The sequence below is a fragment of the Punica granatum genome, chromosome 7, assembly GCF_007655135.1.
Source record: "Punica granatum isolate Tunisia-2019 chromosome 7, ASM765513v2, whole genome shotgun sequence".
Classification (NCBI taxonomy): domain Eukaryota; kingdom Viridiplantae; phylum Streptophyta; class Magnoliopsida; order Myrtales; family Lythraceae; genus Punica; species Punica granatum.
The window spans coordinates 15,765,881-15,837,250 of NC_045133.1; the positions used below are offsets into that span (position 1 = coordinate 15,765,881).

Here is a 71,370-nt window from a genome sequence, read left to right on the forward strand (position 1 = left end):
GAAAATCATAAGAAGCATTTGAAAGCAGTCTTGAAACGATGTTTTGAAAAAGGAATCATCATTTCAAAAAAGAAAGCAATCCTTTGTAAGAAAGAAATAGATTTTCTTGGTCTTACGATTAAGCAAAATGGAGATTTCTGTCTCCAGCCTCACATTTTAGAAAAATTGAATTTATTCCCTGATAAAATGGAGGATAGAAAGCAGTTACAGCGTTTTCTTGGAAGCTTAAATTATATTTCTGATCAAGGATGGTTGAAAGATCTTTCAAAAGAAAGAAAGAGTTTACAAGAAAAGTTTTCTGAAAAGAAGCCCTGGATTTGGACTGAAGAAGATTCAAACAATATTAGATATTTGAAAAGGATTTGTGAAAATCTCCCATCTCTTTATAATCCATCTGAAGAAGATTTGATTATCATTTCTACAGATGCAAGTGGAGACACTTGGTCTGGAACAATGACTGCGGTCATTGGCAAAGCAAGCGAAATTGACGGAAAAGAATTCCTATCTCTCATGAGACAAGGTCCCTCTTCGGAGGAAGAACTATATATTCGACCTTCGGGTCACCCTTCTTCGGAAGAGAAATTCCTTTGGTTAGACAAAGGTCCGCGTGTACAACGCGAAGATAGCATTCCGTATAAGCAGTCTAGCGGTCGTGGGATAGAGACCCGGTCTACTCGTAGACTTCCCATTCCAGCTTCGGCTGAGGGCCCCAAAGAAAGCCTTTCCTTCGGGATAAACGATCTAAGCAAGCATGCGGCTTCGGCCCCTGATTATTCTTTTACAGCAGTTTCTATTTTACAGGAAAAACTATGCAAGTATGTTTGTGGGTCGTTCACTAAAGCTGAACAGAATTATACTACTCATGAACGCGAATTACTTGCAGTCATCAAAACCTTGAAGAAATGGCGTGTAGAGTTACTTCCTAGAAGATTTGTTTTAAGAACTGACAGCAGCTATGTCACTTGTTTTAGGCATCTCAAGAACTTCAAGCAGGGTTACAGTCAAGGAAGGCTTGTGCGTCGGCAATTAGAGCTCGAGCCCTACGATTTCAAAGAGGAGCACATAAAAGGAAGCAACAACTTTCTGCCAGACACCTTGACGCGAGAATGGAAGCCATCAAGCAGATCGACAGCGCAATAGAAGCTACTCTCAAGGAGACTGAGGCCTTGATGAAGAAGGTAGAAGGTCTCAAGGAAGCTAAGGAAACTCTTTTGAAGACTCTTGGTTTATGCAAGATAGAAGATGTTCTCGACAAAGAGAAGGACAAAGCAACCCTTCGCCAGCTTGCGGAGGAAAAGAAGCAAGCAGAGGTCGAAAAGAAGCAAGCAGAAGTCGAGAAATATTTTGAAGCAGCTCCAAGGCCTAAACTCAATTGGGCTAAGGAGGTTGAAGAAGAAGAAGCAAGACAGTCATCCACCAAGCAAGAATCTCCGGTCAATCAGGAGATAATTCCTCCAATCGTCCAGGAGATTGTTCGATCAAGCAGTCAGTCCAAGAAGTACTATGTCATCTTCAATAGACCTATGCGTGGAATCTACGATGAATGGCACAAGGTGTCTATTCATGTAAATGGAGTCAGTGGAATCACACACCAGAGCTTCAAAACTCTGGATGAAGCGAAAGATGCTTTGAAAAAGAGCGATGAGTCTTTCACCGCTAAGCTATTGGCGCCCCCGCCAGCACAAAGCATTAACCGCCTAAGAAGTCTTGGCAGATTCCCTGGTGCTCCCAGCACTAGCTCTGCCATCCCCACTATTGCAAGCATTCCAACAAGAGCAGCTTTCGAAGTTGCACAAAAGATCACCATCGACAAGTTCCGTGAAGATTCACATCTCTTGTGGAATACAAGGAGTCTTACAAGCAATTGGGTTTCTATCCGGTCTGGAGAAATGCCTATGGCCCCAAGGTCATCATTCTTCCAGAAGCATCAGCAGAAACCACCTTTGAGTTCTTTGCAAGCGGGTTGGTTGACACCATTTACTGTCAATCCAGCTCAGTCAACAGTCAATTCAGGCTGTTTCCAAGCAAGGTTTTAGAGACTTTCAAGACTTTCTCAGTTAGAGTCGTCAAAGACAATCCTATGTTCGTCAAGTGTTACAGCACTTATCCTGCCTTTCTTTTGGAGGGGGAGGATGAGTCAATTTTGAAGCATTCACACTGCTTAGCAAGCATTGGGAGGAGCAACATGAACTTCCCACCAATTGATCAAGTACCTTTGGAGGCTTTAGATGAGGAGCAGCGCCACTCGTTCTATGTTACTAATTATGTAGGACTTTGCAGGCGTCTCCAGAATTTGAAGCTTCAGACTAAGGTCAACTACAAGTCGGCCACGACTCTCATCGTGTCCAGTCCTTCGAAGCCAAACTACAAGATGTCGCCCCAACATGAAAAGGCGATTATAGAGTTCGAGAGGCCCATCATAGACCTCGATGCATGCAAGCCTAGAGTTCAACAAGAGGTTTGTAGCATGATCAATGGAAGCAACGGCGACTGGGTCGGCAATCACAAATGTAATCTTTGCAGCCCAAAGCCCGCCGAATTAGAAGAAGCTAAGGAGTCCAGCCCACATGAAACGGGCTCTGAAGCATCTTTGGAACTTATTGAAGAGTGACGTCCTTCCTGACGTCACATGTGAAGACAAGCAAGAAGGCGTCAGCCATGACGCCTACAAAGGAATCTTACAGCTCTCCACAGCTGTAATGTGTCGGCCACTTGGCCTGACGCGTCTGTCCTTTTTCTTTATGGCTCTGACACTCTGTTAGCTGTCATCCATTACTTTTTGCTAGTGCGCCTTTTGTCGGCCACTTGCTTTTCTTTTTGTAGATCTGAATCTCGACCGTTGCCTAACAATGGTTGAGATGCGTCCTCTACTCCTATATAAGGAGCTCGTCCCCGTCGGTCATAAGGGACTTAGTACAGAAACACATAGCTTAAGCTTGGACGCTCGACCTTAGTACCGCCACCGCCGCAGCCGAGGAGGGCACAGGCAAGGCATAGGTAAGGAGTTTTCCTTGTCGGTAGCTCTTGGAGGCGAGAGTATGTTGTCTATGTCTATGTTCCCGACTAGGCGTCGTTAATCCCTTCTATCCTTTTATTCATATATTCAATAAAAGTTTGAGGAATTATTCAGTAATCTCTTGATCTCATTATTATTCTTGTGTATGATCTGATTCAAGCTTGCAAGCTTTAAGTCTGAAGACCCAGTTCGTTCATCCTTCAAGCAAAAATCAAGGTTAGTCCTCATGGAAGATCTATATTCTGTTGTGTCTTTGCGTGATGATAGAGGCGAATATAGTACTGATATTTTGATTGAAGATGCTAAGATTTCTGAAGTCGAAAGAAATGGAGTCATTACTTTAAAAGATGGTTATGGAATCAAGCAGAAAAACCGGGGGGGAGGTTTGATGAGATTGATTAATAGAGATAGAAAGAACATCTTGTATGTTGGAAAAACCATAGAAGAATTCCCTATTAAGCTAAGAGAAGCGAAAGGTGATAGATGCCTTACTCTTGTAAACTCAGAACAAGTCAATGAAAGAATCAAGAAAATGAAGGAGTCTGATAGATCTAAGATAGGATGGATTCACATTAGCACTATCCAGATTTTGATTAAGTCTACCTTTAGAAGAGGTATCCATTGCCCAATTCAAATTGTAGTAATTGATAATAGAATGACCAAGAATTCAGAGAAAGTTATTGGAGTCATAACTGGAGATCTAGGTTACTCTGTAGTCAAATTCAATGTAACCTGTAATTTTGCAATCCCATTAGCATCCAGCAAATTTGATAATTCACTTGGCTTATTATTCGAGTTAGAAAGAAAGGACATAATGGAAGATGCAGACATCCCTTTTAGTATTACATATGCAACCTCGTATGGCCTTAGTAATAGTCATCATAGCATAGAGTTTATAAATCAGGATAAGATCATGATAGAAGATCTGTTTGCTAGAACAAGCACTAGAATGGAGCCAATAAACAGGATGCCCTTACCATGCCTAGAAGAGTCATCTAGTCATAGATTGATTAAAGCAGCAGAAAGAATTGAGAGGATTACACCTCCTGTTACAGTCGATAGAATCATTAAGAATAGAGCGAGTTCTTCAGAAGAACCAGCTAAAGCACCTAGTGTCATTATTCTGCCCCATAAAGAAGAATTGAATGAAATCAAAGAGCAGGTCAAAGAATTAAGCATTCTCACTAAGGATTTATCTAGAAGAATCTAAGACTAAGGTTCAATGGATTCTGCAGGTTCAAGTAGTAATAGGAAGAGAGCAAGAGATGAAAATGAATTCAGAATTGATGGAATCAGCCAATGGAAGAGTTATTCCCTTTTAGTCAATGATATACCAGCAAGCAGGAAATTTGAATTGATAGAAGAGATCTTTAAGCCTATAATTCATTTAAGAGGACTTCCTGATAGAGAAAAGGTCTATATTTGCAAAGCAGTAATAGATAGAGAAAAGCAAGGGATAAAATGTGGAGAAATTTGTGATGATTGCAAGCCGTACATTTTATGGAATAATGCTGATGGATATCTGTTATTATGATATTGATTCTGAGTGTCTTGTTTGCGCTCTCTTTGATTAACATTATCCCTCTGCAGGTGATTTTGTTATGTATTCTTGTTTGGATATATATCATTAGAATCTTATCTGATTGATCTGTCTTTGTATAATCCGCGTGTGAAAAAATTTGGTATCAAAGACTTGTTTAAGAAAAATTAGCAGTAATCATGCTAGGATCTGGCAATATGGAAAAGATATTAAAAGAAGTAGGCTATCAAAGGAGTCTAGGAGAAACATTCAGAACGAATCCATTCTTAGATGAAAATAGTATATTCGGTTTAGCTTTTCCCAGCGAAACCTATTCTGATGGATTAGTTGCGAAGGAATGTCCTCACGGACATAAATTCCCTCATTTGAATCATACGTTCCATCCCCAGTTGAACGTTATAGTCGACCTTTTGATAGACCTCAATAAGAAGATTGCCGATAAGCATGATGAAGAACTTAGCAAGCTAAAAGAAGAATTAAAAGAAGTTATTAGTCGTTTACTAGTAATATAGAAAGAGAATTTGTTGGAAGAGTACCAACCGGTGTTGGTGCATTAGAAAAACAGCAGGAATTGAAGCATAAATTAGCTAAATTAGAGATCTGTGATATGTGCTATTTTTCAGCATTTTATTGCAATTATAAGGAGTATTATTATCAACTGATTGAAGAAAATGATTTAGTCGCTTATAAGAATCTGTTTATTGATAAATTGCCTTACCCTGTGTCTACTGTGGTTAGAGAGCTTTTTGATAAAGCAGTCAATGATGGAGTCGTTTTTAATACTATTGGAGGAATTGCCTCGGTAGTAAAGAAGCATATGGAAGAAGTTTGCATGAGAAAACAACAAGAAAAACTTTTGAAGAAGTCTAGAATTTGTTGTGGTCCTGAGACAGCTCTAGACATACCTCGCCAATATGGCTGTAGTAAGCCTGTGTCTAGAAGAAAGTCTGATAGCAAGCCCTATAGCAAGAAGAAATATCGCCTTAAGCGATATGAAGGAAAACGACCACCTTGGAAGAGTAAGTCTAAATTCAAACCATGGAGTCAGCGAAAATTTTTTCGCAGGGGGGGAAGGTTTAGAGATAATAAGCAGTCAAAATGGAATAGAGACAAAAAGAAGTATTGCCCTGAAGGGAAAAAGACTTGTAGATGTTGGATCTGTCAGGAAGAAGGTCACTATGCTAATGAATGTAGTCAGAGAAAAGATAGAAGCAATAATAGAGCTCAGATGTTCTTAGGATTAATGTCTAAGCAATATGAACCTATAGAGGATTCTGATTATTCTAGTGACGAGTCTTACTATGAGCTAGTTTCAGAAGATTCAGAGTATTCTAGTGATGCCTAGGGAAAACCCTAACGCCACTTTCATTAGAGTCACCATCTTTGATAAAGAGATCATGGCATATATTGATACAGGAGCTAGTGTGTGTTTCGGCAAACCTAGTATTCTACCAAGCAAGTTTTGGAAGCAAATGGAGAAACCTTTAGAAATAGCAATTGCTGATAAATCAGTTCTTAGAATCCATCATAGAGCAGAATTCATGACTTTAGTCATACAAGGAATCAGGTTCCCTATACCAAGCATTTATAAGCATGATTCAGGAATGGATCTCATCATAGGAAACAACTTTCTTAGACTCTATGAACCCTTTGTTCAGCGAAAGCGCTTCGTAGAACTAACCTGTCCAGAACTAGAAAGTCAGAAGAAGCAGGTTGTCCAGATTCCAATAGAACATAGCAGCAAGGTTAAGCAGCTTAGGCTCTTAGCATATATATCCAAAACTATGCAGGAATTAGAAGAGGATTTAGATTCAGCCGAAATAGAGAAATACTTAGATCTCATCACTAGTGATAATCCTTTAGATCAAGCCAAAAATAGAAATAAAATGCTCGTAGAAATCAAGCTTAAGGATCCCCTTAAGGAAGTCAAGGTTCCTAACAATATTCCTTATACCATCAAAGACGTAGAAGAGTTCAAGGAAGAATGCAAAACTCTCTTAGAATTAGGAGTCATTAGAGCCAGCAAGAGTAGGCATTCTGCTCCAGCATTCTATGTAGAAAACCATAACGAGTTGAAAAGAGGAAAACGTAGAATGGTCATAAATTATAAGAAGATGAATGAAGCCACCTTCGGTGATGCTTATAATCTGCCTAGAAAGGATTATATCCTAGCTAAGCTCAAAGGATGCCATTGGTTTAGTACTCTAGATGCTAAGTCAGGATACTGGCAAATTAGATTAGAAGAATCGACAAAGGAGCTAACAGCTTTTACTTGCCCACCTCAGAAGCAGTATGAATTCAACGTTTTGCCTTTTGGCCTAAAGCAAGCACCTTCGATTTATCAAAGGTTTATGGATGAAAATCTTTCAGGTTTGGATTCTTTCTGTTTAGCCTATATTGATGATATTATCATATTTTCTAAAGGAACTTTAGAAAATCATAAGAAGCATTTGAAAGCAGTCTTGAAACGATGTTTTGAAAAAGGAATCATCATTTCAAAAAAGAAAGCAATCCTTTGTAAGAAAGAAATAGATTTTCTTGGTCTTACGATTAAGCAAAATGGAGATTTCTGTCTCCAGCCTCACATTTTAGAAAAATTGAATTTATTCCCTGATAAAATGGAGGATAGAAAGCAGTTACAGCGTTTTCTTGGAAGCTTAAATTATATTTCTGACCAAGGATGGTTGAAAGATCTTTCAAAAGCAAGAAAGAGTTTACAAGAAAAGTTTTCTGAAAAGAAGCCCTGGATTTGGACTGAAGAAGATTCAAACAATATTAGATATTTGAAAAGGATTTGTGAAAATCTCCCATCTCTTTATAATCCATCTGAAGAAGATTTGATTATCATTTCTACAGATGCAAGTGGAGACACTTGGTCTGGAACAATGACTGCGGTCATTGGCAAAGCAAGCGAAATTGACGGAAAAGAATTCCTATCTCTCATGAGACAAGGTCCCTCTTCGGAGGAAGAACTATATATTCGACCTTCGGGTCACCCTTCTTCGGAAGAGAAATTCCTTTGGTTAGACAAAGGTCCGCGTGTACAACGCGAAGATAGCATTCCGTATAAGCAGTCTAGCGGTCGTGGGATAGAGACACGGTCTACTCGTAGACTTCCCATTCCAGCTTCGGCTGAGGGCCCCCAAAAGAAGCCTTTCCTTCGGGATAAACGATCTAAGCAAGCATGCGGCTTCGGCCCCTGATTATTCTTTTACAGCAGTTTCTATTTTACAGGAAAAACTATGCAAGTATGTTTGTGGGTCGTTCACTAAAGCTGAACAGAATTATACTACTCATGAACGCGAATTACTTGCAGTCATCAAAACCTTGAAGAAATGGCGTGTAGAGTTACTTCCTAGAAGATTTGTTTTAAGAACTGACAGCAGCTATGTCACTCGTTTTAGGCATCTCAAGAACTTCAAGCAGGGTTACAGTCAAGGAAGGCTTGTGCGTTGGCAATTAGAGCTCGAGCCCTACGATTTCAAAGAGGAGCACATAAAAGGAAGCAACAACTTTCTGCCAGACACCTTGACGCGAGAATGGAAGCCATCAAGCAGATCGACAGCGCAATAGAAGCTACTCTCAAGGAGACTGAGGCCTTGATGAAGAAGGTAGAAGGTCTCAAGGAAGCTAAGGAAACTCTTTTGAAGACTCTTGGTTTATGCAAGATAGAAGATGTTCTCGACAAGGAGAAGGACAAAGCAACCCTTCGCCAGCTTGCGGAGGAAAAGAAGCAAGCAGAGGTCGAAAAGAAGCAAGCAGAAGTCGAGAAATATTTTGAAGCAGCTCCAAGGCCTAAACTCAATTGGGCTAAGGAGGTTGAAGAAGAAGAAGCAAGACAGTCATCCACCAAGCAAGAATCTCCGGTCAATCAGGAGATAATTCCTCCAATCGTCCAGGAGATTGTTCGATCAAGCAGTCAGTCCAAGAAGTACTATGTCATCTTCAATGGACCTATGCGTGGAATCTACGATGAATGGCACAAGGTGTCTATTCATGTAAATGGAGTCAGTGGAATCACACACCAGAGCTTCAAAACTCTGGATGAAGCGAAGGATGCTTTGAAAAAGAGCGATGAGTCTTTCACCGCTAAGCTATTGGCGCCCCCGCCAGCACAAAGCATTAACCGCCTAAGAAGTCTTGGCAGATTCCCTGGTGCTCCCAGCACTAGCTCTGCCATCCCCACTATTGCAAGCATTCCAACAAGAGCAGCTTTCGAAGTTGCACAAAAGATCACCATCGACAAGTTCCGTGAAAGATTCACATCTCTTGTGGAATACAAGGAGTCTTACAAGCAATTGGGTTTCTATCCGGTCTGGAGAAATGCCTATGGCCCCAAGGTCATCATTCTTCCAGAAGCATCAGCAGAAACCACCTTTGAGTTCTTTGCAAGCGGGTTGGTTGACACCATTTACTGTCAATCCAGCTCAGTCAACAGTCAATTCAGGCTGTTTCCAAGCAAGGTTTTAGAGACTTTCAAGACTTTCTCAGTTAGAGTCGTCAAAGACAATCCTATGTTCGTCAAGTGTTACAGCACTTATCCTGCCTTTCTTTTGGAGGGGGAGGATGAGTCAATTTTGAAGCATTCACACTGCTTAGCAAGCATTGGGAGGAGCAACATGAACTTCCCACCAATTGATCAAGTACCTTTGGAGGCTTTAGATGAGGAGCAGCGCCACTCGTTCTATGTTACTAATTATGTAGGACTTTGCAGGCGTCTCCAGAATTTGAAGCTTCAGACTAAGGTCAACTACAAGTCGGCCACGACTCTCATCGTGTCCAGTCCTTCGAAGCCAAACTACAAGATGTCGCCCCAACATGAAAAGGCGATTATAGAGTTCGAGAGGCCCATCATAGACCTCGATGCATGCAAGCCTAGAGTTCAACAAGAGGTTTGTAGCATGATCAATGGAAGCAACGGCGACTGGGTCGGCAATCACAAATGTAATCTTTGCAGCCCAAAGCCCGCCGAATTAGAAGAAGCTAAAGAGTCCAGCCCACATGAAACGGGCTCTGAAGCATCTTTGGAACTTATTGAAGAGTGACGTCCTTCCTGACGTCACATGTGAAGACAAGCAAGAAGGCGTCAGCCATGACGCCTACAAAGGAATCTTACAGCTCTCCACAGCTGTAATGTGTCGGCCACTTGGCCTGACGCGTCTGTCCTTTTTCTATGGCTCTGACACTCTGTTAGCTGTCATCCATTACTTTTTGCTAGTGCGCCTTTTGTCGGCCACTTGCTTTTCTTTTTGTAGATCTGAATCTCGACCGTTGCCTAACAATGGTTGAGATGCGTCCTCTACTCCTATATAAGGAGCTCGTCCCCGTCGGTCATAAGGGACTTAGTACAGAAACACATAGCTTAAGCTTGGACGCTCGACCTTAGTACCGCCACCGCCGCAGCCGAGGAGGGCACAGGCAAGGCATAGGTAAGGAGTTTTCCTTGTCGGTAGCTCCTGGAGGCGAGAGTATGTTGTCTATGTCTATGTTCCCGACTAGGCGTCGTTAATCCCTTCTATCCTTTTATTCATATATTCAATAAAAGTTTGAGGAATTATTCAGTAATCTCTTGATCTCATTATTATTCTTGTGAATGATCTGATTCAAGCTTGCAAGCTTTAAGTCTGAAGACCCAGTTCGTTCATCCTTCAAGCAAAAATCAAGGTTAGTCCTCATGGAAGATCTATATTCTGTTGTGTCTTTGCGTGATGATAGAGGCGAATATAGTACTGATATTTTGATTGAAGATGCTAAGATTTCTGAAGTCGAAAGAAATGGAGTCATTACTTTAAAAGATGGTTATGGAATCAAGCAGAAAAACCGGGGGGGAGGTTTGATGAGATTGATTAATAGAGATAGAAAGAACATCTTGTATGTTGGAAAAACCATAGAAGAATTCCCTATTAAGCTAAGAGAAGCGAAAGGTGATAGATGCCTTACTCTTGTAAACTCAGAACAAGTCAATGAAAGAATCAAGAAAATGAAGGAGTCTGATAGATCTAAGATAGGATGGATTCACATTAGCACAATCCAGATTTTGATTAAGTCTACCTTTAGAAGAGGTATCCATTGCCCAATTCGAATTGTAGTAATTGATAATAGAATGACCAAGAATTCAGAGAAAGTTATTGGAGTCATAACTGGAGATCTAGGTTACTCTGTAGTCAAATTCAATGTAACCTGTAATTTTGCAATCCCATTAGCATCCAGCAAATTTGATAATTCACTTGGCTTATTATTCGAGTTAGAAAGAAAGGACATAATGGAAGATGCAGACATCCCTTTTAGTATTACATATGCAACCTCGTATGGCCTTAGTAATAGTCATCATAGCATAGAGTTTATAAATCAGGATAAGATCATGATAGAAGATCTGTTTGCTAGAACAAGCACTAGAATGGAGCCAATAAACAGGATGCCCTTACCATGCCTAGAAGAGTCATCTAGTCATAGATTGATTAAAGCAGCAGAAAGAATTGAGAGGATTACACCTCCTGTTACAGTCGATAGAATCATTGAGAATAGAGCGAGTTCTTCAGAAGAACCAGCTAAAGCACCTAGTGTCATTATTCTGCCCCATAAAGAAGAATTGAATGAAATCAAAGAGCAGGTCAAAGAATTAAGCATTCTCACTAAGGATTTATCTAGAAGAATCTAAGACTAAAGTTCAATGGATTCTGCAGGTTCAAGTAGTAATAGGAAGAGAGCAAGAGATGAAAATGAATTCAGAATTGATGGAATCAGCCAATGGAAGAGTTATTCCCTTTTAGTCAATGATATACCAGCAAGTAGGAAATTTGAATTGATAGAAGAGATCTTTAAGCCTATAATTCATTTAAGAGGACTTCCTGATAGAGAAAAGGTCTATATTTGCAAAGCAGTAATAGATAGAGAAAAGCAAGGGATAAAATGTGGAGAAATTTGTGATGATTGCAAGCCGTACATTTTATGGAATAATGCTGATGGATATCTGTTATTATGATATTGATTCTGAGTGTCTTGTTTGCGCTCTCTTTGATTAACATTATCCCTCTGCAGGTGATTTTGTTATGTATTCTTGTTTGGATATATATCATTAGAATCTTATCTGATTGATCCGTCTTTGTATAATCCGCGTGTGACAGATTGCATCTCAAGATTTTGATCTGCAGTAACTACCCAACTGGTGGGAATTTTTTCATTAAAAAGTGAAAAAGAAAAAGGCATCAAGGAAAACCTTCTATAGCCTTCACACCTAATCAAGCACCGACGTCGATCTTGTTTGAAAGATGCATGGACTTCACGTGAGGGATTGCATCTTTGTTCTGAGTGAAACACTGCTGCAGCTGCTGTTGGCTGTGATGGAATGGATCTAAGAGCCTCCATGACGGAAGTACAGTACAGACCGATAAAGAGCAGCAACATGGAGGACGCAGACAAGGAGTATGATCAGATCATCCAAGTACCCAATAATCCCCAGTATTGCTGCAGTTAAGGTATCTAGTTAGTTTCTGTAAGCATTTCATCGACTAACTAGACGAGGCAACAGTCAAATTACCTTCAGGGATGAAGTCGACAGGGCTTAATATGTAGATGGCACTGAGAATCATCTGGAAATTCAAATGTGCCACAAAAGACAATTCTCATCAGCCAAGCTTTTCGTTAAAGCAAAGCAGCTCCTATTCGTTCATTCAATCACAAAAATACCACATAGCAAAATTTTTACAGCGCATACCAAACCTTACATATCTTTAACAATAAATGACTATCATTTCGGTCAGACAATCACCAGACAGTAACAAAAGTTTCCCATAAATGTACCCCCAGTTCCCACACATATGCTCATGCAAAGTTTCAGGCAGATAAACTGGGAGATAAAGTTGCAGTACTCTCAAACAAATATTATGAACAATTGCATTTGACGAAATGAAACATTCCCCCCCTCCCCCAATGAAATCTAAAAATTTGATATGTAGCCCACACCACGACTAGTCATTAATCCATTAAATTGAATAAGCTTCTAAATTCCAGGCAACATCAGTGGTTTAGAACATGTTTACTTTCAGGTCAAACTTTTACTGACATACTTTTGACATCCTAGCCCAATACACAACATCTAGATGATGAACTTTTGAATAAGGTATAGAATCTAAAGAAATAATGAGGAGCATGTACTGAGGTGACTTTACAAGATGTAACATTGCAGCAGCCAACTCCAGAATAGTTCTTCCAAGACATAAAACAAAAGGAAGGCGGTTGAACTTTACCGAGAGGCACAACAGAAGTATGTTGTTTCTACAGGAGGATGGTTCACTTAACTGCAAGATAGACACGCGCCCTAATGAAAAGTGGAAGAGATCTTTGAGGATCCATCAGCTCCCGCAACAATCTTCTTAGGAAAAAGGGAAGATCTTGCATTCTCTGGAGAGATGATATATTTCAATCGTAAGTTGAAGTGTTGGACTCACACATTAATATATTGAAAAGATGTTGCACTAACTTGCCTCATCATGTACAGTTTGAATTTGCATTCTGAATTAATTCAATGAATAGATAGGGTGGGTACATGAAACCAATATGAAGTGAAAAACAGTCAAATGTATATAATTCAAGAACATTGACTGCAAATCTTCTTGAAAAAAAAGATGCACAATGAATTTCCATATTTCCAATTTTTTCTTCCTAAAAGTATCTGCGCAATGAATGACCACTCTCAGTCTCTCTTCCTTTCATCATATTTCTTTTCATCCACAAAGTTTAAGGAAGCAAGAAATCAAAGGAAAATTTGAGATGTTACATACATAAACGTGGGGGTTACCTGGATGAGGCCATTGTCACGACCACCAAAGCGGCGATTGTAAGTTTCAACCTTCCGCAGGATAGTAGATATACTAGGGTCTTGACGTTGCCTCAGAGAAGCCTCCCCTGGCACCAGCAATGTTATCTCTCTCCGACATAAAGGGCACTTGCATGGCTGAAGAGCTGATCCATGGTCCCACACCAGCATTATACAATTCCCTGGTGTACAATGTAGAATGTTGTAGAATTAAATGAAAAAGTGAACATGAACACACATATTACATGAGAGATTCGCCAAATCGGATTTGCGAACTACTTTGATTTGGTGATTGAAACAAAAACTGCCTAGCCAAATTACAGATGAGAGAATTTCATGAGATAATAATTAATATATATTAAAATTCTTTTTTGGTGGTACTTGGACGCCAAGAAAGTAATGATAAACAAGCAGGACAAGATAAGTGGCAAACCGCAGAACCAGTGAGAGCAATTGGCTTGACAAGGAACTTGAAAGGGTCCATGGCACACTGAGCAACAGTCATTCTCTGGAGGCCCCTCCATCACTATCCAACTCACGCTCAATCTTCCCCCACTTTTCTCTAGTTAGACTCTCTTTGAACAGTCTTCTCGTCTTTAACTGATTCTTCTGCATTCACAAATGAATCCAACCATGCTATGATCCTCTTTTTCTGACAAAAAAAAAAGAGAAAAAAAATATAAAAAAATGAAATGTGCAGTTTGATCCATGGTTTTTATCTTTTTCTTTTCATTTTCCAGTTTGCTGAATTTGGAGGCATCTATTTTACTGTTAAAAACAAAACTTTTCTTCATAGAGATTGATACGCTACTCTTTTTTTTATCATATTCCAGTACTTCTGAGAATCAAAAAATTGATGCACTCGTAATGTGCTGTCCTGTTCGTGTAAGACATCCCTTTCAAAGAGAACTAATGTGATTCAAATAGATTTCACTTAGGGGAATTGGAAATATTGGTTGAATGATTCAGCATGATCAGCTAATGATAATTAGACATAAAGTAATAATAATTATCGAAAAATCAGTGTCCATGATTACGAATTAGTGTCCATAGAATTGTGAGCTCTATCAGCTTCATGGCATGGGAATAAGGTTTTATTGGACTAGAAGAACTCTGAAGTTTATCCCATCCAGTTTGTTTGGTTAAGGAAGCCATGTAAGGAACCTGTTCGAGCTCATGTTTAGAGGTCTTCCATTTTGGAAGGCCTCAATCCTCGCATTTCAAATATCCTCAAGCCTTCCAATTTCAGAGTTTACATAACTAGAAGAACTCTGAAGTTTATCCCATCCAGTTTGTTTGGTTAAGGAAGCCATGTAAGGAACCTGTTCGATCTCATGTTTAGAGGTCTTCCATTTTGGAAGGCCTCAATCCTCGCATTTCAAATATCCTCAAGCCTTCCAATTTCAGAGTTTACATAACTATGGACAAAGTTATATCTACCTTATTCAGCTGCACATGTGCATCAGTTGGTTATACCAGCTAAGAATGAGAAATGCAGCCAGCACTCCCCTAATCGGTCTGAAGTCACCTTTAACCCCATTTAGTATCCTATCTTGTGGTCAATTAGAAACCAAATATTTACTAGAGTACATTATGCTCCGAGCTTTGTTGATTAGGTCTAATAGGAAGATTAAAGTTAGTTCTATTACACTCTAGGATGTTTATTGTGCGTTTGGTTAGAGTTGAGTTTTGATTTTAATTGGGTTGTAATGATTGTGTTGTTGAATTATGAAAAAAAAGTATAAAAAAGTAATGAATAGTTGAGAAAAAGTAATGATTATGCCGTTGAATTGTGAAAAAAGTAATGGATAGTTGAGAGAATTTAATATTAAAAAATAAATTGAATGGTTAAAAAATTGAAGAAAAAAAGAAAAGTAATAATTGTTTGTTGATTTTTGTTGTGTTGTGAGTGGAGATAAAGTTATAGTTAAAATTTTAAAAACATTATTGTAAAACCAAACGGAGCTTTAATATGCGTAAGGCCCTCCTAATGACATTAAACCTATAAAATGTAATTCGAAATGTCCCCAAAACCACGTATTCAGATGGTCTTAAACCACAAAATTAACACACCAGCCCAATTTATCATCCCCAAATGACCATATTTCTTCAAATATCAACATGTCTCCCAGACATTCAATAAATTACTTTCGCTGCAAGATATTCATTCTCCAAAATCGCAAAACACAATCCCAAAACTCAATGAACATGGGCAGCTGATCAACAAATGGTCTTTCGAGAACCATTAAGGCCACCATTTTCATTATATTATGCAACTGAGAATGGAGCAACTGGTACAACCATATTACAATCCGTCTCTGGTATCAGGAGAACAGATCAACAAATTCGATCTATACATAATGAATGCGTTTGCAAGAAAGACAATTAAACAAACCAAAGAAGACATGGGATTAGGAAGACATATGTAATTTAATGCACGCCTCACCCTCCTTAAGGCATTTCATCGAATATCATACTGGTGCGTCACAATTCGGATTATCCCGACCCTAAAATCGTATCTAAGCAACCGCAAGACCACAGCCGTCTATGGCTGTGAAGAAGCCAACCCAGAGAGCAATAATACATGTTTTTCAAGAACCAATACAGAAATGGAACTACAGAGGAAGAGCCAGAGGGTGAGAATAGTACCACATAAAGCGGTAGCTCTCAAAGTCCCATTTGAGGTCCCATTCGACGTTAATCGAGTTTCCGACTTTTGCAGACTCTGCTTATTCTCTCGGGAATTTCCTCGGCCGATTCAGATGGCTTCCAATGGTGATTTGCGGATTTACGGGTTCGCGCCCATGTGGGTCTGAGAACTGACGCAAAACGAAGCTGGGTCGCAGATCAGAGATCTGCCGAGAATGAGAGGAAGAGAGGAGGAAGAGAGGGAGAGAGTTGGCAGAGTTGATCGAATTGGTCGACCGTCAAGGGAAGCTTAAGCTGAGAAGAGGAGAGGCGGATCAAACTTAGAATAGGCGACGGTTGGCTTCACCTGGCGGCGGCAATGGGGCTTCGTCTTTCGCTGCTTCCGTTTTACCGTCACCAGCAACGGTAAAAACAAACGTAGAATTGTATCCTATTGTAATAAATTCTCTCTCATTAATGAAAAAAATTATTTAAATAAAATATTAAAAATTTAAGAGAATTGATTTAATGAATTATGAAAAACGCAATATCTTCTCGACTTATTAGAAAATGCCCAATTCAAAAATTAAGTGACAATTTAGTATACTAATAATTAATTATTTAATTAGATATTAATCTAATTTTTATTATTATAAGGGTGAAATTATTGTAATATATGAAATTATGGTAATATAAAAAATAAAAAAATAAATATTGTCATCCAATTTTGTATTTAAAATATATGTAACTAGTTTTGCGAGAATATCTATAAAAAAATATGTATATTATTCAATTATTAGATAAATGTATAATGCATTGAGACCACTAGTTAGAAAATATTTATAGAACAATTGAAAATTAGTCTAATTTTATTAAATGATTACAGAATGAAACTTCAGATTAACTTTGAGCATATTTTATTATAAGGATAAAATTATTGTAATATATGAACTTATTGTAATATAAAAATAAAAATTATATATTTGAAATAAGAATGTCATCAAAGTTTTGTAAGGATTGCCTTACTGAAGTTTAAGTTTCTCTCACGTTTTACATTAAAAATTGGGATTTTTAAAAAATTTGTCCGTACATTGCCACCCCAAAATTTATAGCTATTCGTAGTCTTCACCCATACTGCCCCAATTTTGCCCCTACATGGTGAATACTTTAAGAAATCACATATGCGCTACATGCCTTAGTTCATGATTTTGCCTCCGGTGAAAGAAAGTTCTGCCTCCGCGCCTGGCGGCATCAATCAAGTTTCCGAAATTGGTTGGCTCTGGTTCTTCTCCGTGGAATTTCCTGGGTAGAATCAGGTGGCCTTCAAAAGGGTAATATGTTGGTGATTTACGGGTTCGCTTCCATGATGCAGATAAGAGATCTGTCGAAGATGAAAAAGAGATGGCAGAGTTGACCGAATTGGTGGATCGATAAGGGAAAGCTGAAAAGCTGAGAGGCGGATCAAATCAAACTTAGTTTAAGCGGCGGTTATCTTCCTCTGGTGGTGGCAGTGAGGCTTTCCTCTATCGTTGCTTACGCCTTTCGATACGGTAAAAACAGAATTTATTACCATGGATTTTTTCATTTGATTTGAAATTGAACTGTAAATGAATCATATTATTTGAAATATAAATTAATTTAACATTATTTATTTGATATGATTTGGAATATTATAAATGGATTTAATTGAAATGAAAAGTGAGAAATTCAATTCATTTCACAAGAATTAAATTTACTTCTATTGTTTGAAATGCAAAGATTTCTTTTAAAAAAAAAATGCAAACCGGACCAAAATTAATAAGGTTTAGCCATAATTCAATTCATTTGAACAAACAACCTTAATTTTTCATTTTAATCTTTTTAAAAATGCATTCAAAATGAGAATAGTCGATTCATTTCGGTTATTAGTTTTTCAAAAAATATAATTCATTTATAATTAGATTGACTTAAATTAAATTGAATTGAGATGAACAGAATTGATATCATTTCTTGGAAGAATTTATTCCAAATCGGGTGTAAGCTCATAACAATTAAATTGAATCGAATTCTAACTAAATCTGATTGGTTTGGGCCCAATTCAAATCTTGCTTTAGTTTTTTATTCTAATTCTTGTACTTTTTGTTATACAAACAAAAAAAAAATCAATTGATTTCTACGAAACGATTTCTCGCACATAAGGGGATTTCAAACGGAGGGCGAGAAGTGAACAAGACATTGTGTTTTATTTTTTTTAAATTCTCAGTCAATTTTTATCTGTATAACTAGACGAAAGGCCCGCGGATACCGTTTGACGTATATAAAAGCAAGAACAAATTTCAAATTGCCAAGTGAGACCTGTTCTTTACTATTTTTAAAATAATGTTAAAGATAAGCAAAAAGGGAAAGGGGGAAGAAGATAACATTACCAGAAGCTTGTCACGTACATTATATAACTGACCTATTTTTTTTGTCTTAACAAGTCAACAGAGCTGCGTGTTAGGTAATCTTCTCATCTAAATCTGGTCATTTTTCTTCTATATAATTTATATTATGTCCTCTCCCTCAAGCTGGAAGACATCCAGCAATCCAAAAAAACTGAAACCGAAGCGGCCCGGCCGGCCTATTCTTCTGTCTTAACAAGTCAGCAGCGTATCAGGCAATCTTCTTCATCTGGTCGTCTCTTCTTATATATATATATATATATATATAATGACACACACATATATTACATGTCCCCAACCACAAGTTGGAAGACATCAACCCATCCAAAAAATAAAAAAGTTGAAACCGATGTCCATGGCGAGGCTTAGCGAGGATCTGATCGTAGACGTGCTCACGAGGCTGCCGGTCAAGCCCCTCATGCGATTCAAGTGCGTCAGCAAGCAGTGGTGCTCTCTCATCTCGGCCCCGCAGTTTGCAAAGACACAACTACGGCGAGCAAGGGAAGGTAATGCAACATCCCATCAGAGAATCATTAAGAACGGGTTCCTTCAGACAATCCACTACGAGGCACTCGATGATGAGAGGGATGATGATCAAGCTGTAGTGCAGTTGCACGCCCCGGGGACGGATCCCGATCAGGGGTTCATGCTCATCGGGCACTGTGATGGCTTGATGTGTCTAGCTTGTGACGAAGGATACATATTGTACAATCCGACCACTAGACAATCCAGGAGTTTAGCCAACTCTGAGTCCGGTCCAGTCACACAAGATTTTGTTTTTCATGGATTTGGGTATTATCCTACGATCGACGACTACAAAATCCTTCAAGGTAAGATCGTTAGCTGTGCAGATGGTTCCAAGGAAGCTGCAATGGAGATTTTCGCACTAAAATCCAACTCGTGGAGAAGGATTCAAAATAGTCGTGTTATCGATCCCTATGATCGGGGGATTTATCTCAACGGGGCTCTGCACTGGCTCGTGTTCCCTGAAATCGGCAGTAACAGAGTAAGAAAAATAGTATCATTTGATTTGGCTGAAGAGAAGTTTAAGGAGGAGTTGTCATTGCCCGAAACTGATAAAACCATAGAGTTTGAGGGACTAGGAATCTTCGGAGATCGTCTGTTTTTATATTGCGGTACATGGTGTGACCGCTTGGAAGCTTGGATAATGAATGAATACGGGAAGACAGAATCATGGACGGAGCTGTTCAATGTGCCTACAGACGGGATACCGGGAGCCAAGTACTGGACTATACCTCTGTGCTGCACCAAGAATGGAAAGATCGTGGTCGACGTTGATGGGCGAGAGATGGTTCTGTTTAACCCCGAAGATGGTACTATTAAGCCGTACCCTGTTGAAGATGCTGATTATGAATCAGCCATATATGTGGAAAGTCTTGTTTCACCTTATGTAGGGGCATGATGGCCTTTGAGGGCAAGAACTGAGGGCGGAATTGCTCAAAATCGAAGATGATGAATGCTAGCACCTATCTGTTCCTTATGGTCAGTGTCATCTATTATATTTCGTTTCGTGTCTTTACCATTTTCTATTTTCCAATTACAGCGGAGATCCATAGACCTTGTAATGGCCGAGTCATCAAGTAAAAAGTTACAATGCTTTCTGCCTAAATTTGTAATCATAGCAGCTCAGCAATAAAGAAGTTTATTTACGTTCCATAGGGATCAAATGTCTGAGCCAAAAATTTTACCTCACGCCTCCTCTTTTCATGAAACTCTTGATCATGCCTGAGTTTTGACTGTCCTGAACCATCCCAATTCTTGAAAACACAATAAACCTACTTGAATTGTCCACAGGGTCGTACATCCATAAGTAGCGCATGAAGAAATGAAAGATGATTTCCCATCACTACTGAGTGCAAGTGGTCTTAACCAAAACTGTCTATCAGGCGACTCGCATGAAAAGCTATTCAATCGAGTCCAAGACGGCCTGGCTTCGAGATTCTCTGACTAAACCTGGCCCTTCTAGGTCAATCAGTCTGTCATAACCCGGCAGCGGTGTTAACCTGTAGAACTTCTACTCAAACAAACCAAATGAAACAAGCTCGCTATTCGTCACTGGAGCACTGCCTCTGCCAGATTGCTAATGCAAAGACCCATCTGAGTAAGTCGTGGTTCCCCCAATGTTTTTGCAACTAACACCCTCAAATTCAACATTTCTCCAGGAACTGGTTTCAATCCAAAGATCTCCAGCATAGTTCAATCAGCAGAAAAACAAGAACCCTTGACGAGCTTGTAGTCATCTGTCGAAGAATCATATCAAAGACCGAAAAAGAAATTCGTTGGTGTAGAAACAAAGCTGGGCTCTTGCACTGCCCTGTACTCCTGTGTAGTTGGATTCCCTAACACAAACCTTTTAATCGACAAGCAAACTCACTAAGCCGTGACAGGAGCCCACGATCTGCAGCCTCAGTAAGCCGTGAACAGAGTACAGGATCACCAGCCGGTTCTCAGGAAGGATCCCCTTATAATCCAACTCTATGATAGTAAAATCTTCCCCATTGCCTTTACCTATGCTTCGCAATTTATGGATCCGAAAAGTGTAGGAGGTCACAAGGACTCCCTGTGAGGACCTGGCTCTTCGCTGGACGATCTCCGGAGATGCGCCTTGGCAAGTCAAGGATCGGGGATCAGTCAACGCCATTTCTTGTTGACGCAGTTGAACCCGATCAGAGGCTTGATGGGAAGTCTAGTGAGGATGTCAAATATCAATTTCTTCAGGGAGGAAGAATACTGCATTTGATCAATGTTACACGAATGTTGACATGACCATAAACAAAGTACTGATAAAACATAAATTCCGACAATTATAGTAAATAGCCACATTTATAGTAACCTTAACTCAGAGGGAGAACGAAGGGAATTCAAACCTTTGTGGATACAAAGATGGAACCTTCCATTATCATGGCTGGTCTGGCGAAGGCAACTCTGAGATTTCTGTATAGACGAAAATATAAAGACTTGTTTCGATCATCTCATGGAAAGTTTTCATTTTGTAGGGGGGAGAAGGCAGGTGAACGGACAGATCGAGTGAGCAAACAAGATTTACGTTAGATGATACTCAGGGAGTTTTTCCACAGACGAAGGGAAATCAAACCTTTCCCCCCTATAAATTTATAGGAGTGTAAATACAATATTAAGCTTATTGCGACCTTTGCCTGCTGCTGGCAACCTCACCGGGTGGTAGTGACGCCATCAAGTCACCACTGCGGCCTTTCTTTTCTTTTATCAACTGGATGGAAAAATCTATAAGCAGGAGAAAAGAGCTGGGGCATATCTATCATTTTAGGCAAAATACAGTCAATTATCTGCACTAAACCCACCACCTCTTATTATCGCATTGCGGTCTCTGCCAAACTACTCAATGAGAGGAAAGCCACGAAGTTTACCTTCTCGACAGATTATAATTACATGCCACTCATGTGGTTCTGTCAAATAGACCCATGGCCTCATGCTCATGCTTGAAAACCGCATTTGGTTTGACATCATAGATTACAAATAGAATGGTACATTATGCTGTGTTTCATACAGAGTAATGGAAAGGCGATACAACGGAATCGATTGAATAATACAGCTGCTCTTCCCATGTACGATTCACTTATGAGATCTTCCCATTGGTTCACACCAGATATGCTGATAATACAAACATTTCTATGTATTTCATAGTAAAAATCTTCAGCATCATTCTGATCCAAGCAAATCCTTGGTTTCGTAGTGATTATTGGCCAGTCCAGAATAAGATCATAATTCATAACTAGGACAAACACGTCTCCATTGAAACAACAAGAAGGTCCACTGTACGAACCTCTAGGTTACGTTTGACACGTCTTCAGTTCCATTCCTCATTGTTCTTCTTGTGATTCCAAGTTCCATTTAAAGGATGAACAAGCTCTTCACCGTGTCTCAAAAATTATAAAGATAACAAGCAGAACAGACAGCAGTATGAAACCTCAATATAGAGAACAAACCCAGAAATTTTGGACAACGATTACCTTTGCTACAATACAATCATTCTCAATAGTCACAGAACCCAATCCCGAAACTTGATGAACATGACCAGCAGATTAGTAAAGGTCTTTGGAAAACCATTAAGGACGTAAGAAGGAAGCAATGGGGACAAACCATATGACAATCTTTCTCTGGTTTCAGGAGAACAAACTAACATATTCAATCGCAGACATTCAAGGCATAAAGAAAAGGGGTTTTTACCTAAAGTGATCCATGGTTTATCCGTTTTGTCAAATCTATCCTATGCTTTTTTTTTGTCAAATCTATCCCATGGTTTACTTTTTGCATCAAATTTATCCCGGCGTTATATTTTCCGTTAACATCTAACAGCCGTGCTGACGTGGCACGTGGAGAGATAGTGGGCCACACTTGCCACGTAGGCGTCACGTCAGCACGGCCGTTAGATGTCGACGGAAAAGATAACGCCGGGATAGATTTGATGCAAAAAGTAAACCATGGGATAGATTTGACCAAAAAAAAAGTATAGGATAGATTTGACAAAACGGACAAATCATGGGCCATTTTAGGTAAATACCCCTAAAGAAAATGTAAATTTCTCACATTCAAGAAAGACAATTAAACAACCAAACAAGACATAGGAGGACGTACATAATGCACGCCTGATCCTCCTTGAGGAATTTTATCGGATATCATATCGGCGTATCACAATTTGGATTATTCTATCAACAAACTGTTTCTAAACAATCAAAACTTGACTCTAAAACTGTATCAAACCAATGAGAAGACTACAGATGTCTAATGCTCGTGTAGAGGCCAACCCAGAGAGCAACTAACGTCTTTGAAGAACCAACAAAGAAACGGAACGGCGGTGTAAAAGCCAATGGCTGAGCATTGTACCACATAAAGCAGTAATTCTCACAGTCCCATTTGCGGTCCTATTAGACGTCAATCAAGTTTTCAACTTTGCAAATTAAGGTTCTTGAGAAAATCCAGCATGTTGGTCGAACAATTTCGCAATTTTGCTGCTCTTGGACGACGAAGCATTTCCAATATAAGGTTCTTGAGATAATCCAACATTACTATTCGGGGGAGAAACAAGATTCTCAATACATAAGTACGGCAATCGAAATGACCTGGCACCATTTGCCATGTATCCAAATTCTATCACACAACTTGTCCTCCACAACTTATATGAGTTACTCTGCTTTAACGTCATTGAAAATAGTCCCTCGGTCTCTTTTAACAGTTTGCAATTCACTAAATAGAGGCCAACGAATTTTTTTCGCTGAATTTAGAGGCCAACAAATTAGATATGTCTAGAGCAACTAAAAAGCATATTTAACATCGAAAGGTGGAGAAAAGTATTCATGCGGTAAGACGATGTTCGAAGAAACAGACTATGGGCACAGTGATTTAGCGTATCTTTATATGCATAAGGAAAGGTAGCTAAATAGATCGGGTGTGATGATAAGAGAATCAGCTGGAAGACAGTTTTGCATAAACAGAGGAAAATTAAAAAGCTCGATGCTTAAGCCATATATGTAAGCAAACCAAATTCCATACATCCCGGAAATCGCGCAATATAACCCTTACTTAGTCAATCTTAATCTGATCACACATCAATCATGACAGAATTATTAATCATTGATAAAACAATCGTAATGGTACAAGCTCTGCCTTTTCACCAAAATTGAATTTCACCAGAGAGAGACACTAATCATGACAGAACATAAAAGAGTCAAAGTGAGTGAGTAATCCATTGGCCACACATATGTAATACATACCAGAACATCACGACCAGCGAGCGCCATGGCTAAACCAACCATGCCAGTGCCAATCACCACGCAGTCAGCACTCTCTCTTGACTCTGAGCTGTTCCTCCTAGTTTTGCTGCTTCCGCTGAACCGAAGCTGTGCCAGTGCTGCTGAACTGAGCTGCAGAATTAGCTAAAGCAAATAGTCTTTTCAGTCGAGGAATGAAAGGCAAGTAATGCATGACTACTACTCCTTGAAACGATTATCCCCATCGCCACTTTGCCTGTATCTAGACCCACCGCAGAATCTACACTCTCTCAAATTAGCATCATCCTTGTAATACAACATGCAGTTGTTCGGGCAACAATCAATTATTTCCCTACGCAGGTCAAGTTAGGAGAGCAACTTATTCACCTTGTAATGATTTCTAGAGACATTATGGACATTATCTACATGATCTGGAGTGAGTTCCTCCACAATATTCAAAAGACTAGTAATGGCATCTTGGGGCAAATTGTAATCAACTTTCATGGACATCAATCCAGTGGCAAATAGATTATGCGGAATATCGACTACAACCCGGCCATATGGGCTGATTGTAGATATCCAAAAAGTCATAGAACCTTTGTGCCTCTGCATTAAGATGATTTTCGTAAGAGATACCATGCCCATAGTCCCCCTAGCTATGTCATAGACCATGTCCTTATATCTATTCAATTCATTCCCCTCGTTCTTGGCCTCATAAGGACATTGATGTTCGATTCCGGCCATTCCGGATGATTCGGCTCCATAAAATTCAAGTTCAATTGCAGCCGAACTGGAGACTCCCTCGTTAGGATCAATCCCACCAGGATTAGTCCAATACCAATAATCTGACTTGAACCCCTTTTGGTACAAATGCTTCATTACTTCATTGGATACTAACAAGGCTGTACACTTGCAATTACAACATGGACATCTAATTTTGCCATCCTCTTGATCATATTTCAGCTCTATAGAATGAGCGATGAATGTATCTACTCCATCGAAGAACTCTTGCCTAATGCTTTGTTTACTAGGACTATTCCTATAATACATCCATTCTCTATGCGGAGGGATATTAATCTAGGAACATTAATGAAAACACATTTATGAATGTATAAACACCAAAAAGTTTATTAATCAATAGTAATAAATATATACCAAAGACCAACTCAATCGGGATAGCATATAATAAAGAGTTACAGTTCTCTTTATTACTCCGCACCAATCAACAAGCAAAACCAAACCATAATGGGAAGGCTTCACCCCTTCCCCAAAGCCCATCCTCCTTCTCTACTTTTCTATCATGGTGACTAACCTATGGTCATGTATAATTAATTCGACCTAAACATGAATCAATATTATTTTTAAATAACAAGTATGTGAAGCATATGAATAAGTACACTTCATTTGATCATAATGCAACGCACCTCTGATGAGTTCAATTATGATCAGTGATGGAGACTTCAAGAGGAAAATCCACTTGTCACCTATAATTGAAACAAGAAATTACAAATCGCAAATAGTTAAAATTGATGGGCTAAAAATATAGTTGGAATTTCGAGCAAAAAGAAAAAACTAATTATGTTTTTTTCCTCAAAATTCCAATTATAAATATTGATATATATTTAGATTAAACATTAATAATTAAATTTATATATTCTTATATATATATATATATGAATACTTTTATACATTCAAAATTATTTTATTAAATATATATTTACAACCTTTAATACATAATAAGCAAATATAATATATATATACTTTTCCAAAAAAGCAAATATATTCAGAAAATATACAAAAAAAAAAATAAATAAATATATATGTATATATATATATATATATATATTTTTACATGCAAAAGCATGGCCGAATCGGGGAAGCCCTCTGAGCAGCTGCTGGCCAGTGTGAAGGTGGTCACCGGGGGCTGCTAGGGGCATGAAGGTGCTGCTACCGGCGCCGGCACGGCGTGGGAGATCCGTCATGCTGGGTTGGCCGACTGGGGGAGGCAGGGGGGCAGCAGGTCGGAGCTGGCTCTGCTTGGTCTGTCACGGCCGGGCGTGGGGGGTTAAGTCGACCTTCGAAATGATGTGCTCTGCTGTTTGCATTGGAGGCAGGGGGCAACAGGTCGGAGCTGGCTCTCCTATGTTGCTCTCGCGCGGAGGAGAGAGTACAGAGTAGGAGAGAGAACAGAGCAGGGCAGCTCGGATCTCACCTTATGGTCGTGTGCGGCACCACAGCAGAGAAGGGAGAGACTACAGAGCAGGGGAGTCAGATCTGCGCTCGCGTGGTGAAGAGAAATAGTGCAGCTAGCATGAGGGGAGTCCGATCTGCATGGAGGAGACAGCATGAAGGAGAACACAGGAGGCCGCATGAGAGAGACAGCAACTAACGGTTAAATATTTGACTCGAATTTTTTTTTAATCGAGGGAAAATCACTCGATACCCGCCGGAAAGGGCAAAGCAATTTAAAATTATTACTTTTTTGAAGTATCTAAGGATTTGCCGAAAAATTTCCTGGCAACTTTGCAAGGGAAAATCCCTTGATAACAACATACTATTTTCTTTTTAATTGAAGCTATCGACGATTTATCGAGTAAATTTTCCTCAGTAAGTTACCTGGAGAAAATTCCGTTGAGTAACCGAACGGTAATCCGTGGGAAGAATTTTCCGGCGGCTTACCGATGGCTTAGCGACGGAATATTGGGGGAAAATTATCGAGAGAAAATCCTTCGATAATTTTCCTAGATAATCAAAGCAATTTTAGTAGTGTCTAGATCTTATAGACGGTACATCCGTCTCAAAAACCGTCTCTATTTAGGTCGTTAGTATGCCGTCTCAAATTCTGTCTTGAATATAATCCCTGTAGTAGCCCATCTCTAATCGATTGTTTTCTAGTAGTGCCACAGGGTCATACGTGCGTTAGTAGCACGTGAAGTAATGATGGCAAGGGGTCTTAACCAATACTATCAGTATCAGGCGACCCGCATGAAAGCTATACAACCTCGTCCAAGATGGTCTGCCTCCGACGTGATCTTCTAATATATCCAAGCCTCATACCTGCCGGTCGAAGCGCTTCCCCTAAAAGTAAACAGAGATTCTCAGATAATACCTAACCCTTGTAGGTCAATCGACCGGTTGTAATCCGGCAGCGGCGTTGACCTGCAGAACTTCTCGTCCGACAAACCAAAAGAAACAAGCTCACGATTCGTTACTGGGGCGCCCGATTCGGTAGATTGCCAATGCAAAGACCCATTTGAGTAAGTTGCTGTTCCCGCAATGCTTCTCTAACGCACGCCCTCAAATGTAACATTTCTCCAGGGATTGGTTTTCAGCCAAAGATCTCCAGCACAGCTCGATCAGCCGAAGGACAAGAACCTTTAATGAGCTTGTAGTAGTCCGTCGAAGAATCGTAAACTATTATGATCGACAAGCAAGTTCACCAAGCCTTGACAGGAGCCCGTGATCTTTAGCCTCACCAAGCTGTCACAAGGACCCACGATCTCTAGCCGGTACTCGGGAAGTATCCCCTTACAAACCAAAACAGTTACAGAAACAAACCACCCCCCACCCAATCGGGTCAGTGGCTTGATGGGAAGTCTAGTGAGGATATCGAATATGACATCTTCAGGAAGCTCAGCCATTTTTCACTGCCTCCATTAGCAGAGGGAGGATACCATATTTAAGCAGCGTTACATGAACGTTAACATAACCAGAAACAAAGCGCTAATAAAACATAATTCCAACAGAAATATAATGACAAGCCACACTACTCAGGGAGAAGTAAGGGAAATCGAACCTTTGGCAATACGAAGATGGAACCCTCGATTGTTACAGTGATGGTGAGGAGAGGCGGTCCAGTGAAGGCAACTCAGAAAGTTTCTATGCAGAGACAAAAATATAGAGGCTTTGCGTCGATCATCTCAATGAGAGCTATCGTTTTGTAGCAAAGAGAAGGCAGCCCTGGGAGTTAATTGCAACTTGCCCCCTATAGTTTGATAAGAGTCCTAAACACAAGATTTAGTTAATTGCGACTTTGAGGTCGCTGCCGAACTCGCTGGTTGGTGGTGATTGCCATCGAGTCACCACCGCGGCTCTCTTATCATAAAACTGGACGGCAAATCTGCAAATAGTAGACAATGGCTGGGCCATATATCATTTAGGCAAAATACAATCAATAATCCGCACTAACCCCAGCTGTGACTATCCCATCGCATCGCGGTCTCCACCAAACTACCCAGATGAGAGGAAAAGTGCTAAGTTTAGTTTCTTGACGGATAATAGTTACGTGCCACTCATGTGGCTCTGTCAGACAGACCCATTGCCTATGCTCATGCTTGAAAATTGCACTTGGTGCGACATTATAGAGAACAGGTAAAATAGTACGATGCTGTATTTCTCATAGAGTAATGGAAAGACGGTATAACGGATCATTCATATAATACAGCTGCACTTCTTATGTTCAATTCCCGTTCGAGATCTTCCTATATTGGTTCACAACAGATATGGTGATATTCTTTTAATGCTCAAGTGAAGCATAGATAAACACATTTTTTTGTATTTCAGTCAAAATCATCATCACCACTCTGATCCGAGCAAATCCTTCTTTTCATACTAATTGTTGGTCAGTCCAAAATAAGATCATATCTAGGACAAAACCATCGGCAAGTTTTACTGCAATAAAATACCAGAAGGTATTTTTCAATTCCATTCCTGATTGTTCGTCTTGTGCCTCCAAGTTATTTACAGGATGAACAAGTTCATCCCTGTCTCAAAAATTAAAATGATAATAAGCAGAGCAGACAGCAGAATAAACCCTCCACATAGAGATCAAAACCATAAACATATCGAAGGAGATTCAAACTCAATGCCCACAGTGGAATAGATGAAAGACAGCATCATCTCGGCCCTAGGGAAGATGATACATCTTCCACTAAATGCACTCAGCTGCTTAAAGACTCTGAAGTAAGCATAAAGAGACATCTTTGATAAGACTAATTACACATTCAACCATGAGCTTACCTGTTAAAAGCTCAGTCGTGACGCCAATAGAATCTCTCACCAACAGTCAAAAGCTAGATACGTTTTTTGCATACGACTGACTGGAAACCATTAATTTGACAGAAAGTTTCATCCTTTGGACTTGCTAATCTTTCCATATACTTTGGCTAAATAAATCAACTTACCTAAATTTTTTTCCTTTTGGAGTTTATGGTTCGAAACAAGAAAAGGAAGTTCGCCCTAATGAGTCCCATGAAGGCTTGATTTTATCAGAAAGCACAATGAGCTGCCAACAAGTCCTTGTTTCACAGGAATAAGCAAACCAGTCATATCTAGTCAATAACTAACAAGAACAGACATAGTTATTGGTCCTGGACTTGTTTATCGGTTTAAGTTCAAAACCTAATTTATTACAAGTTGTCATTTTAAGAGAAAATCGGAATAATAGACAGCAAAACATACAGAGAGAATGGCGTAGGATAATTATTATATCTCAAAAGAAGCTTATGTCATGGACAGGTACATGAGAAGTGAAAGCAGCAATGAGAACTATAACAGAAAAAATCATTCTGCAATTTGGAGATGCAACTACTAGATATAAACGTCTCCCAATGATCAAGAAGGAAGCTTTTTGCATTCCATATTTTACTTTAACTCGCCGAGCACATCCAACTCCACCACAAAATTAGATTCACCCATCAACGATGAATTGATCGTCTTGATTCCCATCATCGACCCCTGTATCTCCATGAACTATCCCATTAACGTGGTGCAAGTTCTGCATCACCTGAGAAAGGTAAGGGTTACTGGCACCAGTGTGATCAGAGAACCCAGCGGTGTGGCCCGTCCACTGCGAAACAAGCCCGAGCAACTGGCCTGTGAGGCTCTGCTGCTCGTGGATGATACGAGCCTGCAGTTGGCCCATCTCAGCACGGTGCTGGTCCAATCGTTCATCAATACGCTTCCTCCACTCTAACCTCCTCCTGTTCATTCTCTCCTCCCACTCCCTCTCCTCAAGTGACTCTTTGTCTCTCCTCCTCTCCCTATCCAAACTGTCCCTCTCCATGGCATCCCATTCTCGAACCCTCTGCCTCCTCATCTCCTCCCTTGATCTCGCCGTCTCCTCCCTTTCCTTTTCTCTCTCCTCAAGCTTCCTCTCCCAATCTCTCTCGAGTTCTGCCCACCGACTTTCTCTTCTCTGCATCTCCCTCTCCCTCTCCTCTTGGCGCTGCTCATTCCGAGCCTCCATATCCCTCAGCTGCCACAGCTGCTTTATCACAAATCCCCACGCCCTTTTCTTCCAAATTCTACTCTTCTTCCGTGACCCAGACCCATTCGCATCTACATCCTCCAAGACAAACCCATCGTCTCCATCTCCTCGAACAGTATCGCTTCCATTATTATAATTCCTCTGTACTTCACCTCCCTCATAATCAAATCCTAACCCTAATCCCCCATCATCCCCCTCATCAATATCTGTTCCGAAATCTCCCTCCCTCACTGGACACACTTGAGGGCCATCCGTGAAAAACCCGCCATTCCTGCCCTCACTCGATCCCACCATGGTGTCACTGCACGAAATTCCCACATCCCCAAACACCTCCTTATAGCGCAGGAAGTTTGACCAATGAGTCAAACCCTCCATCCAGTCAAACTCCTCCACATCATCACCCTCAGGCCCGCCCGTGTTCCTTGGCGGCCTCTTGATCTTCTGCTTGACCAGCAGGTACTGGTGCCTCATGTTCTGCACCTTAGTGGACACGTCCTTCCACGTCCAACTCCACGGGAACACGACGGGATCGCGCAAGTGATGCACCGAATTCACATAACAAGCGATCGGCCTGAACTTCTTCTCCCGGGTTTTCATTTTGGCTAAGGTCCCATTAGAGACCATTTCTCCATACTTGTCAATCAAGGTTTTCTCTTCTGCCTCAGTCCATTTTTTCCTCCTCGGAGGCATCATCGGTGACACCCAACCCAACAAAGATTTACGACAGAAACCGCAACAGAAATCACAGCAGAGCTAATTTCGAATACCCACTTTCGTGGAATCAATCAGCATCCCAGAATCAAGAAATCACTAATCTTGAAATTCGGATGCTTGGGGAGGAAATCGGGCACCTTTCTTCTTACCTTGAGCTGAGACGGGATTGAAGTTCATCAGCAGAACGCCCCCGTGACTGTTGCTGCCGTGATTGGACGAGATTTTCTGGGGGGCAATTGAGGAACACAGAGGAGCAAAGCAGGGCGACAAGAACATGAGCTGAATCGATGATCCTTGTTTGATGCCGAGAGATGAAAAATAGTGCTGGACGAGTTTATTACCCAATGAGTCCCTATACTTTTAGCATTTGCATCTAAGGAGCTATCCCTTTGTTTTACATGGATTGACATCCATGCTTTGCACTAGGGGCGTAAACGAGCCAAGGCAAGTCCGAATATAGCAAGCTCAAGCTTGGCTTGCTTGTCAACTTGTGGGCTCGTGCGAGTCTAAGCAATCAAGCTTGAGCTCAGCTCCTTGGCACAAATGAGGGTTTGGACTCTGTTCGTTTAGATTAATAGTTTGATCTAGAGCAGAGAGAGGATAATGGACTCAGTTCTCATTATGTGGTGTGGATGGACCTTATATTTTTTTTGTCAGATGAGCATGGGCCTCATAATATATACTTATATAACTTACAAATATATAGCTATATATAAAAGTTCGTTTAGCCTTGCGAGCTCCACAAGCCGAATACCTTGAACTTGACTCGGCTTGTTTGATTGGCGATCTCGAGCCAAGTCGAGCTCCAGCTTTATAATAGGGAGTAGAATTCAAGCTTTTATTGAGCCAAGCTCGAACCGTTCATGAATGTCTCGGCTAGTTTACACCCCTACTTTGCACTGGTCAAGAAAAAGAACCCGTACTTCGTACAATTTCTCGCTAAAATCCCTACCCATTCTCGACTGTGATTCTTTCATATACTGATTCTCAAAAGTTCTAGTTATGAAAAATAATATAAAATCGAAAATATAAATGCTCGTATAATGCGTCGATTTTTTTTTCGGTTACATATAATGCGTCAATTTACATGGCTAGCTTTTGTTAGAGGTGTAAACGAGCCGATCCGAGCCCGAATATAGCAAGCTCAAGGTCGGCTCACTTGTCAACTCGTAGGCTCGACTCAAGCTCGCACACAGTCAAGCTTGAGCTCATCTTATTGGCACAAGCAAGAGCTCGAGCTCGGCTTGTTTAGGCTCATTTAGATCAATGGTCTGATCTAAAGCGGAGAGAGAATAATGGACTCAGCCTTCATTATGTGGTGTGGGTGGACCTTTTGTGTGTGTATATATATATTTTTTTTGGTTGGATGAGTAGGGACCTCATAATATATACTTATATAACTTACAAGAATATATATATATATATATATGTAAGCCCATTTATACTCGCGAGTTTCACGAGCTAAATACCATTGAGGTCAAGCTGGGTTATTTGATTGGCGAGCTCAAGCTTTATAAAAGCGAGCTAAATTCGAGCTCTCATCAAGCCAAGTTTGAGCCGTTCGTGAATGTCATGTTCGTTTACATCTCCAGTTTTTGTAATATTGTTTATTCAAAAGGGAAAAATACATTTTTGGTACAAAAGGTTTTGGTAATATTACGTTTTGATGCAAAATATTTATTTGTAACACCTTGGAACAAAAAGAAATTTGTTCTGTTACAATCAAGTACATTTCGTCATTTGCCGGTTGATGTCGTCAACAATTTTTGACGTGGCAAATGACGTGTATATTACATATCCAATGTGGCTGAAATAATATATTATAAAATTCATTTTCTAAATTTTTTTTATTAAAGTAAATGAAATAAAATCTAATTAAAAAAATCTCTCTCTCCCCTCTCTCACACATTGTCTTCTCTCTCTCCGCCCAGATCTCTCTCCTCTCTCCTCTCTCTCTCTCTCTCACGTCTCTCTCTTCTCTCTTTTCTAAAGTGCAAGGCCCTCATCGACCTCCGGACCGAGCGCTTCTCCTCCCACACGAATCGTCCTGCATGGGCAGGCCAAGATGATCACCAATGGGATCAACACCTTTAATCAGATCAAGGAGCTCGGTGTTCATCCCATGGTGAAGTCCCTCAACGCTCTCTTGTTCACCTGCATCCTTGCGGAGGATTTTAAGGAGCTAAAGGAGAGAGAGAGACGAGAGACTTGGGTGGGGAGAGAGAGGAGGGAGAAGAGAGAGACATGTGTGAGAGAGGGAGAGAGAAAAGAGAGAGAGAGAGAGAGAAAAGATAGTGTGTGAGAGAGGAAAGAGAGAGTTTTTTTAAATTAGATTTTATTTCATTTATTTTAATAAAAAAATTTAGAAAATGAATTTTATATTATATTGTTTGTGCCACGTGGGATGGACAATATACATGTCATTTACCACGTCAGAAATCGTCAACGGCGTCAAGCTACAGATGACCGACTGTACTTGATTGCAACAGAACTTATTTCTTTTTGTACCAAAGTGTTGCAAATAAACATTTTGTATTAAAATGTAATATTACCAAAACTTTTTGTACTCAAAATATATTTTTCCCTGTACAGAAGCCTAATACATTTGGCCAAAAGAATAGCATCTTAGGAATTTTTTTTTTTATTATTTTTCATTGCATCGACTGGTCAAAATATTTTCTCACTAAAAATGTTGGAGTTTCCCTCTATATTTATGAGACTAGAAGTTAAAAATCCGGCCTGGAAATAAAATCGAACTAAACCGAAACGAAAAGACATCAATTATTAGGATTTTCCCTCCAATACTCTCCGTCCCCATCGAGCTCAAATTTATTTAATGTAAAGGGGGAATGATAAAAGCAGCGATTGTTATAGTATATTTGATTTTAAAGTTGAGTTGAGTTGAGTTGAGTTTTAATTTTAATTGATTTGTAATGATTGTGATGTTGAATTATGAGAAAAAGTGTGAAAAAGTAATAAATAGTTGAAAAAAAGTAATGATTGTATTGTTGAATTGTTGAATTGTGAAAAAAGTAATGAATAGTTGAAAGAATTTATTATTAAAAATTAAATTGAATGATTAAAAAAATTAAAGAAAAATAAAAAGTAATAATTGTGTTATTGATTTTTATTGTGTAGCTAGAAAAATTAAAGTTAAAATTAAAATCTTAAAATGAGATTGCGAAATCAAACGAGTTATAATAGGATATTGGATAATTTGGCCCAAACAGATCGTTGGAGCTTCCTGGAAGACACAAAAGGTGTCCCAATACCAAAGAAGATATAGTAAAATAATAATTTGGTCGCTCCATGTTACTTGCCTCATTTTCTTAACAGAAAAAGAACAATGTACATCCCCAACTTCTGACAGCAGTATTAATTGTAGTTTATTCTTTTAAAGTTTTTTAAAGTATCCTAACATTCAACTTTTGTTCCAAATCTATCCTGCCAAGGGGTGAGATCAGTGATGGCTCTGGAGGCTACTGATGATGTCCATGGAGCTGTGCTCATGTCAGTGTGGGTTAAGGATGAGGCACCCATGAAAGTGCAGAGGTGCCCTTGCCATTTCTTCTCCCTATTTCATCAATTTTTTTTCCGATTTTTAATATATATATTTATGGATTTATAATGTATTTTCTGACATGACAGTTCGGTTAGATGGAAATTGTAATGGAAGGCAAATTTTCTCTCGGCGAAAGTTTAACTGGTAAAATGTTCACAAAATCTAGCTTAGCGGGCAAAAGGTCTCCAGGTTTATAGTTTAGGGTGCCCAAGGATAATTTTTCCATTAAAAAATATATGTTTCTTTTAGGTAAATTAACAATTTTTTTTGGTAGATTTAAAAATGATAGATTCTACAATGAAATTTCATCTTGTGTTTTATAATGGAATATTAATTTCAGCCTATCAAACTTTTGATCTTGTCCGTCCATTATTTACATATTTTACCATAGTATTTCTAGTTATTTATATTTTCATTTCACAATTTTTGCCCACAATATTATACCATTGTTCTCGAATCATCATGCTATATGTACAAATCACATTCCACCACGTCACCAAACTATACCATAAAAATTGATTTTTAAAGAAAACCGGTCTAATATAAGCCGAACACGTTAGTGACACATCATCAACATGTAAGCGAATTTTAATTTATATACACGTCAGAGACACGCCATCGACATATAAGCAACCATCCAATTTTATTGTACTATAATGTGGCCGATGAATTTGTAACCCTATTAATGTGGAGAAGTGTTGTTTTGCCCTAAAGGAATTTGCCGATTTGTAGGAAACTATTTGGCAACTTTATAGAAGAGTCTGTAAGATTTTCGATCTAAACTTTGAGCAAATAAAAACTTCAAACATCTTAGCGAGTGTTTTGAATATGAAGTAATGTTACTAAATATTTTTTCCGGTCTTATACTTTCTTTAGTTTGTTGTATTCAAAGACTTATTATGTCGCGGACATGCATTTGGGACTATTATGATAGTCATAAACATTCTTTGAAGAATGACATGGGTAAAAACACTTGAGGATGCCAACGTTTAGGTAGATGCAAAATCTTTCTTTACATTTTATTTGAGACGCTTTTTAGAAAACAAAATCACTTACTTATAATATTTTGTTTGAGACTCTTCTTAGAAGTCGGAGCCACTTGCTTCTCATTTGCTTCAATTTTAAAAAAGAAATTGTCAAGCTGAAAGTAAAAGTTGCTCTCCGAATCGAACCATAATCTTAACTTCATAGTGGTACAAAATTTTTCAAAGTTATGTTGCATTGATATCGAAATCTTTAAACTAAAATTGGATCTTAAGTAAAAGGGGTCGCTTCTTAGGACACCACAAACTCTTTAAACAAAACTATAATAAATTAAGATAATAAAAAATTGCTCCTTCGTTATTAATATTTCTTACAAAGTATTACTCTATTCATGATATTAATCGACTATGTTTCATATGCACATATTTAAATAATATTAAAAGAAGAAAATGATTAGACCTAAAAATTCTAGGTCGCACATGTGCGCGGACGTTCGTCTAGTTATGAGTAATATCTCCATGTCATCTTTGAAAAAAAAAACATGTTTCTTGTTCCTTTTAGCGAGAAATATAAATTTAATGCATTAATCAATACAGCGCTAACCTTACCTAACATACCAAAATTGTCTATTTACCTCTTAGTCGACTCGGCTCGACTAGATCAGTCGGGACATAATCGAGCTTTTAGGTTCTTAAAAAGTTTGTATAATTACAAAATCCAAGAAAAAATTAAAAAAGACAAAAAAAAGTCTATTCACAAAACAAAACGGAGTTCACTTTCTGGCAAAGCTTTCGCATCACACTGCTCTTCCTCTCCATCCCATGTTCCAAACGGCATTGGCTTCTCGTTGACCGAAAAAGCAAATTCAGCAGATCAGGCCAGCCATGGCGGAAATATCCGAAGAGATCCTCACCGAGATCCTTCTCAGACTGCCCGTTAAACCCCTGGTCCGATTCAAGTGCGTCAGCAAGCGATGGCATTCTATGATCTCGGACCCCCACTTCACCCTATCCCAACTCCGAACGGCGATGTTACGAAACACGAACTCCTGCGCTAGAGTCCTCCTCACGGGCGAGTTGCTTCACTCCATAAGCATCGAATCCCTCAGCAGTTCCAATGCCAAAGCTCCTCCGACTACGGTGTTAGAATTACCGGTGAAGAGCTCGGGGAAGGATTCCGAGATTGCTGTTGTTGGCTCTTGTGATGGCCTGGTCTGCTTGCTCATAGATTCCGAGAGTTTGGTGTTGTGGAATCCTACCATTGGGGAGTGTAGGGAGCTGCCGAGTTCCGAGTTTGCTCGGTCGGATGTTGATTTCTTCTATGGACTTGGTTACGATTCTAAGACTAATGACTACAAGGTAGTCCGAGGCCATTATATGGAGCCCGGAGGAAGATCTAGTTCTAGTCACACTAGCATCGAGATCTTTTCCCGGAATATGGATTCTTGGAGGAGGGTTCAATACGATGCCGTTGAGTTCAGAGGTACGGATGTCGGAGCATATGCAGATGGATCTCTGCATTGGCTGAGAGGAAACGAGTCAGAACCGGTTAACAAAATTGTTTCATTCGACTTGTCGGAGGAGATGTTCCACGAGACAGTACCGATGACTGGTATTAATGACTTCGAGAAACTGCCGTTGGAAGGGTTATGTGTCAGTGGGGAATGCCTGCTTGTGTATAGGGGCTGTAATTTTGGGGCCGATTTTGAGGCTTGGATGATGAAATGGGAGGGGAAAGAGTCATCTTGGTCTAAGTTGTGCAGTGTTCCGAGGGATGCGTTGCCCTTCACTAAGTATTGGTTGAATCCTATCGACTTCACGGTGGACGGGAAAGTCCTGTTCAATTCAGCTGGATGGGAATTGTGCTTATATGATCAAAAGGAAAATGCACTGAAGAGGTTCGACTTTGAAAACGACTGGGTGTTTGATGGATCTGCTACTTATGTTGAGAGTCTCGTTTCACCTCATGGCGGTTCAAAGAGGAGTTAAATGCTTCGGGGATGAATGACCGATTTGGGGTTTTCCTTTCCATATTCGTGCATTATCATCAATAATCGCACCAACAAGTCAGGGGGGGCTCAAGGAGTAAGGATATCTTTAAAACTTATTGTGCAGTAGGAGGATAATTTGATATGAGTAGCTAAACGAAAGGCATACTGCAGGAGAAGTAAGATTCTTGTAGCTTATAAATTTAGCTTGATCGAGATTACGCAATCAATGTCCATAAGACAGTTGATGTTTATGTAATGTTATCACTATCATGAAAGACTAGACTTGCCCATCTGCTCCAGATTTCCGAGAAAACATTTTGTAATTTGGTTTTGCTCGATGTTTCAGATGCCTGTACTAAACCAGCATCTTAAGAAGGAAGTAGAAGTGAAAGTAATACGGGAAATAGAATTTGGCATTTGTTGTGCGGACGAGCTATAAAAGCAGAATTCTTATGGTTTTAGTTGCCTGTTAGATTTGGTGATGCAAGGGAGACTGATTTTATGATCAGTTTAACGAGCCTGCAATGGGAATGAGGTCAATCTCGATAACGTTTCTCTACTGGACAATAAAACCCTGAGAGTCATCTAGTAACATCCCTCAATACATCAACTGTTGCAGCACTCAGTAAGTTAGATTCGAGATGTTAATGTGAATCAAATTTAATCATGGTTTCTTCTTTGCTGGAAAGAACTACGCTTTGTTCTGTTTATCAAAGGAATTGGAGGATAGATCTAAAAAGATGGGACAAGAGTGGGATTATGCGTATTCATCCTACATTTATCACACTGAACTTCATTTGTTCATTTGCAATTAAACCGAGCACTTTGGACCCGGTAGGATCAGCCCACTTCCTTCTTTCGGGTTCACTAACATGAGCCTCTTCTTATATTAAATGGTCCAATACCTTCCATTTCTAATAGATTTAATTCGGTTTATGGGTCATATTAAGAACGAATTGATCGCAATGCCTTGAGAAATCGAGGTGAAGCAAAGCCAAAAGCATAAGCAAAGCTATTAAACACAGACGCCTACAAATAAAACATCTATTCCAGCAGCTTCAGAAGGAGTCAAGGTATCAGAGAAAGCGACTGCAATCTTGGAAAAGGAATGTTCAGTTCATCTAAGTGATCATTGGCTCTACACAATCAGTTGAGTCCCTTTTTTTTCCTCCCTTTTTCCTTTTCGCCTCGAAGAAAAAGGTGCTTGGCTTGCTGGTAGAGTTGTAAACGAGCCGAACCAAGCCTGAATCTAGGAGATTCGAGCTCAGATGAATAATCATTTTCGCGTGACCTCGAGCTCAGTTGAGCCTGAACATTGGAGCATGAGCTCAGCTCGTTATACAAATCAGAGGCTCCAGCTTAACAAGGTTCGCTTGGCTTTAACTGTGCTCAAGCTTGTATGCGCCAGGAAGAGCTCGAGCTCGTTTGGGTTCGAAACAAACTAGTTATGGTTATAGACCTTAGATACACAGTGACCAGTAACTAAATATACGTGTATAGAATCATAAAGCTTGATTAGACTTGCGAGCTTCTCGAGCCACGTGCACCCCTTATAGAAGGTCGTAGCACCTAGGCAAAACCCTAGGCCCCAGACACCCGATATATCTCGGGGAGGAAGGATCGCCAAGCAAGGCTAGTCTCGGATCCTGAACTTTACTGAAGCCATAGGTGAGATTCGAATCCGAAATCTCGCATTGAAAGTCTCGTCATCTTACCACCCTGCCCAAATCTACGATTGTAATCATTATATTCGATCAAACATTGCCAGTAAGGAAAGTTTATTTTTCTTCACGAAATAAGCAAACAACGTTATTTTATACTAGAGGCCATGTGCTCGCATTTTATGCAAAAACAATACATAAGAAATACTAAAAAATCAATTAGGTATGGGGGCAACTTACAACTTAAGCCAAAAAATTGCAACATGTGAGATGACAAAGGAGAAAGTGGGGGACATGAGAAGATGTGGACTCGATGCAAGAAGTGAGGGAAAGGGAAATAGTGAAAAAAAAGAAGTTATTACGAGGAAATTCATATTATTTTTATGGTTGATGTAAAATATTATTCAACTTATAAGCGATTGGGTGTATTTTAAACTCAAAAGTTCGAGCTGAGTGGTTATAATACTTAATCACTTATAAAACCTCATGTGACAACGTGTGGCTTTGATGCTTCACCTCACGTGCTAGATGTACTTGAATATCCACCCTTAAGAACTGAGCACGTAGATTTGAACACTCGCCCTCAAGAATTGACTACGAGTCAGAACTAGACTTCCGTGCTCGGAACTTAACCATGATGTTGACTTCTTCTTACCCATCGAGCGAGATGAGGGATGATAGTTGATAATAAGACTACAGTTGGGTCGGACTAAGATGTGGTGCAATTTGACTACCTCAAAATTAGACTTGGCATTGTGTGAGCCCACACGTGCATGCGAAAACATAATTCGCTCTAATACTATGTGAAAGACCACTAGACCTAAAAATGATTGGGCCCATTTATAATTAAAAAGCTCAAACTAATTGAATGTAATACCTAATCATTTATAAATTCGTTTATTTCTGTTTAATTTTTCTGTGTCAGGCGATATATCTCAACAACTTATTTTTTTAAAAGGGTGCAATATGAGCTATGTAGACTTTTGGGACATCATCCATCTTAATACTTAAAGCTCTGATGGGATTCAATGCATTGTATTGCTGTAATCACACCGGAGTTTCTGCCAGAGAAAGCGAGACGAACGGCTTCGATAGAACTTAGAGATACAAGTCTTTGGTGACAAACGGCGCCACTCATTCTACCATTGGAAAATTTTATTTTATACTTTGGTTCGCATTTTTTGGTATTAAATCTGGGAGATTTTATATGCTCAAATTTCTGGGGCAGTCGTCCGCCTTCCGTTGGGGTGTTCTTAAGCAATTTCCCGGGCTGCAATGTCATTCCCTTGCTCGAGCTGATCGCCTCTCCCTCGAAGCGACGAAGCCACTGAGGTGCCGTAGGTGAGCTCTCCCTCTCCGTTTCCCCTTTTAACCATTTTGTATTGGCAGATATGATTGCTGGATTCAGCATAGTGTGAAGTGTCAGCGACCATTTCCAGTTTTGTTTATGGGTTGCTTGCTATGTGTTCGATGAAATTCCTCACTGGTAATTGTTATCTCCGGTGCAGCTTAAATTTGGATGCTTCGAAGCAGTAGTGTGTTTGACCCGAGTTTTTCCTGCTAAAATGGCTACCAAAACAATCATGAAGTGGTCCAAAAGAGTTACTACTGCTCAAGTGGAGAAGCTAATTCGGGCGGAGCGAGACATTGAGAAAGCCATTGTCGTCTTTGATTCTGCTACTGCTGAGTATAGCAATGGTTTCCAACACGATGAGAAAACCTTCGGTCTTATGATATCGCGATTGGTCTCGGCTAACCAGTTCAAGTCTGCAGAGGAGCTTCTCCGTAGGATGAAAGAGGAGAGGTGTGCTGTTTCGGAAGACATCTTCCTCTCCATTTGCAGGGGCTATGGACGGGTCCACAGACCTCTTGAGGCCATGCGTGTCTTCCACAAGATGAAGGACTTCGACTGCCAACCTACCCTGAAATCATTCATAACGGTTCTTGATATACTCGTAGAGGAGAACCAGTTACAAGTCGCTCTTAGGTTCTACCGGTACATGAGGGAGACAGGCATGTCCCCTACTGTTGCTTCCCTTAATGTCTTGATTAAGGCTCTGTGCAAGAATAGTGGAACGTTGGATTCTGCTCTTAAGATATTTCAAGAAATGCCGAGTAAGGGATATGATCCTGACGTTTACACATATGGTACGTTAATAAATGGTTTGTGTAAGTTCAGGAAGATTGATGATGCTAAGGAACTTTTCAAAGAGATGGAGACAATTGGTTGCTTACCAAGTGTTGTCACCTACACTTCTTTGATAAATGGGCTATGCCAGTCAGAGAATCTGAGCGAAGCTATCAGGTTGTTCGAGCAGATGGTGGGGAAGGGCATTGAGCCAAATGTGTTCACTTATAGCTCCCTAATGGACGGGTTCTGCAAGAGCAACCACTCTATTCAGGCAGTAAAGCTATTGAATATGATGATTAGCAAGCACCAGAAGCCTAATATGATTACTTATAGTACTTTGATCAATGGGCTCTGTAAGGAAGGAAAAGTTCAAGAAGCTTCTGAAATCCTTGATAGGATGAAACTTCAAGGGTTGAAACCTGATGCAGGTTTGTACGGCAAAATCATAATTGGGTTATGTAATGAGCAAAGATTTGTAGAGGCTGCAAATTTCCTTGATGAGATGGTGCTTGGACGGATCACTCCAAACCGGCTTACTTGGTCTCTTCATGGAAGGACCTACAATGCAGTAGTTGAAGGGTTGACTCTTTATGGAGATATAAACCAGGCTTTTCAACTTTACCAGAGCATGCGTTCCAGGGGTATTTCAGTCAATTCCAGTAATTTAAACATGCTCATGAAATCTTTTTGCAACCAAGGAGATCTAACAAAAGCCGGTCGAATTCTTGAGGACATGATGGTTGATGGATGTGCTCCAACTGAGGATATCTGGGGCTTACTCCTGAATCTATTCCAGGACCAAAATGAACTAGACAATGCTGCTGAGTCCTTACTAGCATCAATTACTGAGACTGGCGATTCTGAGACGTAATTTCATGGCGAGGAAGCTTCCAGTGAGTTACTTCCTGGTTTAATTTCCCTCAGTTTTATGATCCTCAATTTCTTTCTAATTTCCCTTGCTTGCCGTGTTTTCTGATGTTTAAACCATTACTTGCTATTATATATAATATATCACAGTAGGAAGACTAATGCGAATTTGCTTGAGCAAAGTTCACTTCAGTCCATGTGCTAGTATCCAAGGGCATTGTTGGTTGTTTTATGTTGAAGCAAGCTCATCGTCTGGAGTTATACAGTCTTCCAACCCGAAACTTTGGCTCTAGGGAAGCCTAATGTGAATTTGCTTTAAAAAAGGGCAAAGTTCACTTTGGTCCATGTGCTAGCATGCAAGGGCTTTGTTGGTTGTTTTATGTTGGAGAAAGTTCATCATCTGGAGTTTGGGACTGTGTTCCAACCCGAAACTTTGGCTCTAGGAAACATCTTATTATGTCAATTCATGATAAAATGTATATATTGAACTTTGTCACCAAGGTAGTTACATTGGGTTACGTGTTGCCATCTATCTAGGGAAAAAAAATGTAACAAATGCGACTTCTAAGATGGTTATTTTGCTTCATGACAACATTAGCATTGCGTGTTGTCATGGTAAATGGCTCCATTAGCAGTTAAGATGGCTATTTTGCTTGCAGGCATCATTTATACAAGCATTTCATGTGGTCCATGCTTCATGACTGCTTTCATATGGACTTATGGTACAAAGGAGGAGCAAGCCTGGGTCACCCTCAATCCCATGGAGCTGCTGCCTTCACTCTGGAAGCAAATATCGAGCATTAGCAGCCTGGTGCAACAAAGCTAAGCCCCCAGCTACGGGAGCACCGACTGCGGGAGCACATCTTTTGATTCGATGTCACAGATCATGGATCCTCATGGTGTGCTGTTGTTTGTACCAACAACTTGGTAGAATGTGATACGATGAGATATAATGCAGTAGAAACAAAGACATCGGGAACCAAAGGTTACCATACTCATGACAGTCAAAGCGAACCCTCTCATTCTGAATTAAAAATAATTTGGAATGAATCAGTATCTGCAAGTCAGCTGCAGAAAAAGCGAGGTTTTGGACTTACCGGAAGATCAGCGGGCCTCCTTTGTTACCAAGAAAAAAAGCACCTGCCATATTTTTCTGTGGATGTATGTATACAGTAATACACTAGCGCCTTAAACTTTACCTCTTTCTGATTGTCACCTCCTAAACTTTTATTTCTACTCGCTATATCATATACAATCATTTTTGTTCCCCGTAGACAGCTTTAAGGCGGATGCAACATTATATATTTTTCTCCTTCGAATTATAATAAATTAGTAACTTATTACAATGTATAAACATGAGAACTGTTGGAGCAAAAAAAAAAAAAACAAATGAGAACTGCAATCATACAAGCCATTATGTACATTGGAAAGGCGAAAAGTGAAGGGCTGCTGCAAAAGATGTGAAGTTGGTCCTGTGAGAGGACTTCTCCCGAAGTCGACTTAATCATTCCGCATTTGATGATCACAGGGTAGCATCACCTGACAAAGAGAGAGTATATCATCAGGAAACAAGGTTTAGCTCGGGTTCAATAGCCTCCTTTTCCCTCCGGCGATATTGAGTGCAGCTCACTGATCTGCATTGGACTATTATGTTAGGGAGAAACCTGCATCACACGGAATTAAGGCCAGAGCAATTTTCCACGAATTTAGACTATCGGCAACTTACCATATTAATCCTCGAAAAATCATCCCGAGCCCACGATTTCTCCAGCTCTACTCACTCCATCCTCTGATAATAAGGGGAAATCAGGCTCTCAATATATGTCTCAGATTCAAAATTCTGCCGGTCCGCATAGAACCCGCAGTCCTTGAAAGTACTCTTCTCTGGGTCGTACACGCTGAAGGAGAAAGAGTCCATTTCATCTGCATCAAAGAGAATATGCCAATCCTTCGTGACGTATACCGGTTTCCACCACCCGAAAGTTCTCGGTAACACCTCCCTTGTAATGTTGAACAGCTTCGTCCAAGATGACTTAATGCCGTAGTCTTTCATTACCCAAAGCTCGATTTCCCATTTACTATCGATGTATAGAGCGAGGCATCCTCCCATAACACCTATTCCTTCAAAAAGAACCAAAGGTTCCGTGTCCGGAAGTGATAGAATCTCCTGGAATTCCTCTGAAGCCAGATTGAAAGACACAATAACAATTCGCGGAGCGTTTTCTCGGTGTAGGTATAGCCAGTGGATCGACCCATTCATGTAGGTTCCTTGAGAAAACGTGGTCGTGTAATCAATATCGGGAATCCTTCTCCAGGAATTGGATTGCAGAGAGATTATCTCGACTGCTGTTGAGTAAGTCCCGCCCGCAGTCTTCTCGCGGAAACCTCTCAGCACCTTGTAGTCATCAGTTACGGAATCGTAGCCAAATCCATGTAATATCATATGATCAAAAGGAACAGGTCTCGGGCTCGGCAGATCACGGGACTGCCGTGTAGAAGGATTCCACACAGTGAGCCTCTCATGATAGAAAAGCAAGCAAACCAAACCATTACAAGAACCCACGATCCGGAAACGGTGCTCAGGAACCATGGAGGGATACTCAAGCTCGGTGATGGCAGTATGCGCGTTAGCATCCTCGATCAATGCGTCGCAGTTGACGGATCGGAGGGGTTTGGTGCCGATGAGGACTCGCCTGCAGGAGTCAGGATTCAGGCTTTGTTCCACCGATCTCCGGAGATGGCTCATGGCGAACCGAGGATCTGAGATCAGAAAGTGCCATCGCTTGCTGACGCACTTGAACCTGATCAACGACTTGACTGGAAGCCTTGACAGTATGTCGATCAGAATGCCTTCCTCAGCAAGACAAATGTCTTCCTCAGCAGGACAAGCCATGGCGACTTTCACCTGCAACAATTGGCAAGTAGTCGATTGACTTCGACGGGAGTAAAGGCTTCGGCTCCGCCAAAGAATTGCAGCTACCGAGAAAGGAACAACCGCCGGTTACGGTGTTGATGTCGGATAGCTGCAGGAGACTAGTCCAGGAGAGAAATGATCAGACTTTGGGGGCCAAAGAAGAATTGCATAGAAAAGAATAACAGGGGAAGGAGCAGAGGAGATTTTTCTTCTTCATCTGGGAAAAGAAGAAAACTTATCATACAAAGTCAAATATCCAATACTATACAACCACCTTCGGTACCATATTTCCACCTCTTCCCAATAAGGGATGCACATCTTATCTCATCCATCCATAATCTCCATAAATAATAGAGTAAATTGACAAATTGGTTCTCCAAAAATGCATATTACATCAAATCTGAACTCAAGAAATTTTTTATATCAAATTGAATCTTGAAAGATTAAGTATACATCAAATCCGACCTTTCGTCAGAATGCTGTTAAAAAATGGATGAAAAAATATGATTTGGTATTCAACAAGTGATGTGGCATTGTTTGATTGTTTTCTTCTATTTTTTTTATTATTCCCCATTTTTATTTGATTTAAAAAAGTATTTCCTACTGTTCCTTCACTTTTTAGTCGGAGGCGGGAAAAACTTCATCATCCCAGCGCGTCATTCTCAATCGTTGGTACTCTCAGCATAAAGAGCAAGAGGCAAGGAGAGAGAGGGTGACAGAGAGATTACGGCGACAACGATTAGTGAGTCTACGCCGAGAGCACCAGCGATTAAGGAGGATGCGCTAGGAGGAAGAAGTTTTTCCTGCCTCTGACTGAAAAGTGAGAGAACGTAGGAAATGCTTTTTTTAAGCTAGATAGAAATGGGGAATAATAAAAAAAATGAAAGAAAATAATCAAAGAATGCCACATCAGCTGTTGAATGCCAGATCATATTTTTCGATCCATTTTTTGATGGCATTCTGACGGAAGATCGAATTTGATGTACACTTAATCTTTCAAGGTTCAATTTGATGTAAAAAATTTCTGAAGGTCAGATTTGATGTAACATACATCTTTAGAGGACCAATTTGTCAATTTACTCTAAATAATAATAATAATAATAATAAAAGTAAATGTATTAATAATAAATAAATAAAACTAAAACGCTTGCTTGAATGGAACACATGTCAAGATAATAAGTAAATTATTTGAAGTAAAACAGTATAATTTCTTGCCAGAAAAAATTTAACCAAAAATTTTTAAAGTAATTTACTTAGAGAAAAAGTACAATTTTGGTCCTCTACGTTTGATCGAAGGTTCAGTTTCGTCGTTTTCGTTCTTTTTGGTTCAAATTGCCCTTTACGTTATGTTAATAGGATGACTTTGGTCATTGTCAATCGGATAGTCCAATCTAGTAACCGAGGCAGACAACTTTGTGCCACACTTGCATTGGTGCATATGTGGCAATTCTAAAATATATTTGTTTTCTTTCAAATATATTGAAAATAATTTTGAACATAAAAATAAATTTTGCAAATAAAAAATTAATGAAAATGAAAATAATTTTGAATAGAAAACAAAATAATTTTGAAAATAAAAATTACTTTTTGTTTTTGTCACATGTATTTTTCTAAATAAAAATATTGATAAAAAACGTAATTTTGTTATAATTTTTATTTTCAAAATTATTGTTTGTCTAGAAATTCAACTGTGGCAAAATTTATAATTTTTTTTACTATTTATTTATTAGTTTACGTTTCAAAAACATTTTTATTTCAAAAGTATTATTTTTATTTTCTTATTTTCAAAATATTCTTTATTATTTTTATTTTTCATAATTATATTTTATCGATTTGAAACTAAAACTTAATATATTCTAGAATTTTCACGTATATCGATCGTACCTGCCATACGAAATTATCTGCCATACTAGCAATTTTGAATAGTTGATTTATAAAAGAACCAAACCAAACTATTATTATTACATAAAGGACGAAATTGAACAAAAAAAAAGTAAGGATGAAATTGAGTATTCGACCAAAACATAAAGGATGAGAAGTGTACTTTTTAGCTTCTTTTTTATTAGGGTAAATTGCACAGGTGGTCCAAAATTTTTTATAAATGTTTCAATATGGTACAAAAAGTTTTTTTTGTTACTTAATGGTACAAAATGTTTCAAAATTGTTTCAGTATAGTACAAACCATCATCTCGCCATTGACGCCGTCAAGCCGTCCTTTACAAGATCTGTAAATATTGTACTATCATGTAACTTCCGTAAAACATTTTGTACTATTAAGTTACAATTTCAAAACATTTTGTACCATCATATAACGTCCCACAAAAACCGATTTTGCACCATCAGCGGTGGATTTGACTGCGTTAATGGCGAGATGACGGTTTGTACTATACTGAAACAACTTTTAAACATTTCGTACCATCAAGTAGCAAAAAAAACTTTTTGTACCATATTGAAGTATTTATAAAATTTTTTGGACCACCAGTACAATCTATTTTTTTTTATTATTATTCTTTTTGTGAAAACAAGGGCTGAACCATTCTTTTACCTTTACTTAAAGGAATTTGTAGGGTAAATTGCACAGTTGATATAAATATCTTTTACGAATGTAACATACTAGTACAAAAACTTAAAATCATAATAATCAAGTATAAATTTTCTGAAAGATTTAACAATATTATACAGACAGTCGATTTTGGGTTAATAGATCAATAGTGGCTGACATGGCCCCTTCATGGCCTTCGACATTTAAGCATTGATTACATGGCTCCTATGTGGCATTGACATGTCATTTTTAAACTAGAAATAAATAAAATAAAATAAAATAAAAAATGAAATGAAATCAAAATAAATATAATAATAAAATAAAATACATAGAAATTTGAAGAAAAATTTTTAAAATAAAAAATAAATATTTTTAAAAATTAAATAAATTAATAAAATTTGAAAAAATAAAAAAAATAAACTAAAGAAAATTTTAAAATAAAAATATATAATTATAAGAAATTAATATTGAAAAATTATAATAAAATAAAAACAAATACATGAAAAATGAAGAGAGAGAATAGTGGTCTGAGAAGGGGCGAGGGCACCCATGCTGGCCACCACCCCCACCGATGTTGCTTGGAGTCTTGAACCCCACCAACTATATGAGTTGGGGGAGTGGTGGTTGGTGGCGGCGCCTTAGCCCCCACCCTAACCTCAGTCAAGATCTCGATAGAGATCTCTTACAGATGGGGATGGGAGTGCCCCTATAAACCACAGCCTCTCGACCAAGGTTGTTGGCGATTTCTAAGCCCACTATCGACCTCGGTCGTGACGGTGGTGGCTGAAGGTGATGCCTCCAACTTAGTCCTTGAGATCTCCTCACAGATCAAGGTGCACCCCTTGGACCCAAGTTGCCTGTAGGTTTTGAACCAGAGGTCGCCGCTAGCTTCTAAACCAGCCAACTACTTCGGTTTGGGGTTAGTGGCTGGTGGGAACGCCCCCCACCCCCTTCTCTAAACACTGCTCTCTCTCTTTTTTCATTTTAAATTTCATATTTTTGTATTTTTGTTTTAATTTACTGATATTATTTTATTTTTAAAATATCTTTATTATTAGTATATTTTTGTTTTAATTATTTAAAATTCTTTTATTATTTATTTATTTAGTTTTATTTTAAAAAATTTGTTTTGTTTTATTTTATTTTTAATATATATTTTTTATTTTTCATATATATTTTCCATTTTCATTTTTAAAAATATTTTCTTAATTTTCATATATATATATATCATTATTATCAATGTTTACTTTTGATTTTATTTTAGTCATTTCAAATTTAAAAAATGATATGTCAGTGCCCGAAGCATAGTTTTTCCAATGCAATAAATTTTCATAAAGTGTTTTTTTTTTGTTGATATAGGGGTATTTACATGGGTTTGCCTTGGTGTCGTGGTCATGCCGTCTTGAATGATACCGGACATTTGCTTTGTGAGTCATGTAATCAATGCTTAACTTATCAGCGGCCACGAATGGGCCACGCCATCCACTATTGACGTCGTTAGCCCAAAATTCGATGATTTGTATAATATTTTTACATCTTTAAAAAAATTTATACTCAATCATTAAGATTTTTAATTTTTGTACCAAAATATTATATTTGTAAAAGATTTTGTACTAACCATGCAATTTTTCCAGAATTCGTACTCTCATTTTTCAGCCAAAAGTACAGTAGATATCATCCTCAAATTACTTGACTAGACCTTTTGGAATTATGGCTGAGCACAATGACAGATCCAGGATTTTGAGTAAGAGAGGATGAAATTCTTGAGGAGGTGCACTGATAGGTGAATTTGTGAAGTTAAGAGGGATAAATATGAAACATACTTTTCTTTTCCAACCAAAGGTACAATAAATATCATTAATTCATCCTCAAGTAATACTTCGACTAGTCTGCCACCTATCAAGTAATAACTTCGACGACATTATCATCAGCTGATGGTTGTTGAACATGATGCTTTCTACTGATGTCCATGCAGAACACGATGCTCTAAAGCATAACGTTTAGGGTCATTTCTAACAATAAGTAGAACTCAGTGAGCATTCCACAAAATCTACAAATAAAGGACAATATTACCTATGGCTATGCTATATAGTAAGAGTTTATCTAACCTTTGCCCTAAGGGCGTAGAATAAGAACTAATATGGAGAAAATCAACGCTGAGGAAGTTTTAACCTTTCGTGAGGCGACCAAACTTGACTGAATTAGTTAGGGTCTATCGTGCTTCTCAATACCGGAATTTACATTAAAAAAAGTAGATTTTCTAAAATTATTACTTTACTTAGCAAATTTTTACCATTTAAATATAAGCATTTATTTTCATTCTCGGATTGATAGAAAAACCCATATAATAATGCCATCAATATACTGTTTTTTTTTGTGCACCATCGAGTATCTGAAAAGCCCAATAAGCCCAACTAATGTAGGATCGAACCGTATCAGCTTAATATGAAGTAAAACTCTCAAATACAAGAAAAAAGGGTTTTCGATGATGTTCTTTTGCCCAATGCTTTAAAAGGCTGCTAAAAGTTTGTCAAAGGGACTTTTTGTGACTCGAGACCATGGTCAGAGCGGCCAAGATCAAAGTCTGAGGGTCCAAACCATGGTCGGGCTTCCTCGAACCGCGGTTCCAAGATGAGAGTAGCCCTCGACCATGGTTCGAGGCTCCAGACCGTGCTCTTGAAATGATATATGGATGAGTCACAACACTTGAAAATTGGAATGAAATATACATTCTCAACATGGATATGCTTATAAACACGTCAGTAAGTTTATATATTGAAAAAATGTACAAAAAAAAAGGTTACTACGAGGAAAGACCATTCACATGTTATCCCATTTTTTTCTTTTTTTCTTTTTCGGTTATAATGGAGGCCCGTGAATCTGGCATAATGAAACAAAAACTTTAATTAAAAAGACACAGGTAGTTCCACTAACTATCGAATATGAAACCTATTGGTCACTAGGCGAGGACGTGCGCTACACTATCTTCTGATAATTTTTTCTTTATTTATTCACCCAAAAAAATTCTTTATTTTTCCTTATATATGTTCGTGTGTAAAATAACTTTCCTTATAATTGTGTACCAAATTGGAAATAAGCCGGAGGATTAGTAGTTTCTTGCCTTATGAAAATATGTAGATGACATTTAACATGCATGCACATTTATTTTATATTTACGACTTTCCATTTTGACATTTCGGTAGACTCATAAGATACAAGCAGAATCCCAGTATATATCTGTGATTATTGTTTTCCTGCCGTCAAAGTTTTACAGCAAGTCTATATCATCTAAAGAGAGGGGAAATATGGAAGCTGTCAATTTGAAAGCTATGATCATAGTTGGGATAGTGGTGCTTGTAGTATCTTGGCCAACCGATGCACAACGACATAACTTTCTTAGCAAAGGAACGTTGTGCAGGGGGTATTGCGAGCTTCGGTGCTTTGCTATTGAGCAACGACTGGAATGTTTGGCCGAGTGTATGGCGAAATGCATCGGCAATTTAACGCCAGTTGACCATTGCAATATTGGTTGTGTTATGACTTCATGTTTCGATGCCAGCTCCGGTAATATCTTTATATTGTACAATCAGCTTTGGATTTTTAAATTTTAATATGCCTTGTCAATAGTGGGGATGAACATTTGATCCAAACCTCGTACGTCTAGAAAGAGTTTTATTTGGTTTGCTCCTTTTTTGCAGGTATGCAGAATGTAAAAGGTTGTGGAGACTCATGCTCGGAGGGTTGCAAAACATCCTATGTACGAACTTAAAATGTTGCAGTATTATAAATAAATAAATAAATATACATATGGTATATGCCTATATCTTTGTTAGATAACAGAGGCATTCTGTAATAAAATTAAGCTATTGCAAATTAAAATAAATTCTGTTATTTATCTTATCACATCATTGCTAGTTAAGATTATCTAACATATTCTCATTGTTAGCCAAAAAAAAGAAAAAACAAAACAAGAAGAAATATATTTTATTGGTTGAGAATCATGTTTGCATTTACTTATAGTTCTTAAAAGAGATAATGATGGCCTAATTACCAAAAAAATAGGAGAGATTGTAGCATGATTTTTAAAAAATAGCATAGAAAAGTATGACCTTTCGATTTAATTACGCGTCTAACGTGACGTCAATTATTTCGTCAATTCTAGGTAACGGTTGAAGTGGATTTAACAGTGTCACATGGTGAACCATCATTGGACGAGAGGATCCCACATGATTTTATTTAATAAAATAAATAAATTTGGAATATTGGACAGTGCCATGTGACACAATCATGTTGTAACCACGTGGCACCATGAAGTCCAATTATGTTGTGGCACGTGTCACCATTAAATCTATGCCAGATGTTAGTGTTAGAATTCTCGAACTAATTGACATCATACTAGACGCAACTAAATACGAAAGTAGTGTCTTTTTGTGCAATTTTTCAAAGATCGTGCTAAAATTAGAAAAAATTGTAAAGATCATGCATTTTTGGTAATTGGGCCTTCTTTTTATAATTATGTGAAAGGCAAATAGCACAATGAAATGCCAATTATGTACCATGATAATTGGCACGAATTATCGGGTCTAATTCAAAGCTCAACAAATTAAAAGGGCCGGTGACGTGTCCCCGAAGATTAACCAGTTTAATGGACCGGTCTATTTAATTAAGCCAGCTAGCACTATATATATATTACTAATATAAAATGAGTAGCTCACATTTTTGTTTCTCCACATTTCACTTTCATAAATGCCCTTATCATCCTTCTCAAATTCTAAAACTACCCTTCTCTCAATATCTCACTACCATAAATACCCTTATGTCTTTGCTCAAATTCCAAAACTACCCCTCTATTCTTTTTTACGTATGCTACCTCTCTCTCTCTATTTTTATAGTACAATTATTATCGACCAAAAATTAGACGCAAAATAATAACTTATTTGATGTAAAATGAGTTATAGTAAAATCTAATTCTCTCTCTCTCTCTCTACCTAATAAATATGAGATGTTCCCATTATTTTTCTATTTCCAAAAGTAGTAAATACCCCTACCCTTCAATTCTGTACAGTCTCTTCAAGAGGCGCCACTGTTTCGTCGAAGCATAAGAACAGCCCACTCCCGCCAACAGCTTTGGCACTCCGTTTCCCACGCAGAGGTCTCTTCCCGCTCTTCCTCCGGGCACCGACCGGTTCTTCAGCCCATCCGATGTCGCCGCGCTCGCACACACGACACTGGTGTCTGGAGGCATTCCACCAATTCTGTCTCCCGCCTCCCCCTCCTGCAGCCACCGCCCATTGCTGCATCCTAAGATTTGCCCTTTCGATCAGCCTCCCCTCCAAGCTTGGCCCATGGCAACTTCGTAATTCCACCGTCCCTGGGCCCTCTCCTCGGAACCGTCATATTTTCCCCGTAAGCTTGTGCCTTTCTTAAGTTGCATCCATTCATCCCCTGGGTTGCTTAAACTATTTCTCACAGAGTGGCCCCATGTTTGCTTGCTTTTCCTCTGTTCAGTTGCTCTTTGTTCACTCTTTCCCAATTCAGTCCCAAATTACGACTACTAAGTGTTCTGTGAATTGCATATGATAGTTTTCTTTGCTCCACCCATGCCCCAAAGATGTTCGCACCCAGGTAACCATCCCCTGCTAGCCTTTCATTTATGATAGTCCCATCCTCTACTTCAGGCTAGATTATGTGGTTTGTTTTATTTCTCTCGATGTTTACTTCCTGCTCATTGAATTTAATTCAAAATTTCAGACTACTGGATGTGATTTTTAGGTTCATTTTCTTCAAGAGGGGAAATGGCTTCAAACAAATTGAATTTTCCGATGAAGGTTGCTCTTACTCCACTATGTATATTAGGAGCTGTTATGAGTGTGAAGTTAGAATTTTGTTTTAATTTTAATAGTAAAGTTATAAATTAAATTAAAATCAGTTTTTCATATTTCAGAGTTACTACATTTTCTCAGTACATCTATGTAGCAACCAATCTGGTAAATATGTTCCTTTGAGTCCTCGATACAATCTGAAATGCAGGAAGAAGAAGAGAAATAAATTAGTATCTCTAAGTTCACAAACAGATGGGCATCCTTTCACTCTAAGGAGTAGGTCAGTTGTTCTTTTTATTAATTGATTCCTCTTATTTCTTGCATTTTCTGTTATTACATTTTCAGTAAAAGGATAATATTTTAGCTTGAAAAAATTAATTTGTCAAGAAATAACTCTGCTTGTAGCAATGCTCTTTGTAGTCCTATACTACTGAGGCACTATGGTATTTATTTTGTTGCATTTGCTACCTGATCTCATTTGACTAAATAATGTAGCTCTCCCTACCAATAGTAATGCTATGCGTGGTCCAGCAGCCCTTTGCTAGATCAAAACAGAGGACAACCAGATGAATCCCGGTATCAGTGTAAGCAGTCTATTTATAAAGCAATATGTTTTAGAAAGACTTCTTCTTCGGTGGGTTGAGGTATTCTTGTTGCTTTGCTGATCTTATACACTTTGGAATGATTGTAAAAGTATGTTTTAATACTGATCTATGGTACAAATGTTCTTTCTTACAGATTTAGAATTTCTTTCTTTCAATTACACACTTGAGGTTCCCACTGCTTTCGGTCATTGGACACTGTTGACCGAATTTCATGACTTGGTTTTCTCCGTACCCCAGCATAGGCTAGCTATATTCATTCTCTATATTTGTTATTTTGTTACCACAACCTTCGAAATCCACTAATTAGGAGGAATTTTTCGGAATTAACTCTGTTCGGTTTTACTCTTTTAGTATGTTATTTTTCGATTGCAATATGGTAGCCCATATGGAATGTGACTGTAAGTTTCATAGCTGGAACAATAATTTCTCTCTCAACTCTCTATGTTCATTATGCTCGAATTTTTCTCCTCTTCCCATCACATAAATTTCCTTGTCCATCTCTACTATTCTTTTTCATGTAATTCAGCATATTGATTCTTTAATTTCCCTTTAGCGATTGAGATTCCTGTTCTTGCATTGTTCCCTATATGGTTAAATTGATGTCAATTTTTATTTGAAAATTTCTTGCCCTCCCAGTTCCAGAGATATAAGCTACCACTTTGGACATGCCATTGTTGCTAGCTAATAAAGCTAGGCATTAGCTCAATCTACTTAACATTAAATTTAATGAAATTGCATCCACTAATATGATGTTTAAACATTTACAGTAACATTATATCCTTTTATTTTCCTGTGTTTTATCATTATTGTTTCTCAGTCTTTGTCACACCAAAATAACTTTTGTCTTGTGTGAATGAAGATCAGGCACCAATAATGGCCCCCAAAAGGCTACAGTGACCTCACCGGAACTCGATGCCAGTCCAGTTCTTCGGGGTCAAATAGTGTCAGACACTTTTGCAGCGTCATGGTTCCAATAGTTTTAAATACATGGAATATCATCCATTGTGGGTCTATTAGCAGCATCCTGCTTGAACTGAGCTAGAACGGGACAAACTTTGTCTTTGCTATGTACTTGAATTAAGAAAAATAATCACCTTCTCAGAAATCAGTAGTTTTGCTTGAATGCTCATTGAATTGGACTCCTGGAGTTTCATATTGTTACCTTTCAAGACTTCAAGGAATCGTAGCCAATTTTAGAAAGCTACTGCTTGGCCCAAATTTGGTTTTATCTGAGGGACCTGATCACATTACAAGAGCGCTCGACATCTTCCGTTCAGTCCTATGCTTTTCAACTTTGAAGTCATTTACATCCTTTTTATTTATTTATTTATTTATTTTGTTCTATGGTTGCTCTTACCTGTTCTCTCTTTATCTTTCTCTTGTTTTAATCATTACTATTCTAGAATCCATGTAAGTTACTTTTCTTGGTATAATATGTGCAAGTCCTTCGTTCTTGTTCACCTCCTCCGACGTTAAATGTGATGGCCCGAGGGGAGCTACTTCGTATATGTATCTTTCATCTAAAAAGGAAAAAGAAAGAAAACAAGCTGTATATGCTATCTCCTTAGATGCCATTAAGTGGAAAAGAACATCAAGAGACTACTTACATCTGGCATCTTCTGTTAGCCAGGAACATGGGATTATAACATCTGCTGATTGAAGTTTTACCGAAAATCAGAAAATTCATTTGTTTAAACCCCTGTACACCATCCATTTTTATAATCAGCCGTCCATATTTGGTCCTCTTTTGCTTCATTGTACCTTATCTTATATCTTGAACTGCAGTGTCATCGCTTTGCCGCCAAGTTATGAGCTTTGCAATATTACTGCTTTTATAGCTGTTTACTCCATTGATTTTGTATTTCGTTGTTGCTTGTTCATGTTTTGCTTTTGGTATGTGCTTGCCTATTACATGTTTTTTTTTTCTTCCTAATATCCTGCTTTTGTGTCTTGTGCCCCTTCTCGTCCATCCGGAGTATGTTTACTTCTACGTTGTAGTTTTTGTTGCCAATTGGTCTAATCCTGCTTACTGTCTGTGCCTTTTGGTTTTGCAATATGCTTTTTTTGAACAGTCTTCTACTCTGACTGCTACTTATATTCCATGCTCTGTATGTTGGCATGTATATTTTAGTTTTCGATCTACTCCATGATTTACCTATTTTTCATGCGTCTTCTTTATTTATGCCTTTCAGGAAAAGAAAAACCTCGCTCCTGCATGATTTCAACTGGTATGCTCGACTGACACTTGAAGAAAAGTGGACCAGAGTCGTTGTTAACAGAGACCAACGGGAAAGGCCCGTGTAAGTGCTGTTGGCAGAGGCTTTGCCGCGGTCGCTTTCCATCATTGCCGATTACTCCTCTTCTCATCTGTTAGCAGCCCTGGTACACTCTGTTGTGCCTTTTCTTTTCCCCACAACTTTTGTCCGTAATTTTACATTATACTTGCTCTATTTTTTTTGAAATATATATAGAGATCTCGGTTGTGTTTCGATGTCTATGCCACTGTAGCTCCTGTCTAACATAGGATTTTGCTTCTCCACATGTCTTTCTTTTATCTTTTCTCTGTTTAGTTTGTCTTGAACTTGCTCTCTCCTAGAATTCAAATGGGTCTGAGTATTATGTTTTGCTATTGCCATCTTTCATTTTTTTCGCTATAAATTCTGATCCTCACAGATACATTTTCTTAATGCATGCCACACAACGTAAAATATATGACCTTCCTACCTCAAATTTCCTCCTTTGAATCTAAATTCCTATCGGCCACTTTAGGTTGTACTTGTGCATGCCATTTGTAGGCCTGTCATTATCTTATGTCTCACCTTGTTTCAGTTACATCATTTAGCTTTTTGGCTCTGCTTTGTGTTGTGTACATAATATACCTGAAACTTCTCATCTTTCCTCTATGCTTTAATATTAGCTGCTTGTATTACAAGCCAAGTTTTATTCCTGAGTCCTGGCAAGTATTACATACTTGTTTTCTTTGGTTAGCTACAGGTAGAAGGATTGCTTCTCCAGTAGATGTTATGCATAGTTATTAGCGGGTCCAGGTTTGATAAAGTGCATGATAGATTGTTTGAAAGCCTGCTGACGGCATGAATGAAGGACTCTTATCTGTAAATTTCATATTTTATGCTGGATTGCCTGAGTTATTTAGTTTTGCAAAATCCTTAGTGCATGTTTCAAGCACTCCATTTTCAGTGTCATGCATATGTAGCATCACCACTTTTTTGGGCAAATGATCTTTTTTATAGGTAACCAAGACATTTCATAACCATAGGTGCAACTGATTTCCGGCTTAACAAAACATTTGTGGCTTACTTTTTATATCTTGTTGTTTCCTAATTTTCTGATTAGATTATTAAGAATGAAGATCTCAATCAGCGAAGGGAACTGGATTCTGGTATATTTTGGATGTGTAAATTATGGGAGATCGAAGGCAACTTATGTTTTTGTGAAATTATCAAAAGGAATAAAAAAAAAAAGAGCAGCTTCACAAGTCAATCACCAAAGAAGTAAAGCTTGTCTGCCACTACAACATGTACCTCTTTTTTAGGAAGTTCTTCCATTCAGTCCACCATTTCATTGGGATTGAAGGTAGTCTAAGACAATGGAGTTCTGTCTAGAGGTGATTTCTGCCAGAGCTCCTCCGCACAGATTTGGTGGTACTTCTTCAGGGGTGGTACAAATAAAACATGAGGCACCTTATCCACAGCCATAGAATACATGGTTGTAATTAATTAAATGTAATGAATCATTAATCAATATCGAAAAGCGAAAGTGAGACGAAGAGCCTCATCTGTTACTTTATATATTAAGTATCGAGTTGCTATATACATAATTTATTGTTACAATCATATATAATAATAGAATAAATTTTTAATTAGTATTTTATTAATATGCCCTACCTAGTACATAAAAAAATCTGATCGGAGGCTGAGCGGAGCTCCTCTCTGTGTCTGCTTCATCGTCATCTTCTTCTCCTCCCACTCCACTCATCCCCTCAATTCAGAAATGAGGATCCCACTTCATAAAAGGGACTTCAAGAGAGAGAGAGCTCTCGGCAGCTCCCAAAAACAAATTAGCCAAATTAAAAAAAAATAAAGAAGAAAAAACAAATTAAAACTTGGTATTATGGGAAACGGCGTCACAAAGCAGTGGGCCCCGCCAACTACCACTCCAAGCCATCGGGGATAATAATTTTTCAATAATTTTTTTAAAATTATATACGTACAATAAATAATAATTCTCACAATAAACATTATTTTTTAAAAAATTTTATAATCTTTATTATAATTAAAAGATACTTATTTTACAATTTTGAAATTAATATTATATTACATTTTATAGAATAGATGAAGAATTATTTGTTTTTATTGAATAATATTTATTTTGCAATATTAAAATATTTATTTTAAAATTCTTCAGAAAAGAATTTATAGTATTTTACAATATTTTCCAATATTTGATTTATAATTATCTTTATATTTATTTTATTCTTACTTTTAATTTTCATATTGTCAAAAGATCGACTTTATAATTCTTATTTATTTTTATTTTATAAGAATATATTTATTTATACCATCAACACGGTGGTTTAGGGGTTAAGTTTCAAACGTTTCACTTGAACATCATGAGTTCGAACCTCATTGAGAACATAGAGCTCGTCACCATATGGATGTATTATGGGCTGGCGGTGGCCGATCTATAGTGCTTGATCCAGTGGGATTTGGACTTAATTTATTAGTGTGCTGCTAGGTTTACGGTGACCAAGTTGGCTAAGTCTTAGCGAACTATGGCGAAAGAAACATTACGTGGCGGCCATGTTCCCTTAGTTGGGGTAGCCATAACGGGCTAATAACTCGACATAGCCTTTAATTAAGTAAAAAAGAATATATTTATATATTTTTAGTTATTTATTTACGTATTTTTTAGTCATTTATTTTAAAAAGAGTCTAACTTTATTTTAAATTTAATTTTTATGGGTGGATTAATGCAAAAAAAAAGTGAAAGTTCAAAAATACTTGGCGTAAAATATGTAAATAATAGACTAATGAGATTAAAAATTGATAAGATCTAAATTCTGAAATTAATATTCTATCATGAAAGGCAGGTTGGGGTTCTATCGTAAGATCTACCTTAAGTCTTAAAGTTTTGTCTCAACTTAAAATCTATACAAATATTTCAATGGAAAATTACCATTACCCCCTTAACTATTGGTGTGGGGCACTTTAGTTTCCTAAACAACTGTTTGGGCATATTTGCTCCCTCAACTATTGTGAGAGGCAAATGTACCACCCACCGTTTAGAATATGTTTGGATTTAGAGTTGAGTTGAGTTGAGTTTTTATTTTAATTTGTTTGTAATGATTGTATTGTTGAATTATGAGAAAAAGTGTGAAAAAGTAATAAATAATTAAGAGAAAATAATGATTAAGTAATGATTGTGTTGTTGAATTGTGAAAAAGTAATGAATAGTTGAGAGAATTTAATATTAAAAATTGAATTGAATGGTTAAAAAAATTTTAAAAATGAAAAAAAGTAATGATTGTGATATTGAATTGAAAATAAATGGAGTTGAGTTGAGTTAAAAAAATTTTAAAAAACAAATGCATCCTTAATCTTTCCTTCCAAAGGGATGGAAGAGTCACATGCATTGCACGTGATTCAATAAAAAAATTTAAAAATGGAAACAAGAAAAAAATGGGGATGGGAAAAAGGAAGATGGGAAAGAAAGATGAAAATAGAGATGACAGAAGAGACCATTAGTGAGAGACGGAATTTTTCTATCCCTTTTTTTTTCTCTCTCTCTCTCTCTAGAGATGGAAAAAGAGACAGAACAATAATTCCGTCTCTTGGTAAGGGACGGATTTCCTCCTTGAATTCATTCATATATATATACATATATATTAAGGTTTATGGGTGGATGTTTTGGCCCTCATTGATGAAAGACTTCTCAAATCCTGGTCGGAAAATTTCAATCTTAAATTTCTGTCTCTATATAACAGCTTTGTTGTTGCATCAAATAAAATTTTTGTTCTCTGATAAAGACAAGAAAAATCTGAATGTGCCACATTTTTCAATCAAGTACAACGTATCATCAATTTATTAGCTGAGACTATTCCTGTTCAAATGTGGGCTTGATCTTTACTGTGAAATATTACTTCCAATTTCGAACCGTACTCAATTGTATTGCAGTTAGCCAATTGTAGCAGACCTTGTAATTTTGTTACATTAACTGAATTAAATATTTAATTAGGCCATTAATTTATCTTATTCTGCTTTATTTATCCAAAATAAGAGTCATATTCACGTTTCTCGATTAGGTGGAAGTACGAGAGCTATCTTTTGGCGATATAAAATATAGCAAATGCAAATTTGGTAATTGGAAAAAAACTCTCAGGTCATCCTACTTCTCCGAGTTGAATGACGGTATGTTTTAATTTCCCTAATTATAATAATGTAATTAAATTAATGAGGTCGGGTCATTTAAGACTTTTTCTGCTGTATGACTCCCAAGGGAGGATCCGATATACCTTTAGTGGTGGCAATTGACTCCACTAAATTTTAAAAAATTGTGCCAGAGTGCCTACATTTGTAAATATTTTTTTTTTGGTTACAAAGAACACTTGTAGGTTTTTATTTTACTTCAATGGGTGATAAAAAGCTTCTTTAAATCGTGGTGGAAAATGCAAATTGAACACACTTTCTTCTTCCAGTCTCTCATATACGGGGAAGAAAGTAAAAGTTGGGGTCAGGTAAAAAAAGAGAGAAGAAAATCATACAAATATCTCTTTTGGAAAAACAAACCTAAGATCTTTTAATATATTTAGATTTCGGTGGTCGAATTTTTATTTGCATTCTTATCTCTGATATTCTCTAGACCAAATTGCAAAAATAAGGTTGAAAGTTAGCAACAATACTTTCCCATTTTTTAACAAGCAAAAAAATTAAGGGAAGTCTTTCGAAACGAACTCCACTGGGAAATTTTTCAAAAAAAATAAAAAATAGTGTAATAAATAATAAAATTACAAGTTTAGATGCATTACGAAGTTTTGGCAGAATGGATTTTCTATTGGTATTGCATCAAGAGGTTATGGATTTTACACGCACTCTCATTTCAATTCAATTGTGCAAAATTTTTTTCTCTTTAAAAAATTACTACGCAAAATTTTTAGGAACTTCTGAACAAATTTTTTTTGGTGAATTAGGTTTTCTGATGGAATATTTATTTTTCTAATGGAAAAGGCGAAATATCTTATAGTAATTCTAGCATATAAAATAAAAAATTGTATATCAAATTTCTTATAAGATAAATATTAAAATTTAATTTTGCGCCTAATAGAATTACAACAATTGAATAAATGTACTTATAAATATGTCGATTGGCCCGAATGATTGTATTGTGAAAGAATTTTATTGATTTTTCGGGTCATGTTATTGTAGGGAAGAACAACTCATATTTTCTACTCTCTTTTTTTCTTCTGTTCGTTTGTTTTTTTCCAATGTTATCTCAAAAGCCCAATGGACCTTAACTGATCCAACTTGTACAAGATCGGCCCATTAAGTAAAACTTTACCAGCATTGATATTTTCATTCACAACACTCGAACCGGAAATTTTATTTTAGGGGAACAAGCATTAAAATAGATGAACCAACCCTTCGTTCTTTTAATGTCTAAGTTTATAATAGCCTTCCATAATTGTGTAATGAATTGGAATTAGGTTTCTTGCCTTATGGGAATATGTATATGGCAAATGCCATGCATGCACTCTTACTTATAAATATAATAACCTTCCATAATTGTATAATGAATTGGAATTAAGTTTCTTGCCTTATGAGAATATGTATGTGACAAATGCCATGCATGCACTCTTATTTATATTTATAACTTCCAATTTTGACAAGTTCATAAAATGTATGTTTCCAAGCAAAATCCCAATATATATATGTGATGCTCTCTTCCTGCTTTCGAAGCGACACAATCAAAAAAAGAAAAAAGGTGTGTATCATCTAAAGACCGGAGAAAAGAGAAAAACATGGAAGCTGTTAATTCGAAGGTCATAGTCATGTCTGGAATAATGATTCTATTAGTATCTTGGCCAACATTGACCAATGCACAGGCACACACCCTATTTACCAAAGGAGACTTGTGTAGGGGGTTCTGCGAATTTCGATGTGTCGGTATTATTGAGCATCCGTTAGACTGTATGATCGAGTGTGTGGCGAAATGCATGGGACACAAAACAGCGGTCGACCATTGCAATATTGGTTGTGTTATGACCTCGTGCTCGAATACCAGTCCTGGTAATATATTTACATTGTCCAATTACATTCGGAATTTTAATATTACGTTGCTTGCAATGGTGTCAATAAACATTTTATTCATGTAGGCACACCTTACACGCATTTAGTAAGAGTCCCGATTGATTTGCCCAATTTTTTGCAGGTGCGAAGAATGTAAAAGGATGTGGGGAGTCATGCGAGGAAGGTTGCAAAACATCTTATGTCCAGAATTAAAATGCATGAAATAGTGTGTGTATATATATACACACATATTAAAGCATGCATTGTGTGCCTATATGATCTGTCAGATAGCAGAGGAATTCTAGAATAAAAATAGGTAAAACTTTGGCAACGTGAAATATATTATGTTGTCCAGTATACAGGGAAAAAAAAAGGGACATATTTATTTTGTTGGGAATCATGCTTGCGTCACATATAATTCTTCTGGCCATGGGCCACTACATTTCTGAAGTAATATTTTAGTGGCCTATGCCAAGTTGGCATGTAGAGATCATAAATAATCAAAGCATTATATATTAATCATAAAACTAGTTCTTAAACCACCCGTTGCACGGAGCCTTGCTATCTTTCTTATGAAGTTATTTTTTCATAAACAAATAATTGAATTTTTTCTAGTTATGGCTCATCAGACTTATAGTTCATCACTTCATCTGCTATATTATATTAATGAATGTATTATAAAAGAGGATAAGGATATATATATATATATATATAAAATAACATATAATTCATTAAAATTTTAAATTATTTTGTCATGTATACTTACGGATGGCGTTATTTATTCAGAACAACAATCTCGTGTATATATCATATATATGTTATCTATAAGAGTTTTCGATTAGTGTTATTTTCAAATCAAACTGGATGGTTACATATATAAACAATTGACCAATTTCTAAAGCACGGTCTCAAAAAACCAATTACTTAATTTGAAGGGGTGTGCTTCTTTTATTTGATAATGAGGTTAGCCCTATTATGCCATCTCCGCCGATTGTAAGGGTGCAAATATTTTGTCTTTAAATGTTTTGATCCTTGCATTTTCCAAGCATTCCATGATGATCGATACCTCATAACATATTCACGTATATGATCTAATCTTAGGCATTTCCTATTCCCTCATCCAAGTGGGCTTGGAAATTTATGCTGCTAGGCAGTAATTTGTTCTCTTGCCCTCTCAGGATAATCCTACGGAATACTTCTATAGTGCGGTTAAAACGTTATGCAATTAATTTGTTTACGAACTCTTAGAATGCCATGTAACAATATGGACTCTAAAGTGAATTTAATTTCTATTTTTTTGTCGTTTTTCCTTGTGGTCTTTTTATGCAGGCCATCATCAATTACAAACAAACAATGATTGCAATTAAATATTAATTTTCTTACTGAAAAAACATAAAATTTCTCATTAAAGATAATAGTGCTAGCATTTATAAAGTGTGATACTTACACCGCTCATCTCCATCTCACCAAACAAAAGCTCATTGCTCCACACCACCAAGTACTCTGACCAAAATCCGACTGCTTTAGGGATAATGAGGGCAGTGATGGTCACCGTAGCCAAAAGATTCGATCTTTCGAGGCAACATATAACATGTAAAGTTTATGTAATGTTTTTTAACAGAGCATAGAAGGCATCCTAAATTGGCACATAAAAAAAAAACAACATTATGAGTTTCAAGTCCACTCTTAGAAGGATGAAATGACAAAAGAATAACTTAAAAAAAAAAAGCCGCTACTGATCTGTTCTTGACATGCATAAATTTTATTCCGAAATTCCTTGACCCTAACAACATCTTTTCACCCTGTTAAGCAAAGTTATTAGGAAATATATCCTGTATTGTTAGAAATCATAACTATATTAGGCATTGCAGACTATAATTGTATATACGTGATGCCTTGTAAGTCTCACATATATGAATACAATGGCAGCCCTATTGGGAATCTCTGCCAATTATCTGTACATGTTCTTGTTGAAACTTATTCTTGGGGCATAGGTTGAGACTGAATTTGTCTCACCAACAGGAGTATCTCATGATTTGCAATGTTTCATGCAAATATATTTGCTCCCACTAAACTTATGGTATCTATATTCATCAATCGCGTTTATCTCAAAACCAAATGAGATAATCCATCCATATATAGTAAAATTGACTCCACATTGCATTAATCGGGGTCATAGTCAGTAGGGTTAAATTGGTCAATTTATAATTATATAACAAAAAAATAATTAATTGGATATTGTATAACTTATATTGAAAAATAATTGATCATATAGAGGACTAAACCATAAAGTATTCACATGTGAAAGAATTTAAAATATATGAAATTGAGTATAAAAATATATAAATCAAATTTGTAAGAGAAAATTTTAAAAATACCAAATAAGTTAATTAGTCCAATTTCAACGAATATTCTTATTCAAAGAGTATTGTGTGAAACTTTAAACTATTTACTATTGATATTTTTTTATGGTTTTTAAGAGGCAAATTATTTTTAAGAAATATATAATTATTATATAAACGATGATATAAATGTATGGAAACATGAATCAGTGTATTATAAAGATAGGATGCTAAAAAAATATTAGTTTTTTACATAAAAGTTTTTGAAAACAGTAATAACAAATCACTAATTCTACAAGTCTATGGTCATATAACTAAAATTGACTCTTGTATTAATAAATGATATCTCATTAGTGAATAAAATTTTTAAAAAAATTAAGAGAGTTGATCTAATTGTGTGAATTCTATTTATTTAATTGTATGTTGATCTAATTTCTATTATAAGGTCAAATTGTCACAAAATTTGCATGTTTAAATTTTTTTTTATGAATTAAATATATATGAACTTATTGTAAGGATGTCATCTACAACAAATCTCTCAAATTACTTACTATTAAATAAATATATAATATAATGCTTACTAATTAGGAACAAATATATGTTGAGCCATGCAAAGTTAGTCTAATCTTATTACATAATTATTGTATGAAACTTGAAATTGATTACTAAAACTATTTTATTATGTTAAGAAGCCAATATGTTTTCCAAAATACAATATATTTGTTTTAAAAATGTGCAAATGTTTTGATCTCATATATAAAAATATAATTTCACAAAATTTATGGTCTTATAAATGAAAAATTATAGTATAGCAATAGGAGCTTAAACTCCAAAGTAAAATTTAAAAATAAGAATCTAAAAAATATTGTTAAAAAACTAGCGAAATGAAGTTTTATTTTCATTACTAAAATTAACAATTAACAAATATATGATGACGCATATCAATTCAAATAAATAATTTCAAAATATTGTTATAATAATTAACTTGCTTTATGGTAAAAACAAAATTAACTTACTCTATCTTTTTAAAAAAAATGCTAAGATAAATATTTGACATTATAATTAATAATTGAAATTTTTTATGTTTTTATTTGACGATTTGTGTTCCAAAATGTATATAATTATAATAAGAAATGGTATGGAAATGTATGAAAACGAACCCATGCAACGCACGTAATAGAAAACTAATAACTTGATGAAATTTATGACGATGTTGACGAGATGCCTATCTTAGCCCGTAAATGGATTTCCTTAACTTGCAAACCATCTTCTTTGGGTCTCCCGACACAAAGTTTCTTGTTGCATCTATTCTTAAGGTTGTTGAATTTTTTCTTCCAAAGGAGCTTCTTCAGATTGGATATGGAGTATTTTAGTGTTGTCTTGCACTTCTGAATTTGTTATCCGATCGATATAAAAAACAACTACAGAAGAGAAACAAATTCCTCTTTAAAGACAACATCCTTAACCTTATCTCCCCCAAATTCAATATCCTATGAAAAACGACAATTCCCCTCTCAAAGAAAAGTTTAGCAGTGGGATTATAAAATCTGTAACTCCTGAGTCTTTCAGAGTAACCAATAAAATAGCAACAAACCTTGCCTATGTCCAATTTCTTTCATGTGGCCTATATAGCCTTGCCTTAGCTCGACACACCACATGCATATAGCTTTAAGCTAGGCTTCTTGCCCATCCATAGTCCATAAGGGGTTTTTGGTGTTGCCTTAGTTAGCATTATGTTAAGTAAACAAGTTGCGATCTTTAGTGCATCTTCCTAGAGTGACGCCAATAAGGTAGAATGACTGATCATGCTTCCTTAATTGGAGTAATTATCCGTAGATTAGATGCCTAGATGGGTAGATTGTGTGAATTAGAGGTTAATTTGGATTAAGACTGGTCGGTCTGCCCAGAAGTGGTCTAAGAAGAATTCTTGTGTTCCGTTTCCAGCTCAAATCGGGCCATGGTCCAAGTCACGACAAGTGAGTCATTCCTAGACGTCCATGCTACTCGGACCACGCGTCTTGATAGTTTGTAAAATTATGTGTTTTGAAAAGGGCATAATTTCCGGTTCATGACTTATTGACTCGGTTACTGGTTATTTGCCAATTCGCACAAGTTAACAAAAAAGCCAAGTGGATTGTTTAGCCAGGTGAAACGTCCCAATTACTCAGTGTGTGGAATTGATTAAACTGAGTGAATTTGCCGAATGCATTTGTTTGCGTGTTTCGAGGCGCGGCCATTGATGGACTGTTCGATGAGAACTCTAATTCCCAATCATCTTGGGAATTAGATGGGCCATTCGATGAAAACTCTAATTCCGGTTCGTGTGAGATTTTAATTAAAAATGACAATGAGCACCGCAAACACACGAATATGGTCGCACACAAATCATGTCAAATTGAATTCACTGATTTTAGGCTCGAGTGATCAAATAGGCTAGTTTAAGGTTTTTAGTCGATTTTATTCCTTATAACCGAGTGAGCATGAGATTAATTCGTGCGAGTTCATTCTCACTTCAAACAACTGTTTTTAAATCTGATTTCTTTAAAATATTCAAATTTGTGCTCATGTTGGTTTTGATCACACGTCCCATTTTCAAAACTCAAGTTTAGTTATTAAACCGATTCATGCCATTCTTATCCAAAGACATGCATTGCACGACATCATCAACCATGCAAACATCGAAGCAATCCAATAAGAGAACCCTATATGTGCCACTAAGACTAGAAGTTGCACCTCTCTCGAGCTAATGTCGAAGGGAATCACGTGGGATGACAAGGGAAGCACAAAGGGAGATTTCGGGTCTCCTTTTCACCATCGAGCTGAGGAGCGACCAGGGCCACTTCGAGGAGTCACCGAGAACCTCAATAAGGGCATGCACTGCTCTATTGCTCCGAATACCATGATCCCTCGACGTAATCCTTGAGGGTCAGGATGTCCGGCCTGTGAGCTTTTGATTAAGTCCCGGATGGTGTTGAAGGCAAAATCATTGGACAACCCACGGCAGTTCCAGATAAGGGTGGACAAGTGGAACCGCACGGGCAGCAAAGAGCGAACTAATTCCTTTTCGGATTGATCCATATCAAATTGGATGGTTGGAAGTGTGCCTCAAAGCGGCAGAGATTCAAGCGTCAGTGGGAGCATGCCTGGGGTTCGGCCAAAGTTTGACAATAACGATGGCGAGCTTAACTTTGTACACTCGGAAGAATCCTCACAGAAGTTTTGTTTGAGAGCTGATGAGTTCGTTCTTGACTGTGCTCCTGAGCATCATCAACTGTATCTCTAGTACAACTGCCATCAACAAGGGCTGATCTTGAGTCATACGGGAGGGAGGAGTCAGCCTCCGTCTTTGATGGAAGTTCCTCCGTGCAATTGCCGCTCCCACAACATCCCTCCAAGCATCGTGTTGGAGAATCATGAGGAAAGTGTTACAATTGCTATATATTCTCTGACCCAGTGTTGGGGATCTACTCCGCCTGGTGAGTTGCTGAGAGCCCTTGCTCCTATGGGGTAGTCCTGTCGAGCAATATTTCTGTCCCCATGAAGGATGTCCGTGCAACTATGCCCTCTAATTCTTGCTGAGTTTCCATCAGGTTTTTGTAGGTTATTTTAATGGACGAAAGCATTGAATCTTGCAGACGTGCAGATGGGAATGGTGATCAGAGTTTCCCCGAGGGAGAGAGGGCAGAGAAGTGATGGTTTTGTGAGGGTAAGCTGCAGCAGAGCCAGGGGAAGGTGGCAGCCGCAGGTGACAAGCAGAAGCAGACTGCAGGTGAGGCTCGTGAGAGGAGAGGAAGCTGTGAGGAAGGAAGAAAAAGATGAAGTTGCTGGCCTCTTGAACAAGATGATCATCATGAGCTGAAGGGGTGGATCTGGAGCCAAGAGGCTGAGTTGCTGTCATAAGGGGTGTAAGTGGAGATGTTCCCCGAAAGGGAGGAGAGGGCGCTCAAGTTGCTGGTTTGAAAATGATGAATGGTGAGTGGATGGTTGCCATCAGTGGTGGTGAGCTGTGTTTTTTTTGTGGTTGTCGTGCAGGTATGGGAAAGAAGCTGAGGATGATGGTGAAGAAATGAGAGAGCTGGACAGAGATTGAGCTGGAGAAGGAAGGGATCCAGTCTGCGATTTTTTTTCAGGAAGATCGGTGATGAAGGCTGGAGAGAAGGTTCTCTGTGATGGTGATGTGTGGGGTGTAATGGACTGAAAAAAATCGAGGAAAGGTGGTGGTGATTCAAGGAAGTGTTAGAGGCATGAGGAAGAAGGTGGCTGATGACAATGCTGGCTAGAAGGTGATGGAGAGTCCAGGTGGTGAAGGTGCTATGTGTGTCCGTGCGTCACCAAGACCAGAAGAAGGAGTGGAGGCAGGCCGTCATGGCTATGCTGTGTAGGAACCAGAACTGATCAGAACTCCCCCCGGGAAAAAAAAATGCAGCCCAAAGGAAGAAAAGCAGAAGAGAAGGATGAATGGGCTGATGGTTGATGGGGTGGTTAGCTGCTGTCATGACAGAGAATGAGGGAGCTGGAATTGATGGATGGAGACGCCGCCAAGCAGTGGATGGAATGGTGGCGTGTAGCAGATGGAGATTGCAGGGGATGGCTTCTTGTCTCGGACCAGCGGAAGCAGGGATGGGCTCTTACAGCCTTCTCCCTCTGCAGAGTTTAGCGAGGAAAGAAGAAGGAAAGAAAAAAAGAAAAAGTCCGGTCAACTGAAGAAAAGAAAAATGAAGAAAAAATGTCAACCGGTCATGGGGGTCGGCCAAGTTGGCCATTTGGCGGACCCCTCTGACATATGTATTAATATATATTCTTTTTTTTTCTTTTTGTACCGGCATCCTTCCGTCGAAATTCAATTTCTCTAATCGGTCGGCATTTTTAACATGAAAACTTCGAAATTGAAAAATTCAGAAAATAACCGGCTTCATGGGAATTTCAATTTTCATCAATGGAGACCAAATGTATATAAAAACCGACATCGAACCTCTGCGATACGTCGGTTGTAATTGTTTGATTATTTTTGTCTTGAATTTTGAAAAATCGAGGTTAATGCATGTAAGGCTCGAAATCCTTGTCATTCCAATCGGATATCTGAAAAATGATCAGGGACCACCATTGTGATCAGAAAAATTTAATGATCAATATTACATAGAGAAATATTTTTTGACCCGAATGTTGTTCTGAATTTGAAAATTAAACTCGACGCACGTAAAGTCCTTTGACGTCCTATAGTGCATTTTTTTTGAAAAAGCTGAAATAAAGTTAAATTAAAGAAATGCCCTCAAAAGCAGTGAATATATTGAGGATAGTCAGAGGCGACTTCCTCAATAAATGAAAAATGTGGTCATGTCCTCCTTAATGGTTCTTAAGCGCGGTGGACTAAAACGAGATACTGACACTCCTATTCACATATTCTATCACATTTATTTCTATTTCTTTTTGAAATTATATCGCCAATTCTTACTTTTTTTATTTATTTTTTATTTTTTATTTTTCTTACCTTGATTGTTTTATTCCTCCTGCAAATCAGTCTATCCATGAGCGTATTAGAAAGGAGGGTTTGTCTATCTATGCCCTAAGGGAATATGTTAACTAATCATTAGATGCCTTATTTAATCAACTTGATCTTCGATAAACGTATCCATATTTTTCAATACCTAAAGTACCCTTTCATTAATTTTGGAAACAATTCCCTTCCCTCCCTTTCTTTTCTCTCCATTTCTCTCCATCAATTTGCTAAATCTCGATCAATTGCTTTGTTCGTCTTCTGAATTTTGATTGAACTCTATGTGATTCGAATTTCTCGTTGCGGGGAAAGATCGATTTGTTGTGAGTTTAGCCATCGTATCGGATGCGGGAAGCTATGGGTTTCCTTTCTTTTCCTTTTTCATTGTCCTGTTTTTGGCTGGGGGGAAATCCTATCTTGCTGTCGAACATAGGATAAGGATTTCTGAAATCCTTCCTACCTCCTATCACCCACTAAATGCATTTTCCTTCATTTATATATTTATTTTTGGTAATGCAAATGCTTAGCTAAAGCTAAACTAGCTGTTAAAGAACAGAGCCCTCCCTGAAAAATTAAAACCCAAAAAAAAAAAATGAAAGAGACGTGGGAAGCTTCAAGAAGGAAGAATAAATAAATAATTACAAATTAAATATTATGGGCCTAGAGAATATTGAAGGCCTTGTGGGCTTACTAATTCCAAGTCTACATTAGCATATCAGCCCATTAGCAATTTTGTTGGTTGAGATATCCATTAAACCGGCTCTATGCAGTTATGCATTGTGTAAAGAACACCAGTTCCCACTCAAAATGATTTACTGTAAAGGGTTTCTAGATTTATGGCTAGCCAATCTACCTTGTCTAGACCAATGCCGAGAAAGAATTATAGAACTTAACTCTCACCATGAATTTTCTTGTAATTTTATTTTCCGGCTTAATAGGGAAGCTGGGGATGGGAATCTAATAGGTAAATCGTGTAAAGTCGAC

At 38.0% G+C, this 71,370-nt stretch overlaps 5 protein-coding genes and 3 long non-coding RNA genes across 18 annotated transcripts; 5 read left to right on the top strand and 3 right to left on the bottom strand.

Moving 5' to 3' along the window:
* Positions 1-11,624: 11,624 nt before the first annotated feature.
* Positions 11,625-16,421, bottom strand: LOC116214252 (E3 ubiquitin-protein ligase RNF170-like). 3 transcript variants are annotated; one of them, XM_031549629.1, is made up of 6 exons: positions 16,021-16,417; positions 13,805-14,023; positions 13,354-13,553; positions 12,855-12,956; positions 12,094-12,145; positions 11,625-12,020 (listed from the first exon to the last, which is right to left on the bottom strand). In XM_031549629.1, the coding sequence occupies exons 2-6, from the start codon at positions 13,893-13,895 to the stop codon at positions 11,908-11,910; spliced, it is 558 nt and encodes a 185-aa protein (XP_031405489.1). In that variant the 5' UTR covers positions 13,896-14,023; positions 16,021-16,417; the 3' UTR covers positions 11,625-11,907. The 3 variants fall into 3 exon arrangements, with proteins under 3 accessions (XP_031405489.1, XP_031405488.1, XP_031405490.1); XM_031549628.1 differs by having other exon boundaries at positions 13,805-13,980; positions 16,021-16,415; XM_031549630.1 differs by lacking the exon at positions 13,805-14,023 and having other exon boundaries at positions 16,021-16,421.
* A 728-nt stretch (positions 16,422-17,149) lies between these two features.
* LOC116215585 (F-box/kelch-repeat protein At3g06240-like) lies at positions 17,150-20,096 on the top strand. 2 transcript variants are annotated; one of them, XM_031551344.1, is made up of 2 exons: positions 17,150-17,549; positions 18,546-20,096. In XM_031551344.1, exon 2 carries the CDS (start codon positions 18,688-18,690, stop codon positions 19,840-19,842), a length of 1,155 nt encoding a protein of 384 aa, XP_031407204.1. In that variant the 5' UTR covers positions 17,150-17,549; positions 18,546-18,687; the 3' UTR covers positions 19,843-20,096. The 2 variants fall into 2 exon arrangements, with proteins under 2 accessions (XP_031407204.1, XP_031407205.1); XM_031551345.1 differs by lacking the exon at positions 17,150-17,549 and having other exon boundaries at positions 17,955-18,634; positions 18,725-20,096.
* Positions 20,074-22,771, bottom strand: LOC116215586. Its single transcript, XR_004158500.1, has 2 exons — positions 21,308-22,771; positions 20,074-21,170 (listed from the first exon to the last, which is right to left on the bottom strand). It is a non-coding gene; the product is annotated as an uncharacterized LOC116215586 (long non-coding RNA).
* Positions 22,772-36,404: 13,633 nt separating this feature from the next.
* LOC116213908 (F-box/kelch-repeat protein At3g23880-like) lies at positions 36,405-38,141 on the top strand. Its single transcript, XM_031549046.1, has one exon. It carries the CDS (start codon positions 36,600-36,602, stop codon positions 37,701-37,703), a length of 1,104 nt encoding a protein of 367 aa, XP_031404906.1. The 5' UTR covers positions 36,405-36,599; the 3' UTR covers positions 37,704-38,141.
* A 2,133-nt stretch (positions 38,142-40,274) lies between these two features.
* On the top strand, positions 40,275-43,637 carry LOC116214139 (pentatricopeptide repeat-containing protein At5g46100). The gene is made up of 3 exons (XM_031549457.1): positions 40,275-40,707; positions 40,875-42,390; positions 43,024-43,637. Exon 2 carries the CDS (start codon positions 40,932-40,934, stop codon positions 42,366-42,368), a length of 1,437 nt encoding a protein of 478 aa, XP_031405317.1. The 5' UTR covers positions 40,275-40,707; positions 40,875-40,931; the 3' UTR covers positions 42,369-42,390; positions 43,024-43,637.
* Positions 43,638-43,643: 6 nt separating this feature from the next.
* Positions 43,644-45,581, bottom strand: LOC116214141 (F-box protein CPR1-like). Of its 2 annotated transcripts, none has more exons than XM_031549458.1 (2): positions 44,091-45,579; positions 43,644-43,903 (listed from the first exon to the last, which is right to left on the bottom strand). In XM_031549458.1, the coding sequence occupies exon 1, from the start codon at positions 45,255-45,257 to the stop codon at positions 44,142-44,144; it is 1,116 nt and encodes a 371-aa protein (XP_031405318.1). In that variant the 5' UTR covers positions 45,258-45,579; the 3' UTR covers positions 43,644-43,903; positions 44,091-44,141. The 2 variants fall into 2 exon arrangements, with proteins under 2 accessions (XP_031405318.1, XP_031405319.1); XM_031549459.1 differs by having other exon boundaries at positions 43,652-43,998; positions 44,091-45,581.
* Positions 45,582-52,875: 7,294 nt separating this feature from the next.
* LOC116212762 lies at positions 52,876-58,054 on the top strand. Of its 7 annotated transcripts, XR_004157922.1 has the most exons (5): positions 52,876-53,445; positions 53,572-53,648; positions 53,851-53,922; positions 54,138-54,226; positions 56,440-57,436. It is a non-coding gene; the product is annotated as an uncharacterized LOC116212762 (long non-coding RNA). The 7 variants fall into 7 exon arrangements; XR_004157923.1 differs by adding an exon at positions 57,602-58,054 and having other exon boundaries at positions 52,876-53,922; positions 56,440-56,629; XR_004157918.1 differs by having other exon boundaries at positions 52,876-53,648; positions 56,440-58,054.
* A 4,180-nt stretch (positions 58,055-62,234) lies between these two features.
* On the top strand, positions 62,235-62,914 carry LOC116212763. The gene is made up of 2 exons (XR_004157924.1): positions 62,235-62,550; positions 62,693-62,914. It is a non-coding gene; the product is annotated as an uncharacterized LOC116212763 (long non-coding RNA).
* The last annotated feature ends 8,456 nt before the right edge of the window (positions 62,915-71,370 follow it).

Coding starts and splice junctions, on each gene's coding strand:
- LOC116213908 (XM_031549046.1), top strand. CDS start 36,600: ATGGCGGAAATATCCGAAGAGATCCTCACCGAGATCCTTCTCAGACTG.
- LOC116214252 (XM_031549629.1), bottom strand. CDS start 13,895: ATGGAGGGGCCTCCAGAGAATGACTGTTGCTCAGTGTGCCATGGACCC. Junction 13,554..13,804: donor TTGCTCTCACTGGTTCTGCG/GTTTGCCACTTA, acceptor ATTGTACACCAG/GGAATTGTATAATGCTGGTG. Junction 12,146..12,854: donor GGGCGCGTGTCTATCTTGCA/GTTAAGTGAACC, acceptor TTGAATTTCCAG/ATGATTCTCAGTGCCATCTA.
- LOC116215585 (XM_031551344.1), top strand. CDS start 18,688: ATGACACACACATATATTACATGTCCCCAACCACAAGTTGGAAGACAT.
- LOC116214141 (XM_031549458.1), bottom strand. CDS start 45,257: ATGGCTTGTCCTGCTGAGGAAGACATTTGTCTTGCTGAGGAAGGCATT.
- LOC116214139 (XM_031549457.1), top strand. CDS start 40,932: ATGGCTACCAAAACAATCATGAAGTGGTCCAAAAGAGTTACTACTGCT.